Raw genomic sequence first — 72,089 nt, 5'->3', positions numbered from 1 at the left:
TGACCCCTGTGCTCTGGAGCACATCCAGGTCTTCAACGTTTTGCAAAAGGCCAGCAGAGTTGGGGCCAATCAAATCTTTATTCAGTCCCATAACTTGCTAAACTGGAAGCAATAGAAGAGCAGAAAAAGAGCAATTTTCCAGAAACTGCTAAAGTTTTAAAAAGGCTAAAACATAAAGATATGGTAGACGGTGGGAACATTCTTCTGAAGTTGTTAATTTTCAGGATGAGCATATATTTTTTCATTCCAAGGGGTGACCTTTTGATTTCTCTGAATGTTGGCACTATCCAGCAAAAAAAAAATCTGAAATAGTAGCTCTTTCATTGGAAGACCGTCATTGCCTAGTGGAAATCCAAGTAATCTGACTGTAACTCTGTGGCTCATAGGGCATGCCCATATAAACAGCTCCAGACCTCTGTGATCCAACAATGTTAGCTGTTTGAAAGATGAGCCATTTTATTGATGATTGCAATTTTTTGAAATCACTGTAAAGCTAAACTTTTTTTTTTAATGCTAAAGTTCTATGGAGTTCGGGGAGATCTGTTTCTCCATCTGCAAGATCTTCTACTTCATCTTGCCTCCTGCATCCTGTGCTTTGGATCTTCTTTCTTTTAATGCTGCCAAGAGAACTGCATGGGCAATGTCTACAAAGCCACCAGAAGTTGATTTTGGCTTAGAAGGGGGCTTCTGGGCATGCTTAATGCATGTTCAGAAGCCTCCTTTACAGTTATGATTAAAGCAGGGTGATCATTCTGAGATCTGGTGTTTCAAAAATGTACTTTGGTTGTCAAATTAAAGCACCCCTTTGAAGCACTGTGTTATCGTACAATAGTTCTGATCCTCTCTTGATAATTTGAACCCCTTTTTAAATGTTTCAATAACCAGAAAAGCCAAAAAGTCCTTCATGAGGTAGCTCATTTGATTTTTTTTCCCCTTATGGAAAGACTCACAGGAGATGCCAGATGCTTTAAGGATGTGGGATATGTGTAGGTGTGAGGCCTGGCAAGAGGATGTCTACTCGGATTTGTTTCCTGGAAACCTGAATTCCTTCCTGTAAATTTCATTGGCTCATATTTGCAAGATTGTACGGTCAAAGAAAATGGGGGTTATTTTTTCCTTACTTAAAACCATTTCCCAGGGTTTTAAAAATGTAATTCAAGTCCAAACATTACTTTACTGTGACATACTATTTCCTGTGTTCTTTAAAGCTCTGCTACTTTGTGGTGGGGGAAGGGTTGGGGGTAGAGGAGGAAAAAAGGGTTGAAAATCAGCAGAAGTCTATGTATTATTTGGGTCACTACATCTCAGAAACAAGGTGTGCAGGAGAAGGTGCAACCAGATTGCTCAGGAGTGAAACAACTCTTCTTTGAAATGAGGCATAACCTTGGGACCTTTTTAGGTAAGTGTTTATGGAGAAAGTATAAAATTATGTGTGTTTTGGAGAAAGTTGATAGTAATATTAGAACCTGGAGTCTTTTAAAGAATGATGAGAAATTTGGGAGTGACTTCCTCATGTCACATGTAAGTCCAGCTAGGTGGTGGTATAACCTTGATTTAGCTCGGAAAGATACAGTACACCCAGTTCCTACATGGGTGGGAGACCAAGTAGAAAATCCCAGGGCTGTCATCTTCTTTGGGAAGTCTAAAGAATATTTTTGTATTGTTACCAAGAAAAGTACACAAACATGCTGTTGAATGTATTTAGACATCAAGCTGGACTTGAAGAAGATCATATCTTGTCTCTATATTACCATGTACAGACAAAATTTGGGAGACTCATTATCACAGGTTACACAATGTCCACAAACTTAAATCATTTTGAAACAGGGCTAGATAACTTTGGAATGGGGATAAGATCATCAGTGGCTCCTAGTTGTGCTATCTACACATTACTTCCAGTACCAAAAGCAATGCATCTCTTGATGCAAGTTCTCCATTCAGCATAAAAATGACCTTGTGCATACAGTACAGTGTCAGTTTCAGCTGGCGCGGCATGGCTAGGAAACTTGCCCAGCTGCACTGAGTCAGTTCCACCCCCCGAGTGCGAGCAAAGGAAAAAGGGGAAGTGGAAAAACCGCGAGCTGATTAATGGGCCACCTGGGACCACTTAACTAAAACCGCAGAGGGGATATTTTGTATTGATGCCGATTAGCCTCGGGTGCCGTAGACAAAGGGTTGAGCAGCAGCTCGCAGCAAAGCGATCAGCACATGATTGGAAAACCCTGGCTTTGCGCACAACGGAACGAACCAAGAAAGACCACGACCACGCCAGCGGGGTAAAGCAATCAAGAGACAAAAGAACTGAACTGAATCTGCCATTTCGGCGAAGGGGGGAATTACTGCCAGGGATTTGTAACATAGCAACGGGGCAAAGCGCGGGAACGGGGGGACTATAAATTGTATTGCAAGATGTGCCAAGCCAGTCCTGGCTTTGTCTGTAATTATGTACGTTACGCTTGAGTAAACTTCTTTGTTCAACACACATGTCACGAGAGTTTCTCTAGATGAACGGGCTAAACCTTACATACAGTACATATGCATATAGATGCAAGCTGGTTCAAAGGATAACTCTGTGATAGAAGTACAGCAGACTTACAGTATATTCTCTTTGCTATTTGGGGTACAAAGTTATTAGCAAGATATAATGTTATTCATAAATAAAATTCAACTAAATCAATACATATTGAGAAAGTCTTATTTGACACAGACAAGCAAATGAAAGTTTGGGGTGGAGGGGGGGAGTTATTTGAATAGTTTACAACAGAAAAGAGGGACAAATAGCATTTACATAATATAGAATGAAAAATGTCCCTGGGGGTAATATTGGGCTGAATGGTTTAGTACCTGGTGAAAATGTAGACTACATGAGCTAAACTGGTAGATATAGAGAAGAAAAACTGAAGAAAAAGAGCAAAACTTGTTTATAATTATCTTTTCTATAGAAGGGGAAACAGAGATCTTCACTTCTAGGTTGCTAACAGTAAGAGAGACTTGGTGCATGCAGGCCACATTTTAAACTCTTAGTTTTATGGCCAGCATTTAAGTGAGGCCAAAAGCCTTCTACATAATTAGGCACAATAAGAAATAATCCAAGGAAAGACCAAAACATTAGTTTTGCAAGAAAATCAGTTCTGCAAGCAGATCCTAGCTCTCATGATCAGTGTGTGCTTTATCAGAGGATAAAGTATTTCTCAAGGCACTGAAGAAAAAAATTATGATTTTGGCCCTGGAAATTGGAGGCTAAGTGCCAGATTAGTGTTAATGCTATATAGGGCTACAAAGAATCAAGAAAAATTCTGGGTCATTCAGGAGCTAAATCAATGTATGAACAGCTTAAGAAAGGCACTGAATAGGCACTGAGGAACCAAGAATGGCTAAATAACCATTCTAGACTAGACTAAAGGGCATTTATTGGCTTTGAAATAAATAGTTCAAGGGATTTAATGATTGTGGCCTGAGTTTAGGATGGATCAGAACAAAATCAGTAGGTAGACAAAGAGCAGTGAAAAGGAACTTGAAGTAACTCCATTGCTCTACAGCGGCTAAACATGAAACACGATGCTCCAGAAACCCTCATTATTCTTACGCTGTTATAACATATTTGATTTGCTAAGGCTGTGGGGATTACTTAACAATTTGGTTATTTTTCTTCTCCAGGCTCTGAATTGGTCAGTTCAAGAAATGTGGCTCATAATTAGATCCTGGGCACTTCTATTTCACCACCATTTCTACTCCCCCTGTTGCTCAGTAGTAGTTTGAAGCCAACTGCGTGCATCTTTACTTCTTCAGACTTTGACATGCCAATGATATGCCACAAGCCAGTCAGTGTTCCTTCCAACTGGCTAACTGGAGAGTACCAAGAATCAGTGCCCGTTCTCTAGGTGCCAAGGTCCTGGAGCAACCATTATCTCCTCACTACCATTCCACATAGGGAAAATGAAAGGAATTATCATTGCCTCCCCATTTGCATTTCTACTACCTGTTGAGTGCATTTGTTTGACCATTTGCTCGGAAAAAAATAAATCTGAGCAGCTGCTGTGAGAGGAAGCTTCTCAGCTGCAATGTCACTGTTCTTCCACATTCAAACACCCATGGCAAGCTACAGCAGTGAAATGATAGCATGTCAGCAACTTTTCTTAATTGCTGGATCCAAGGTGTAATGAGCTGTGTGGGAGATACACTCTAAGAAAAAGCTCCAGGCAGGCATTAGGGACAGGATGTTGTCATTCCATGGACATGGGAGAAAAGAATAATGATTGCTTTGAGACCAAGGGCCAGGAAGTGGGGTGAAATTGGGGTTCCTGTCAATAGGAAAATGAACTACCACAAATGGGTTCAAAATGAATGAAAGGCTTTAATCCAGTTTCATGCTTCCATATTTCTGCACATTTCCAGAATTAGAGTGATAAACCAGCAGATCTTATGCAATGAGAAAGGCCTAAAGCTGATTGTGCACTGGTGCAAAATACGTTTTTTTAAAACAAAAACAAAAACTATCACTGTTGTATACAACTTTGAAACAGATGCATTATTTTCAAAGCATCATTTGATCCATCTCCCTCCCTATCTGTCTCTTTCTCTATCTCCATCCCCATCTATCTCCTTCTTCATCTACATCTGGATGTCTATCTGTATTTCACTGAGCCTCATTGTTCCATCAGCTATGCCAGGCATTCAAAGAGGCTATGCCATGCTTGTTGGTGTGGACAAAGTACTCCTCCTGGAAATACTGAGGCATAGCTGCTTGGAAGACTTTCCCAGGTCCCTCCCATTCATATGGGTGTCCCTGTGCAGCAGCTTCACTTTGCCCTCAATCCCAGTGGTTGCTCTTTCTGCCTGTACATGCAAACATCTTGGGAATGCCTTCAAAGTAGCCATACTGAGTCTTCCAGAAAATGTAACTCCCTCCACTCCTTAGGGAAGTGATTTTGTTTGCATCAACATGCTTTGCAGAAGCCTATTCTGAGCCCCATGTTGAAACTCAAACAAGGAATTATCTTTTTTCCCTGTTCGTGAAATTTAATACTTTTGACACCTGTCTAATAATGTCATGTACTGTACAAATGGTCAATTATATGAAAGAGATGAGAAATACTATCTGTGTGTGTGTGTGTGTGTGTGTGTGTGTGTGTGTGTAATGGAAATTGGTCAGAAGACATTTTGCAAAACCCTGCAAGACAAACTACAGAGAACCCCTGACAAACGTAGCTGAAGACTTCTCAAGCAGTAACTCATGGGAAGCAAAGAGAGACCTGAAAATTGTATCTAATACAACAACAGACCAAAAAAAAACAAAACCAAAAACCCATTATGCCTGTCTGGAACACAAAGTGTAATAAAATTGGGGAACTATGCAAACAACCTCAAACAAGAAAAAGCCCAAAATAATCCACCAGACTTATAACCACACTGGCTCCAGAATAAAGGATCAGGAAACAATGAGCCTCTTAATGTTTCCACAATTAATAGATCCACTTTAAAAACATAAATTCACGTAAAGCTGAAAGGTGTCAGGAAGAAACCATTATTCATGGCTAATTACGTTTTCGAAGATGACGGCAATGGTTAAGTTTTCTCTAGTATTGATGAAGAAAATCTCTTCAGGGAAATCACTTGCAAAGGTTACCAAGGATATGAATTAATATCTGGCATGTGTGAGGTACATGAACAAGATGGAATGAGTAAAGTAGTACTAGCACAGTGAAGGTCATCACGACAGCTGACTGAATAGCATAAATTACCATTTGTAGAAATTCAAACATGTCATTAATATGTCTGATGCTGAATTGCCATCAGGAAGAAATGATTTGATATCAACTGTTGAGATATATTCAAAGAATCAGTCATCGCAAAGTCCTGAGCATATTTACTTGTGACTTCCTACTGTGTTCACCAGGAGCAAGTACATGTATATTACTGAATATATTATTCATCCCTGAAAATGTAATAGTAAAATAGTAATGCTGGACATTTTCAACATTTTCTTGTCCTGTATTGAAGTAATGGATCTCCCTGAGACATCAGGCTAGTGTTTTGAATTTCACCAGAGTAATGACATTTGTGTTCCAATTTCTGAAAAACTTATATTTTCCTTTTTTTTTTTTTATAACTTTGGTTGTCAAAAATAAATATAACTATTGAAACCTTATCCATGTTACCCTTTTAAATAAGTGTCCAGACTTCTTCAGTGTTGATGGTATCTACTTGATGGCAAATGCTTCAAGTAATAGAAGTTCAATCTCTAAGAGAAGAAGCGCTGCAGAAAATCTGATTAGCTTCTGCATGGGACAGGAGTTATGGAAGAAAAATTCCTGGCTTACGGAGAAAGATTGATTTATCTATCCATCATAGACAAAGGTGTTCCATGGAATGGAATACAATATCATAACAATCCCACTCAAATATTATCTAAACTATTCACTCCAACAGTGTCGGAATACATGGGTTGAGTGGAAATGTATGCAAAAGGAAATCCTGCAGCACTTGGCTGATGTGTAAGCCTACACAACTTTTGTCCTACAGACATTTGTGTGAAAGTGTGAATGCCTACAGGGAAGTGATTAGAATTATTCTAGCAGAGAGGTACCTAAAGTCCTTATAATGGGCACTCTGGATTTATAGTGGCTGAACATGGCTACAGATTGATAGAATTCAAATACACTGAGAAATGCTTCGGGGAGGGGGGGTTCTCTTTTGTTTTTTTTTTAGATTGTCTATACCTATTCTCACTACACCAGCAGCCCTTTGTTCACTCTGGTTTTGCTTTGGAGGTACAGCCTAAAGTGTAACATGTGTAAGTAACTTCCCAGGCTTGTAATTCTTAAACAGGCTTTCCAAGTATGTTCGGCCCAGAATTTCCATCATCCCTAATAGTTGCCCATCCTAGCATGAGCTAATGGAAACCACAGTATCTGAAGAAATTCAAGTTGAACAAAGCTGCTTTTGATTATGATCTGTTTCTAGTGTCTCCAGACAGCTCTGAACTGGATGTGAACCATTTTATCCTTAATGTACAGTTTGACGTGCCTTGCAGTGAGCAGCTCTTTCACCTTGATAGATGAATCTCATTTTGAATTGCTGATAGTGAACTAAAAGATAATTCTGTTTTCCAGTTCCTGGTTTGTTGGTTTGTTTTTAAATGGCACTTGTTGATTTTTTCAAACAGATCTGTAGGCTATTTCAAAATAAATTCTGCAGAGTCTTCAGTTATGGATGGAATCAACCGTCTTAATATCTGTGGCTAAAATAGGTTTTATGGTGTATCCCCTAACTGGGGGATCTTTATTTCTCAAGTATTTTAATTTTTATTTTAAAAAATTAGAACAGAAGTACTGAATATTTAGATCCATAAATACAGCTCAGTCAAAACTGTATATTTATTTCTGGCTTGTAAAAGGGGTCACCATCAACACAAGCAAATCCCCTTACAGTGGGACAATTGAAACTTCAGGAGTTCTGAAAATTGCTTTTTCTACATTATCCATGACTCCCTGGATGGTTCTGCTACATGATGAAATCTGGCAACTTTGAGAGGTGTCTTGCTACCAGTTCATCTCAAGTTCTTTCCTCACTTCTACAAGGTAAGTGAACTTGGTCATTCACTCGTTCCATTGTGGAAAGTCCCCACAAGCAACTTAATTTTTCATGCCAAGATTCTGAAAGGAACTTCATCAAATCCCCATTTTAGTTTTGGTGGGAAAGTTAGTTTCAGTAGTCTATCTGGCATATGACCATAATAAAGATTTGACTTGATATTTAAGCTTCTGATCCATCTTCACTACCAGATGTCTGCAATGCGTGGATTTGTTACAGCAAACATAGTAGATTACTTGATCATCATGCAAGACATCTCTTGCCTTCCAGATGAAGGACTTACTTCTGAGACTCATCTAGCATCGCTCATGAAATGCATTATTATTTGACTTCATCAGTAAACACTGATCTCCAAAAACAGATTTGGAGATGGTGGGTTAAAATAATTTGATAAATTCTGGTGTGGAAGTGTAAAAGAAACGGAAGATGGTAACATATCTGCACCATCTCTTAATACAGTATCAAGAGTTATAAATTCCAAAGCATAATGTTTGACACGAAGCTGTCATGGAAGCAATAGATTCATTATAAAAATGCTAGAGGTGCATATATCCCATTGACTGTTTATCATTAACTGCATGGAGAGCTGATAGGAAATGTCTGACTATAATTTATATTTCTGATGACTCTCAAATCTATTACTCACTTTTCTCCAATTTTATAGCTGCTCTGGACAGAATAAAAATTGAACACTAAGCACAGATTTTAGACTTTTTTATTCTGTATTATCTGAAGGCTCCATATTGAGCGAGCCTTCACCTACAAACAGACCTTCGCTGACAGTCTGTTTCAAAAGTGAAGGGCATTTTAAAAAAAATAAAACATGATGAGGGCAGAGAATGGGAAACGAACCTCATTCTGTTAACTGAAGATTTGGTTTAAAAATTAATAAATAAAATGGAATACTAACAGTTAAATTTAAAGTAGAGTTTAAACACTGAAGTCATGACATAGGCCCTCATTACAAGTTCTGGAACATAATATAGTAGGATATCACCATACGCAAAGCTCCCCTTCTTGTGACCTGATTCTGAGATGCTGAAATGAAGCCAACTGTACTTCTATCCTGAACAAGTTGGCTTCAGGAAGAAGGAAGAAGGAGTTCCATTGACCAAGGGGATCCTTGAAGTTAAATTTAGAATGCAACAGCCCCCTTATATTACTTTGTGACTATTTTTTAAAGGGAAAGGAAATTAGGAGTAATATGTAGCATTGCAGTTCAGAATTAAGTACCTGTTTGGAGTTCAAGTCATTACTTGGTATTAAGACCCACTGGTTTCAGTGGGACAGGAATCCAGTTATGGTGCCCATGAGCAGAGTGTTAGAACTAAACTAAATCAATTAAATTAATTCTTCTAGCATAACATTTATAGTCTGCTCTCTTGGCACCATTTACGTATACTCAGATTTGCCTTACTTGTCCTTCAAAAATAGGGACAAAACCTTTGTGTTATGATCTTATGGCCCATGGAAGGAGTTCCTTCTGAGGACAAGGAAGAGAAGATCTTATTTTAGCTTTCTGATGAGAGCCAGTTTGGTATAGTGGTTAAAGCACCAGGCTAGAAATCAGGAGGCTTGGAGTTGTAGTCCCACCTTAGGTACAAAGCTAGCTGGATGTAATGGTGTGTGGGAAGGACCTTGGGAGATTGGGGCCAGAGACACTGCCTATGGAACAGTCAGACAAGAGACAGCATAGTCCATAGCTGGATAGTAGGCAGGGCAAGAGGCTCAGAAGAGACCCTAATTTCTCAGGGGTAAAGGAGACAGTGGGAGAATTGTACTTTCAGACTTGCAAGCTTATGTTAATGGAGCCTTTCAATAAAATAGAATTAGCTCATCTGGTTGTGTTTCCTGTCTGGTGTACCTGGTAAGGCTGACACTGGGTGACCTTGGGCCAGTCCCTCTCTCTCAGCCCTAGGAAGGAGGCAATGGCAAACTACTTCTGAAATCTTGCCAAGAAAACTGCAGGGACTAGTCCAGACAGTCACCAGAAGTCAACACTGACTTGAAGGTGCACACACACACACACACACACACACACACAAGGCTAGATACCTCCAACATTAGAAACCACAAAGACAGCAAAGAATCTGGCCAGTGAGGCAGAATAACATGGATCATTCCAAACAGAAGCTTTCTCAGCCCCTTGACTTTGCAGCCAAATCTTCAGCAGATCTACATAAGCTTTGGATCTGACTTAAGTGAATTCCCTCACTGAAACAATTGAAAGGAATTTGGAAGGGAGCAAGAGAAATAGTGCCAAAAATCTTCAGCTTTTTTCAGGTTTACATGAGTCTGATTCCAAATTTCCTGAATGCAACAGTTAGGACTACTCTGCCCCTTGCTATCTATTTGGAGGAAGGAGAATAAAAATGAACACAGTCCAGCCAAAATAAAGCCCTTTGTATCCAGCTAATTTAAACATGAATTCTGAATTAAACATAGTTCTCCAGTTATAATTCTTGAAATCAATGGAAGTCCCTTTTTTAAAAAAATCAAGCTAGCCTATGCCATCTCATATCAAAAGGAGATTAAAAAGAAGGCTCCTTTAAAGAAAATATATCCCAATCCAGCCATTCTGGAGAACCTATTCCTGCAAAAATACAACCATGTTCTCTCAGCTAGGGTTCCCAACCTAGGCAACCTCCAGAAATGTGGACTCCAACTTTCAGGGTTTCCCTGCCAGGCCATTTCTGAGATTTTTGACAGTGTTACATTGGCTGCCTTTTGCCCTCACAGACAAACAAATAAATGCACATTTCCAACATTGGGTGACATCCAAGAGGGGAAAAGATCATGGCAGGAGTATGATTTAATCAGAAGCCAGCAGAAGATCTAATATAGTTATAAACCTTTTCTATAGCAAGTGGGGGTCCCAGGGCTGTCTTTTCCTTTTGTGAGAATCTATCGCTCTCATAAAAATAGATTTTCCAGCAAGAGGAAGCCTATTAGTTGGATAATCATATATCTTTTGATAACAAAATCAGTGAAAGGGTCTTTGTTCTTGCAGCTGGTTTCACTGTGGCATGAGTGCAGGTAGGGACGTGGTTAAATTGGCAAAGCACATTAAACTGCTGAAAGCATCAGGAGAGAAGAGGGGAAGAGAAAATTGCAGCGGAGTTGTCCTACAGAAGTCCATTTTTCCTGCAACAATAGAAAAAGGTTTCAAAGAGTTTTAGCTCTGGTAATTGGAAGAAAAGACACATTATTGCTCCAATCTATATAATAGAATAAATGAATAAATATATGATGAAGATCTTAATGAAGGAATATACATAAATAAGTATTACAAATGTAATGTGGTTATTAATATAAATCTGTGGATATCTAAGATTTGGGATGTCGAGAATAGACCTGATCTAGTTACTAAGCCATGCTGATCCTGAAAGGGCCTTTGACACAGCTTTGAGAAAAGGGTCCATTTTATGCACCCCTCCTAAGTTTGCTGCACTCAGAAAACCTTGTTTCAACCTCACCATAAAGCTTTTCAAAAGTGAAGCGATCAGGAGTGTCCACACAGCATGATTACAAGAAGTCAAGTTGGCAGCCACAAAGGTGCAGTTGAAGCTCTGCCCGTGTTTTCTGTGCATTGCCATCCTGACCTTTCTTACCACACCTTCCACACACCCTTGGGAGCAATTCAACTTCACAAGGCATGGCACTTCACTGAGACAGAATATCTTCCTTCCAGGAGATGAAACCCCTCGACAAAGCAGATTGACCATCATCCACGCAAGCCTGATCGCTACCATTAAAAAGAAGAAATGCAATCCAAGCTTTTGAGGGAACTTTGTCTCTTGAGTTGAATTCTGCATGACTGGGAGTGTTATGTTATTGTCTCCATCTCAAGAAGAAGCCCTTCAGGACTGCTCTTGTTTTATACATCTTTTGATATTAGGACTGTGCATAAATCTGGATTCAGAGGGCAAAATGTATTGGGAGTAAGGATGGGCATGCACATAAGACCTGTGGAGTACACTTTAAATCAAATGCACTTTTCCCTCAAGATTCATGCAAACACAGGACAAAAGGTAGCTAATTTACAGCTTCCTGAAATGACCTATGTATGCTGCCCTATGCATATGCTGCAAATCACATTTTGAAGCATTTGACGCCCATGTGTGGGTGGTACCAATAGAAACGATTATGTGTAGCTCAGGGTTGAACTGTGGAGTCCTTGGGGTTCTCTGAGCTTGGCTCTTTTCTTGCAGATGTTTCATTACCCGGCTAGGTAACATCTTCAGCGCTAGAATAGAGTGGGATTTGCTCTCTGTTTGTATACAGTGGCTTGCCCTGCCAGTGTTGGTGGGGTGGGGGTTTTGTTTTGTTCTATTTTTTCCTCTGGTAGTTCCTTGATTAAGGTATAATCAAGGAACTACCAGACAAAAATTAAGATAAGCAGAGAATAACACCAAGATTATCACCAGACATACAATCAAGCAGTAAACAATACCCTAATCAAGGAACTACCAGAGGGGAAAAAAATAAAACAAAACAAAAAACCCCACCCCACCAACACTGGCAGGGCAAGCCACTATTTATAAACAAGAGCAAACCCCATTCCACTCTAGCACTGAAGATGTTACCTAGCCGGGTAATGAAACGTCTGCACGAAAATAACCAAGCTCAGGGAGCCCCAAGGACTCCACAATCACATTTCACCCACTGAATCCAGATTTCTGCATTGCCTTCTCGGCCCTGTCTCTGACCTCCTCCAGACAACTGGGAACTCTGTCCAAGAGCCTAACACTTCCACAAGATGATGGAGAGCCAAATAAGGATTGGGATAAAGTACCTTTTTTGCTTGTATTTAAGGGGCATGTTTTAAGACTGGCCGCAGTTATAATTTATATTAGCATTCTACTCCTGCAAACACAAACATACACGCCAATATAAATGAATCCAGGCCTGACTCCTGATTGTATGAGCTGATTTGAAACCAGATCTCCCATTATTATACTTTCAAATCAATAATTCAGTAGGATTTTTTAAAGGAAGGTTCCTATTGGTCCCTAGCAAAATGGCTTTAGACCTATCTCTCATGATTAACATCTTATACGATTTCCTTTTCTTTGGTCATCATACGTTTCTTCAAAAACAACCACGCAACTGCAAATCATTTTTGTTTTTTAAATCAGAACTTCCCAACCAGCATGGCTTAGCATTAGGGTTAGATCTTTAGAAATTCTGGGTAGTGCATCTGGTGGGATCCAGATTGAAGATGAGGTCTGTAAATGCTAGTGTTCACCGTTTCTATAATGGTCTGTGGGAATGACCTTGGGAGACAGCAGGAAGAGCCACAGACTAGACAACGGTCAGAGAAGAGACAGCTGAGCCCGCAGAAGGGAGCAGGAAAAGCATCTCAGAAGAGACCCTCCCTAGTTTCTTGGACTGTAAAGGTGAGGGAGGAGAGAGGTACTTTCAGACTTGCAAGATTCTATTAATGTAAACCTTACAATAAAGTTAGAGCCAGTACTTCTGGGTGTGCTTCTTGCCTGGATTACCTTGCAAGGCCAACAGATTCATATCACATGGAATTCCAGGTTCATACAACCTACATAACAGAGCGTCTGTGCAGTTCCATCTGATCCCCAACTTCAGCAAAAGCAAATATGTATGCATCAACTTGAAAGAGATGTGCTGACTGCATGAACTAACTTCCACTCCTGAAGCCTAAATAACTTTAGAACTTGTAATATCCATGTAAGGCCATGTATTTTTATTTTAAAAAATAAAAGCCCCTCTCCCATGTTTCAAAGGGGGAAATGCAAATGACCAAATTAATTAAAAGAAAGAGCAATAGTATAGGATGAATTCCCGCTCATGGCTGTATTGCTGCAGCTTTATGCAATGCCCGATGTATCCTTCTTGTTTGCCATCAATGCACCAGCTTGAGTTTGGGGAGGGACTTCTAATCTGAAAGTAAATAGCAGACTGGTCAGGAAATCAAAAGATAAATTTTTGAAAAGGTCACGCAATTCAGGCAAAGTGCTTGGTTTCATGCAGGGTATACAGCATTAAGAAAGGTTGATATTTTATTATTGGAAAAAGATTGTAACGGAAACAGAAGCTGACATAACTTTTCTTTCTTCTTGTGCCACTGATGATGTCAAAAATGAAAAGAGACAGTAGCATGCTATAGTCAGATTATTGTTTTCACTTTTAAAGCCCTTTGTCATCGTTTAGAAGGTTGCGGCTATCTTGGATTTTCAGTTTTCTGACCTATCGTGCCCATTCCAATATCACTTCTAATTCATGAGAATGTGAAAGGTGCAAATGCCATCTTTTCTCCTGGTTTACACATGTGTGGAATAAATGCATGGTTTGCTGGGCCCCATAAATCTTACAAACTATCAAAAAACTTCATCCCAACTGAACCAAAAGGTCATTTGAGCAAACCCTGCATGAAACACCAAGCTAGATGGCTAAAAGCCATTCCTAACTGGCAATTTCTTAATAGACTCTTTGGGGAGTGGGTGCCATAGTAGAAGATGGCGAAGTTGGCCTGTGACTTCAGAGACAAGTGAAAGATATTTTAGCCTCTGTTACTCCCTGGAGGATCAAGGTTTTAAGGAAGGGATCCTTCTTCTCAAAGAAGAACATCCAGAAGCAAGATCAGATTGTTCCCACCTAGATCTTAAAAGAAATGCATATATAAAGTAGATTTGCAATCACGTACATCTCTGGCTTTCTGATGCCATGATCTCATTCCAGTAAAAGAAGTTCTGAAGATAATGTGTGTCCCAGAATAGATCCCTGTAGATCCAAAGGCATGATTGCTCAATTTTTGGCCTACAGGTGAAAAGAGAGTTAATAGCAAAAAGTAATAGTCATAGCCATAGTAGCCATAATAATGCATGCAATCTCATATAAAGGTCTTGGGTAGCTGCAGATTGAAGAATGAGTGGAGTAAGTACTTTACTAGTATCAAAATCTCATTTAATTCTCATCATTTGGTTTGATGCTGTTGCTAGAGATTGATAATGTTCTAAGCATGTCTGCTTTTGAGATATATTCTTCTGCCAATATCATGACTTAGAAATGGAATGAATAAAAACAGTACTGTCTGTTTATCTCAGCTATTCATTAGGAGTAGCAACACCAAAGAAATTTGCAAGCAAAGGAAATTGAAGCCTACTAATACATTGCCAGTCTTAAATTACCATTATTCCACAGAGTCAGGCTGTGCAATGTTTCAATGTGATCACAAAGAAAGGCTTCAGAATGTGCAGGAATGCAAACACAGCTCCTGCCTGTGACTCATTAAAGCAGCCACATCTGCATCTAGGACTTCATGGTTCACTACAAAACCTCCCTGCATCTGGGACTTCATGGTGGCTACAGGGTGCAGATGTAGCGCTGATGGTTTTACTGGAAAATTGGCGAGGAGGAACTGGATGGCAGTGTGTACCTCTTTACCTTAGGTGCATAGTAAATAGAATGTTACATTCCTATGTAATGTTTGAGTATGCAGTACAGAATTAAACAAATATTTATTTCAGTCACTAAGGGGTATACTTGGGTATACTTTGTTTTGCTCTGTCCTTGGTGGGACACCTGTGTAGAGTAGAATGATCTTTATTATCACCAGTCAAAAACCTTGAGAAATAGATACCCCTTAACCTTGAGATGTTCTCATTACTACCTGTTATAAACAAATGCTCCTTAATCTTGATGGTCTTATTCTTGGCAGGACTCAGCAAAACACCCCAAGCACACAATAGTGCTGTTCTTGGTGAAGTCCATTGAGATGAAACCATCAAAAACAGATGTCAGTAATGGTGGTTCAGAGCCTATATAAGCTAGTCAGAAACCCTCATAAGGTGGAACTTCAGTGCCCCCCTAACTGGGAGGGGGTTGCATATCTGCTGGGTTTAAAGGGTATAATCTCTACCATAATTTCTTTGGGGTTCCTAACTGGCAGAAGGGGTGTAAGGTCTGTCTTTCTTTCTTTGTCTTATTGTCTTCTATTTTTAAATATGCTTTGATTGCTGTCTTATGTTGTTATATCCTTCTGTATTCCTGAATATTCTTTGATTGCCATCTCATGTTATTATGTCATTTTCTTATGCTGCCTTAGAATAAACCCTTAGTACTCATACTGGTGTGATTATTGCTTCCAAATCCAAAAGAATCAGTGATCCAAGACAGAGCAATACAGACTTCCTTGTAGTTGTGTCCTGGAAAGAGACACAGCTGATTTAATGAGTCACAACAGGACCTGTGTTCATGTTCCCATGCAGTCTGAAATGTCTATTTCCAACAGAATTTGAAGCCTTGTATACATTTCAACTGATCAAAAGAAAACGTTAATAAACAAATTAACACTTGCTGCTCAGAGATCCGCATGATCCTTCCTTCCTTCCTTCCTTCCTTCCTTCCTTCCATCTCTCCTTCTTTCCTTCCATTTCTAGATCTCCTTTCTATTTCTTCAACATTTCTTCAAAGTGACTTTCTGCAAAAAATATATGAATTTACTCTAATTAAAATTGGACTTAAACATTGGACTAAACTAACAATTAAAAACTAGGCAAAAGAGATGTGTATTTACCATCTTTCCAAATATTGAGAGAGTGTGAGTCCAAGTTGGTCTCCCTAAGGAGTGTGCCCCACAGTATGGGAATCATGCAGGAGAAGGCCATTTCCAGCATAACCAACACTTAAACTTCTGACACCAGGATGATCTTAAAAGGACACCCACTTTTGAATTAAGTAGCTGGGGAGGTTTATAATGGGAAAGGTAGTTCTGCTAAGGGCTTTAAAAATCACTGCAAATGTCTTGAATAATGCCTGGAAGGCAAATCATATTCAGTGCAGATCATATCTTGCCACAATCAGCAGCTGAGTTTTCTGAATACTGTATTTTTCAAGGGTAGCCCGTGTACAATGTAGTGCAATAGACTGAGTGGATTGTAACCAAGTTGTGGATAACTGTTGATAAGAACAGTCAGCTCAGGAAGGGGTGCAATTAGCACTCTAACTGTGACTGTACAAACACGGGTGTTCTTCACCACAGAGGCAGCTTGCAAATCCAATGACAGTTGGTGATCAAGGAACACTCTGATATCACCAATGTGCTCCTTCTGGGGTACGTTGTCCAGAGTAACCTAATCTCAATTCCAAAGTCTAGCTTTTTCCTTACCGACAGCACCTCCAACTTGTCTGGATTTAATTGTAGCTTGTTCTTCATTATCCAGCTTTTTAGTGAGGTTAAGCAGTGTTCAAGGTTACTGATTGCTTCTTTCACATTAAATGTAAATAGCAACAGAGCTCTGTGTCATCAGAATACTGATGCCCCTCCACTTCCAGTGGTGTCACATATATATTTATTGAATAGCATAGGGGACAAGATAGACTCCTGAGAGACACCAAAGGTCAAAGACTTTGATGACAAGCAGTGGTTCCTCAGTGCCACCATCTGCATGAATCCCTACGGGAAGAACTGGAAACATTCCAGAAACAGTGTCCCCAACCCCAGGGACACAGAAGGATTCCATGATGAATGGTATCAAAAACCTCTGCAGATGCAGAAGAACTTGCAGGTTGCAATAGCCTCTAGAAGATGTCACCTACCAAGGTGACCAAGAGAGTCTGAATACCATGTCCTGGATATACTCCTCTTTGAAATAGGTCTAAAATATCAGTTTCATCCAGACGCACCTCAAATTGTGGGGCCACCTCTTTCTCAATCACCTTACCCAGGAAGAGAATACTTGAGACTGCCCTAAATTAGAGAAATTTTCTGAGTTGAGGGAAAGCTTTTTAGGTCAAGGTTTTATAACAACCTCCTTTAGGCATGTAGGAACACATTCCACTCTTAAAACAGATAGTCCCTTTAACCATGAGACGAGGCCATCTTTATATTTTCTCCCAGGACTTCAACAATATCACTGCCAGACTAGGTGAAAAACTCTCCAAACATATTCAAAATACATCCTGATCCATCAGATGCCTTGAGTGAACCATTTTATTTGGACCTTATATCAGTGAAATTTAATTCATCCTACACATCTTATATTTAGCTCTTAATTTATCGAATTATGTTTTAAAAGATCATTTAGTCTGCTTATTTTTAATACCATGGTATTTGATCAGAAGAGTATCCCGATCAAAAGGAATGGCCTTTTCCTAAAACAAACACCATACTTTTCTTTAAAAAAACAAAAAAACAATCCTTTTGTATGAATTTGATATAGATATGTTATATAACATGTTCAAAACTGTGCAGAATCCTGAAGCCTGGCATTTGTGGTGTCAATTTCTGAATTTTATTTGCTCAAGTTATTAAACATTGCATTTATCTCCTCTCCAGTTTAAAGCAATCGTCTACTTTTTGGCTGTCCTCTCAGGAAGGAATATGAAGCTCAGATTGCAACTTCAGTGGATTTCTAAGGGATTTAGGAATGGACAAAAAAGCATTTATTCACTGTTTAATGAAAAAGGTGTTCAGTGCAAGGATAATACTTGAAGCCTGGAGGAATGTTAAAAAGATGGGAAGGGCCAAATGAAAGAGAAAACCAGCGTAATCCACACGAGAGAATTTTGCTCACATTAAAAGTGGGAGTTAATCTTCTCTATAGGATCCATTATGTGAAAATTCTGTTTACAACAGAATCTGGAGCACAATCCTGGAGTAGATTCAGGTTTAACCAGTAGGGGGTTGGAATTTCCCTTCAATGAAGTTCTCAGTGCATGTATTATTTTTAGTATTTAAGAGGAATTCAGTAATTAAGGAAATTCAAATGTGGAGAAGAGAATTATGGGTGAAAAGCAGGAGCCTCTGAAAAATCATGGGAGCACAGTGGGTGTGGCTGAGAGAAATATTCTCTTGGACATCACTGCATGGCAGAGTAGCACCATGTCTCCATCCTCTTCCATCATTGTTCTGCTCCCTTAGATACCTGAACTAATCTTCACCTCATTCTTTCTCCCTCCCAATTGTCCCGTCTCGTTTTTTCAGATTTCCCAATTTGTCTCTCAGTTCCTTCTCTTCTCCTTGATATCATTTCTCTTAGACACAAAAGTAGGATCCAGATGGCATATAGAAGTTTTCTCACTGTATTTTCTGTAGGGCAGCATGATCTCTTTCATGCTACTTCCTCCAACAAGGGGCAAGAATTGTCAGAAGCTTCCAGCAATCATTCATTTTGCAGAAATTGCTTTAGAGTAATATCATCTTGCAGACAGTCCCGTTCTGAAGCAGGGGAGGGAGGGAGGGAGGGAGGGAAGGTTGATCATAACCTTAAAGAATCAGAGGTGGAGGGAACAACTTAGACCACCAAGTCACACTGTGTTAGTGCAGGAATCCAAATTAAAGCATTGGACTCTGCTTAAACAAGTCCAATGAAGGGAGCCTACTCTTTCTTTGAACAATCAGTTCCACTGACAAGCCGCTCTTAAGTGTTAGGAAGCTTCCCTAACATTCAACCAGAATCTGCCTTCTTCTCGTTGTTCCATGTCATATACTCTGAGGAAAAAGAAAATAGGTCAAAATCTATGGTGACATCCCATCAGGTATTTGAAAAATGCTATCATATCTCCCATCCAGTTTTTCCCAATATACTACTCAATTTCTCTTGGTGGGTCTTCTATTCAGTATTTTTAAAATTCCTCTTGAAATGTGGTATCACAAGTTGGAAATAGTGATGAAGGAAGGCCCTAACTAACCCAAGAGAGAAGATTCTGAAACAATGGAACTCAGAAGGAGAAGGTGGTAGAAAATTGAGAGAACATAGACAACGTGAGAATGGCAATTGCCTAGCCCTAGCCTGGTTACTACTAAGTCCAATGCCACCTTCTCATTGACCTCTGTAATGACTCTACCCACATACTCAAAGGACTCCTGTTCCACGATCATTTCTATCTCCCACTCCCTCAAAAGCATTTTGTGGTCATATGCAATCCATCTTCCCATCTACTGACCCCACAATGTTGAGAACAAGGAGCAAAAATCACTGCTCTGCTCTGCTCTGTGCTGGCAGCAGTCCTACAAGCAACAAAAACCCACTGTTACACACACTGCTCCCAGGTTCGGCTTATGGTCACTCACTCACACACTCAGCCTGTTGAGGCACGCGGATCTTGTCAGCCCCCCTTGCTTTCTACCTGGGTTTTCCAGATAGATGTGGCTGGAGCAGACAGACACACAGCCCTGGTCAACAGCCGGGAAATAATTAGGGACACATGCAAATCACTTCCAACCGAACACTGAGGCACAAGAGGTTTTTTGTAATACACGGAGACCCAGTGAATTTAAAGTAACAGCAAAACTTTACTGGTTGCAAGGTACATCTGCTCTTTCTCATACACACACACGCACGCTCATCCACACTTACCCACATCCTTCCAACTAGGCTGCCAGGCACTAGCAAGAGGGATGGAAGCCGCCAAGTCTGGATCCAAAGGTGACTCAGACGACTCCGAGTGGGCGGGCTTTGGGACCCCTTTTATCCCCAAAAGTCCTTGCTGGGTTGATTTACAAGTTGATGGGATTGGGGCGAGGGTTTCCATGTGCTCAGGCCCAACTTCCTCTTTCTGGTTCAGGTCCTTTGTTTTTTCCTTAACGACTTGCTTCCTTCTTATCTACCTCCCTGAAGGGATCTCATAGATAAGATTCCTGGCTTTTGTCCTCTCTGCTTACATGCCTGCTTCATCTTTAGGTTATGGCAGCTTCAGCCTAGTCTCACACCACCCTGAAGGGAAATGAACTAACTTCTTCCTCCACCCCTCCATGTTTTTACTTCTTGTCATGAGCATTTGTCTGGGCCATTCCAATAAAGGGGAGCTTCAAAGGCACCAAGCTACCTTTCCCTTTGAAAGATCTACTAGGGTGGCCAAGGACCAAGAGCCAGAAGGAAGGGTAAAGCAAGAGTTCATGCAAATGGAGAACTGAACCGCCCGCAAGCTCCACAGAGCCTCAATATTTGAAAGAAAGCCTTAAGTTTACAGCCATTTCACATACACCATAGCTGAGCCAGAAAGAAATTAGCTCAGCTTTTGAATACAAGACAGAAGACAGCCAGCACTAAGTGACTGTGAAGGTACAGGCCTGCCTTCAAGCTGATGCAAATACCCCTTATTAATTTATTTGACAAACAGTGCTTTATTGCTGTTTGTCCCCCAACAGAGCCAAAGGACACCATAATTCACATCTTGATTACCAGACTACTCAGCTGTGAAAGTTCATGCTCCTCGCACCCAAAAAGAGACGTGCCTGAGTATTCATAAATACACAAAAGTAATCTTGTTAACACCAGGAAGGGTAATGGCTTTGTCATTATGAGCAGCTTGAAAATGCTTCTGATCCTTTCCCAGGAATGAGATTAGTCTAATTATACAACATTTGGGTCATACAGGTGCCACAAATGAAGGCAATAAAAACCCAACAAGGAAGGAGGCATGATGGGAGTTGTACCTCAGTGCCAAGATGCATGAAACTCAGCTGATGCACTCCAGACATTTGTGAGCAAAGGAGTTTAAATGTGGTTACTTGCAGTCTCTCCTGTTCTATTCAAAACAAAGCAATGGTAAGCTATGTCTTATTGCTGCCCCCAAAATCTCAGCTTCGTTACCCATCCCATCCCATTCCGTCCTGTCCTGTCCTTCCTTCCTATTTATCTCAGGCAACAGTAATTACCAAGCCTGTTAGCTTGTGCCCTATGGGCAAACCACCCCTGTGAGTAAAACTGCTTGTACCTCCCTGCTTTAATGGAAAAGCAAGAGGAATAGGTGCCAACTTCTGCAAGACACAGAAAACACAAACGTGTTAAGTGTGCAATACTATGCACAAGCATGCACACAAACATAATACTCCTTATGGGTATCAGCGTCTAAAATGGCCGATCACGCCAGTACTTTTAAGGAACTGAAGGAGTTAGGGAAGTTCATAAGGTTTCTGGAGAAGTCGTCCTTGGAACAGGCCCATTGCAGCGTTCAGTGAACATGTGCTCTTTGACATGTGGTGTTTGGGGACTTTATTTCAGAGAATCTTCTATATTTGTGATAAAACATGCCACGCTTTGGTGCATCCTCATTCTCCTGGAGCAGAACTCCCCAATTTCAGCACAGGCAAACCCTAATTACTGATGAAGTGGAATATTGACCTTTGAGAAATGTCAGTGTCATAGACTGGGAGAAAAGGAATTTATTATAATAGCATCTTATGGCACTATGCTTGCAGAATACAAAGTCATCAAATTAACCTCGCACTTACCCTGAATTTTATTTAAAGAAAAATGGGGTTTTATTGTTCCTGGAAAGTACGTAAGCTTAAAATTTGACAGCTCTCTCATAAAAAAGCCATGTTTTTAGTGTTTAGCCATGGCCAACTTTCAGCATTTATATATAAGAAATTATAATCTGAAGGGGGGGAAATGATCACATCCAATCCACAAAGTGGTGTGTGTGTGTGTGTGTGTCCAGACAGACATACACTGTATGTATGTATGTATGTGTGTGTGTGTGTGTGTGTGTGTATATATATATATATATATATATATATACATACATACATACATACATACATACATACACAAACACATAAAATAAACAAACTACTTAAGCAGCTGTTTTCACCTGGCTTAGGCATGATAAGTCCTTGGACGGGAAGCCATCAGAAAATTCCAGGACTGTAGGCTTGGTCAATGAAAATTCAACAAAATATCCCAAAAGAAAGCAATGGCAAACCATCTCCATAGTGTTGAAAAGAAAACTTCTCTGATGTGTCCATGAAGTCACCAGAAGTCACGCTGTCCTTGAAGATGAAACCTCAGTCTGCTTCATCTACCTAACCGACTAGTATAGACTGTTCTATGGGTACAACGGGTTGGAAATCTAGAGTTGTAGCTGCTGAAAATGCCAACATGATTTAGAATTAATCTGCCAGAAAAATAATGGCTGTGAAATGAATGGAGCATCAACAAAGAGCTATATCTAAAATCAAACAATAGTGTATTCTGTGTGCAATTACTGCTTCTTCCAAACCACTAGACACCAAAAACCATTGACTTCTGGCTTTTGCTTCTCTCAGAGATAATGCTGAAGGTTCTTTGCACAAATCAGCACGGGCTGAGAGAAAAATGCATTGAAATTCCACATGCATTACAAATTTCTTGCTCAGTAACAAGATAACATGCTATGTGCTGGCCATTCATATTTTATGCAGAAAATAATAAGATCCATATTTCTTCTACGCTCTTCTATTCCCCCACCCAAGATTTGGGCCAATTTGAGAAATACACTTTTTACGTGAAATGTTTCAGACAAGTACTGAGATGGTAGATTATATATACTTCTGAAATAACTGAAAGTTAGACCACTCTATTCAAAGTGAACATTAAACTCTGATTTTTAAATTGTCTTCTAGAGTTGCTTCAGCGATTAATAAATAAATACATTAATAATGCACAATTGATTACTATAATAAGTAAATAAAAATGCAGAAATGACTAACAAACACAGACGTAGGAAGAAGGAAGTTTTAAAATAAATTGTTTAAAATAAACAGTTTATGGATTTCACATTTTAGAATGACAAATTAACATCTAAATTCCGTACATCACATTTGCCTTTAAAGATATACTTGAGTCTTTACCCCATCATATTACCTATAGCAAGGAGACATTGGAACTCATTCCCTTCATCAACTGCAAAGAAAGAACCAATATCAGAAAAAGATATCCTTAAATTTCCTTGTAATAAAGAGAATAGGAACAATGGTTACTTATTACAACTATTTATCTAAGCTGTCCTTTCCTGGAAAAAAAGTTAACGTTCAAATTCTTTTAAAAAAATGAATTCTTTTAGTATTAATGTTCAAAAGCAACATGAACAAATACTAATCCAAGCAGTTGGAAAACATATCACAGAGCCTGGGGCGTATGAAAAGAATGAAAACCTGATCCCTATCTGAATCAGTAAATATATACCCATTCAGGTTCATGAACAGGCTATTGGGAGACACGATAGAAGTCATGGCTCACTGTCTGGAGCTGCCAGGTTTTGGATGGGGAAAAAAGGCTCAGATTCAGCCCATACAAGATGAAGTAGCTGTTCAGGGACTGACTGATTCTAGGGTTGCACCACCTTTCTCTCTTAATGGGGTTATGCTTTCTCAGAAAGATCAGGTTTGCAATCTGGGGATCCTCCTGGACTCATGGCTCCTGCTTGAAGAGCAGGTAGAGATCATGACCAGGAGGGTTTTTGCACAGCTTCATACTGTATGGTGTACCAGCTGAAGCCTTACATGGAACACAATGGACTGACGAGGGTCACTCATCCCCTTGTCATCTCTTGATTAGACTACTGTAATTCAGTCTACATGGAGCTTGAAGACCACCCAGAAACTTCAGCTAGCCCACAATGACTGCTCAGTGGTATGTCAAGATACTGCTACATTACACCTTTGCTGCACTGCTTAGCAGGAGGTTTCTGAGTGTAATTTTAGGTGCTGATTCTTACCCATAAAGTCTTCTATAGCTTGGAGCCTGGGTATCTGAGGGACCACCTTTCCCTAATAGTTTCTGCCTATCCTAAGACTGTTCTGTCTGGACAATTAGTGAGTACCTTCTCAAGGTCCCTACATACCAAAAGGTATAGTATGAGTATGGGCCTGATACTATCTGCTCATCCTCCCTGCAAATGCTCCAAGGCATTTGTGATTTGGGACTTGGAAAATGTTGAATGGCTTTGGGGAAAGATGGTGATAGCCTTTGCTTTTTTTTTTTTCCTCTTACATTGGATAGACAAAGTCCTTTATCTAAGAATAAAACTGTATCCACTGGCTGCAAATTATCCCCAATATGGTGGGAATCCAGAAAAGTTTAAAACAGAAAACATGAAGAATCATACTTTGTTATATTAAGATATTCACCACCTTGCTAGGAAAGGTAGGTAGCAAGAGGGGCCTGGTAGAACTCACCACCTGAAGGAAACTGTCGATATTTCTGGGCTAACACAATGGAAAGATATCAAACTGAACAAGCAGATGTCAAAACAGCATTCATTGGATGTGTACCAACCCAGGCAGGCAAAATATATGAACAAAGTGTCCTTGGAGAACATGATTCAACTTACTTCTCCTCCCACCTCTTCATTCTGAGATAAAGAGTCAGGCAAGCTGGATGTTAGTGAAAACTGAATATCATCTGAGGAACAAGAATTATGAACAGGAGAAGAAAAAGGGAAAGGGCTCGTTTTTTCCTCTGTGGTTTCCTTGGGAAGTATTTCAACTGCTTCCCTCCACTAATTTATTTGTAAAAAAAGTAAAGGTGTCCTTCAAGTAGATCCTGATGATCTCATGTCTGTGTCCAGGTAATATTCTTGGCAACTGTATGGAAGTGGTTTGTTATTGTCCCACTCCAGGATGTTTTGTTTACATCCCAGTGGATGCTACAGACCTGTATTTGGTGGTAGTCTCCCATCCAAGCACTAACTAGGTCCAATCCTGCTTAAATCATTAGATTTAATTAGATAACTGCTGCCACTAGCTGAGCATTTATTTCTAAATCAGATACTGCATGTCTTTCAAAAAGAAGTCCAACGTAGCAGCATTCAAACACAACTGTACTCTGCACCCCTGGGACTTCTCCATCATGAGGGTCATGGAGTCAACCTCACGCTGAGCAACCAGATTAACTTCAGCAACCATCTCTGGGCTGCAGAATTCCCACCCACCACAGGAGGGCGGCAAAGAAATAGAGAAAAATCTAAGCCTTTGCTGCCCTCTAGTGCTCATCTGGATTCTTTGCAGCCCAGATCTGGCAGCCCAACTCATACAGCATTTCAAACTTTCAAACCCCACCTGGATATTTATCACTCCAAGATTCCTTGTTTGTATTTTTAGACCCAGTTCTTGTTGACCTACTTGAAGGGCTAATTCAGGGAAGGTTTGAGTTATGCCTCTGAGTCCTCTGAGCACAAGCTGTAGATGCATCGCCCTTCCCAAGGGGCCCTCAACGTCATGCTGAATAGAGCAGTGCAGAATCACCTTCCTGTATGCAACCTCCTTTTCCAGCAGCTGGATATTATCTTGGGATTACCGTTCTTGGCGTGATGCATCTGCTGAGCTTGAAAAAAATGTACAGTGACTTTTGTCTCTTTCATTTTAAATCAAGTACCTTCCCTTTCGTGTTTCAGCAGAGATACATGTTAGATGTGATGAAGCCAGCAGGACATTCTTCTTGAGGAGCTTCTAGCTGAAGAAATTAAAGCAACTTTCCCCCTCCCAATTCCTATCCTCCAACCCCGAAATTCTATATTCCTCCTTCGCTGACCATTATGAGTTCCATTTTTCCCCAGTTTCCTAATCAATGCAGAACTTGGTGAATTGCAAATATGAAGAGGGAAAGCATTAAACGTAGAAAGGCCAGCTTGCTCATCTGTAATTTTTGTCAAAGTGACAGTTTGAAAATTAGAAAGATAAATACAGTGCTAAATAGGGTTGTAAAGGTGTGATTTATCTTTGCAGAACACTTTTATGCTTCTCAAACCACTCTTTTCTTTTAAAAGGTGAGAGCAGGATGGAATATCTGCATCTCTTCATCTCTCTGAGTGGTAGGAAGGAGAATATTAAAGCTGCAAATGGCCTCCCCTATTATTTTTGCAAGTCTCATCTGCCCTGGCAATTTTTTGTGGGTGAGCATAGAGCAATTCTCATGCACTGCATGCAAAGCTCTGCCATACCAAAAAAAAAAAAAAGGAGGGGAATTGCAATTAATATTTACAGTTATGTCCTGCATGGTGAAAAATCCCAGGGCAATGTTAGTGTTTCATTTCCTTTGGTTAAGAGAGCATTAAAGATCTATTATGCCTTTGCAGTATCTACATATGTACTTGTAGCTATGCTTCTGTTATTGCTGTTTGATTTCAGTAAGATTTCTGCAGCCCGGCTTAGGCTGAGGTTTTCCTTGCTCGTGTTGCTTTCTGCAAGCACAGAAACAATACCTAGGGCAACTGTCCAAAAATCCTTCTCCCAAGCTGAGTTTGCTTCTTGCTTTTTGGTTTGGTTTGGCTTTTTAAGATTTGTTGTGAGTTCTTGTCACTGTTTTTCTCTTGGAAAAGCAGCTTTAATCATTATAAATAAACAAACTCTGATAGCCAGCAGTACACATCCTAGTCTACTTTAAATCTTCAGATTGTCAATGCACCCTCAAGACGCTGAGATTAGACCCTTCATCAAAAGCCCCCCAGCATTCTGATGTCTAGTTTTCAAGGGTGGTTCCATTCTCTTTCTTCTTGATTTTATGGCCCTTTTCCTTCTTTTTCCCATCAGAGGGCTGCTAAGGAAGAGACAGAGCAATCTTGTCAACAGCCTGAATTGATTACTTGCATGGAGCTTCCGAAATTAGGCTGAAAGTGAGAGTGTAATATATCCACATAAACCCTACCGAGGGTGGCCTGGTGTGTCATCTGTGAGCTCTCTACTAAGGCCACTTTTATGTACTGGTTCACAACACAAACGCAACACCATATAAACAATCCATGGGTGATTTAATATTTGACAATAATATGGGACTGCTGTGCTATAGGATTGAGGAGAACTTGGGTTAGCTAACTAGCAGAATAATTTGCTGGCCTTATACTGCCCACAGTCCCTTTAAAAGTTTAATAACTTGGATTTTTAGATAAGAATAAGATTAAGAATAAGAATAAAATTGACGGGAGACCTCCAGAAAATCTCAGAGTTGTAGGACAAATGGTGTCAACCCAACAAGGTAGACCAGACTAAAAAAACAATGCCATGTAGGTCAGGACTACTTTTGTTGTAACAGCCCTAGTAACAGAATGTTGCAAATCTGAATGTGCTTTCCTCCTCCCTCCCTTTATCTTTGTATGAACTAGGGAGCATCAAGCCTGAGATGCTGGCTCAAGCCCCCCTTATCTTAGCAGTGGCTTCTCCTCCTGTCCTTCAAGGCCATTCCCTATGCCCTCTTCAGATGGGGAAGTAAAGAATACCAAAATAGAGTCACTGCCACATAAACCACTTTACATAAAAGAGACATTATTGTTGGCTGCACAGTCAGCCAGATGTTTAGACTGATTTGACATTGTATTCTACCTACTGAGTCCTTCCCAAGAACCTGGGATAGGCAGATGTTGTTGTTTGATGGAGTTAAAGGTATCATTGCAGGATGTCAGCTGTTCCAAGTAAAGCTGCCTTTTGCAATTGACTGACGGTGATTTTGTCAATGCCGATGGTCTTCAAGTGGTGCTCCAGATGTTTTGGGATTGCACCCAAGGCGCCTGTAACTATTGGTACTATCTTTGCTTTCTTTTGCTACAGTTGTTCTATTTCTATTTGCAGGTGATTTTATATTTTGTGATTTCCTCCAGTTCTTTCTCTTCTATTCTGCTGTCTCCAGGTATTGCAATGTCCACTATCCAGACTTTTTTATCTTTCTCATCAACAATTGTTAAGTCTGGGGTGTTGTGCGGCAGGGGGTTGTCTGTTTGAATTCTAATTCTAATTCTAATCCTAATCATCATCATCATCATCATCATCATCATCATCATTATTATTATTATTATTATTATTATTATTATTATTATTTTGCAGCTCAGATCCTATGTCTTTAACAAAAGGGTGATTCTTACAAAGTAAACAGATTTTCCTATAAAATGCATGCCAGGAAATGTTTCTAGAGCTCCCACATTGACCAATGGCATTCCTTATTTCCTAGACCCTTTTTTGACTTCAAGGAAGAGGGAAATGCTTCTTTTACATACGTACAGAAAGCTCCGCGTCCACAGAATTTGAACTTGAGAGTACAGGGATGCAAAAGGACAAGTTTAACATGCCCCATAATTAGGTATCCTTTCTGTTCCTCCCAGAACAGAAAGGATCGAATGAAATAGCCCCTTTTTTTCTCTCTCTTTGGTGAGTTTTTCAGAGGCAGAACAGCATCTGTAGCCTTAAGGCGCCCATTTCACTCCTTAAAGCCACCACCCCAAACAAGGCCCCGGCCTTGCCCATTTTTCAGTGCGACCCTCTGCATGCCACATCAAATCCTGGCATGCCCATTCAGGTGAATGGAGCTGTGCAACATCTTGCAAAATATGATCCTGGCAAGTGTGTGCCAGGATCATTTTGATTCTAGTGTATCACGTTAAAAGGGGGCAGGTCTCTGATCCCGGATTCCGAGCCGCCCTCTTGACTTTTTGATACACACACATGCACTCTGCAGATGTTCCTCAGCCACAACGGAACTGAAAGCAGGGAGAACCCTAACAAGAAACAGGGTTACTCTAAGGAACAGAAATGACAACTTTAGGCTAAATTGTGAAAACACAATATTGCAAGGAACGAGACTGAACTCATGTTCGCAAGTCAGCCTTGTACCCAATCTAAAGTATTCCAGAATCTCTTTCACAGAATTCCTAAGACGCTTTTTAGTTGCAGAGGAACTTACCATGTTCTCGTTGCGCTCTCTCTACATAATTCTTTTTCATTTTTTTTTTCCTTTTTGCAACTACAATTTTATATATGTATAAATCATCTAGAAGTAGGACAGAAAGTTCTAAATTAGACTCTAAGTTATGAAGAACAGCTGTCTGAAGCAGAAAATAATTGCCTAACACATTAATGGGGATATATGTCAGTTGCTGTTATTCTTTAAAAAAAAAGCAGCAATAAGTAAAAAAACAAAAAACAGAAATGCATGCTTTTTTAATCCTTTGTTTTAAGGATAAAATTGCTGACCCTATGTGGTTTCTCCTTACATATGAAATTACCATTGGTTGACTACAACAGCAATTCACCAAGATATTTAAGAATTATAGATAATATGTAGAGAATGAGAGAGAGAGAGAGAGAGAGAGAGAGAGAGAGAGAGAGAGAGAGAAAGCACACAAGCAAGTCATAGATTTTGTAATTAAAAAAAAACAAAATTCAATGAGACCACTTGGCCATAAATACAGTTCCCTCTAAATTTAATGGATCCACTGTACATTCAAATACATCTCAATCCAATTCTGACAGCGTGAATTAAACTGGCTCCTAGATATCCTTGAAACAAAACAACTTACAGTTTCAGTACAGATTTAATATTCTCCTGAAAAGGAATGATGTGCACTCTAGAATTCAGTTTAGAGAAGGAACCAAAAGTTTCTCCAGAAAGACAGTCTGCCTTGAAGATGTTTAATGAAAGGAGCGGCTTTCTGAAACTAGAGGACAGAGGAAATGAATATACGATTCGAAAAATAATCTTAACCCCTTTTTCTGAACCAAGACATGTGCCTGAATTGATTGCACCGTGGTAGCACTTAGTAATACAATTTTAAACTGTGATTAATGAATTTACCAGTCAAATCATTCAAGACGGAACATAATCTGAGTTTCTTATTGGGAAGATCTTTTAAAACACCTTTCTGTAGAAATCTCTCGAATGAGACTGAAGAAACAAGTTTCCAAAAACTGATCTGACTTTCCATTCTTAGAGCAATGGTGCCATCTGGTGGCACTTTGCTCAGATGCTCTCTGATTTCCTTCTCTAAAAGCACAAGATGTGGTCAAAGATGCAGGGCTACTGCCATCTAGTGGCCAATGCAACAACTTCCCGGCTTTCTTTCTGAAGGAGTTGAAAAGACCCACTTCAGATGGGATGTTTCATCTAGAGCAGGATGAAAATCAATCGAATTGGCATATTTAATTTTTCCAGGGGCTTCCTATGTGACAGCGGCAATCACTCAAAAACACTGTGTACCTCTCTTTCCTTCCAAAGAAGGACATTAGTCTTTTGCAGCAGAAACAAGGGTTAGGGTGCTTGTAGCACACTGATGGGTATGAAAACTTTTGTGGGTCACAGTTCACTTTATCAGAGCTACGGGATAGAATCAAAGGATATGTATACAGACACAGACACACAGACATGCAGAGTTGTTTTGGGAGGGAAAGGAATGAAACAGGGGTTGAAGAAAAGAGAAATAAGAAACAGAAGTCCTTGAGAAAGGAGTTGTAGTGACATTTTTGCATGGTTGAACTGCTTCAGATATGCAGTGTTGCAAAAACATTGTTTAACCCATGAGAAAATGGGCTCCCCTCTTCTAAAGGATTCTAGACCAGGTGGCTTTGGAATGAAATTGATCTTTGCTATTTCTTTTCTAAAGAATGTCCCAGTTTGAAATCAATGGTAGAAAGTCCTGGGAGCTGAAGTTTGGGCTATTATTTCTCTCCATTGATTCTTTTACACAGAACTTGTTGAATGAGAAATGGAGTAGTACTGATGACTCTACATTGGACGACGACCTATTGTCTGGTGATGGCTGTGGGTGATGGCGTGGGTAACGTGATAGAGTTCTGCAACAGTGTTCGATGCAGAAAAAGAGTTGGCAGCTGATCTTCCATAGAGTTATTTTCCCATCTTTGTGCTATTGTGGAAGTTGTCTACTGTAGAAGTTGGTTAGCTGCTATTCTAAATTGGGTGACTGTCTGTAAGCAAGAACAAGCGTACTACCCAAAGCATGTCAAACAGAAGTGTTGTCCAACAAGGCTGTAGATCATGGAAGATCAGTGGGACCGCCAACATACAAAGCCAACACAACTTGCTGATTCTAAAAGTTAACCAAGAAACACGCTGCTGGGTCAAAATAAAACTCTAACCAGCCTACCTTCCCGTGGCCAAGACGATTTCAGGAAATACACTAAATGGGATTGTCTCCTGTATGTCTCCACTAGCAGAAATTTTTTAGGAAATGTTATTTCTGAACACAGAGCTTCCAATACGGTAGGGTAAACTGAGAGGCCGAGAACAATATCCCAGAAGAAGGCAGTGGAAAAAAATAATATGGATGTACGTCCTTGAAGTCACCAGAAGTCAAAGTTGACTTGAAAGCCTTACTGTTACCTCAGGCCAGAGGATGCTTCTGCTTAGAACTGTAAAGGTCCATCTGAAAGTACTTCATGGACTTCTGCAATTCTTTCTAGAACTGGATGAATATCACTTTTCTAGGAGATCGGTCATTACCAACAAGGCCTCTGTTTTGTCTAGACTGAGCTGCAGTTTATTGGGTCTCATCCAGTCCCTTACTGCAATCACCTCCACTTCCACTATTTCACCTGGATTTGATGGAAAAGAAAAATAGAGTTGTGCCATCAGCATACCAATGGAATTGCCCTCTGGATTTCTAAAAGACCTCATTTCATGATTTCATAGAGAAAAATGCAATCAAGTAGAGAAAAATTCCCCCCTCGAGGCCTTCTTTAAGAAACCACAAAAATTATAATACACAAAAAGAAGAAAAAACATTAAAAGTGTTTTTAATTACTTTATTGAAATGTAAAAAAACTATTACCAAAAAGTGGCCAAAATACAACAAAAAATAAAAACTTAGTGTAGTATACTATTATAACAGCAAATAGTTACAAATATATATATATATTTGTTGTATTTTTTGTTGCATTTGAATAATATTTGAATAATGCAAATATTATTCAAATACATATATATTTCAATACATTTATATGATTATCTTTTTTTAACCTACAGTATTTTGTATATGTGAGTCCCATATTTCATTACACTTGTCCATACAAAGTCTACCTCTGTAGACAATCCGCTCATAAGTGGCAAATGCAATCAGGTCTTCAATCCATTGAATAAATGGGGCCATAGATTTATCTTTCCAATGCTGCAATATCAGTCTTTTGCCCACAGTAAGGGCATGGAGAATCCATTTATGTTGTCCGGTTGTCAAGTTCCATGTACTAGGTATATAATTCCAAAGAATATTATCCTCTGAAAATTTTAGCTTTTGTTGCACAATCATATTTATATAGTCCACTACTTTCTCCTAAAACTCGGTAAGTATAGGACATTGTAGAAACATATGCTTTAAAGAAGCATTGTCTTTATTACATCTCCAACAAAATGCTGCTTTTGACAACTTTTTTCTATACAAACGTAATGGAGTCCAGAAAATCCTAAATATTATTTTTTGTTGTATAAGTTGTAGTTTAAGGTCCATTGACACTCTTGCTATAGAAGTTAAGACACTCTCCCATTGTCTAGGCAATATAGAAATCTCTAATTCTTTATTCCACTCATCCCTTAACATCTGCATATCAAATTGATTTATTCATAACAAATATCGATAGTTCTAAAGGATTTAACAAGTTGTTCTAGTATCTCAGGTGTCTCAGAAGCTGAAAATGCTGCTGGTCCAATGAAGTTAACAAATGTTGTAGCTGTAAATATTGCCATGAGGATACATCTGATAGACGGTATTTATCTCTTAACACAGCATATGTTAAAAACTCATCTTCATCATCTATCAGTTGGTCCAAAGTAAATATCCACGCTTCCATCCAATTTTTCCATATCATCATATTTTCCACAATTTTTAAAGTTGGGTTTCCCCGTAAAGTCTATTTGGCATGGGAAAAAGGGTCAAATCTTTTCTTTTATTAGATATTACATTCCATAGCTTTCTAAGTGACAAAATTGTTTCCAGAGATATTAGAGTTCTGTTGTATTTAGATCTTAATACTGTTCATCCAACCAAAGATGCTACATATGTATGTTCCAATATTCCCCAAATCGAAAAATTAACATCAATTCTTGGCCTCCAGTATTCAATACACAATTCAATAAGTAAGCTTGATGATAGCTCCAGATTCAGAAAACTGGATCCTCCCTCATTAATTGGTAACTGCATTTTCTATAAAGATATTCCCAGAATCAAAGAACTCCACAGAAATTTTCTAAACAAGAATTTATTTCCTGAAAATATTTCCAGATATTTGAACAGGAATTCCTCTCAGAATATAAATTAATCTGAAATAATATTCATTTTGAGACCATTCACCTTTCCCCAAAGGGTGAGGTTTAATGACTCCCATCTATTCGTATCTAAAGAAACCTCTTTACATATTTTATTTATATTAGATGTTACTAGTTGAGTTATATCTTTTGGTATACACATACCTAAATATTTAACAAATTCGGTACAAATATGAAATTGGTATTTCTTAAATGGATGGGTAAATTTTCACCTACTAGCATCAGTTCCAATGGAGGTGATTTAAACCCTAGGCAACTACAGCGAAATGAATGAAATGAATTTTGAGCACATCAACTCAACAAGCAGTGACATTTCCTCCCCATCCTACAGCAATCAACCACCCCTTAATCAGAGCTATATCCTCATCAACCAGAGTTCAATAAATAGAGGGAAATGACAATCTCTTCCCAACCCAAGGAGCCTTCCCATCACAGAGCTATCAACGTCACTGGTCATGCAGCGAGCGACCAACCCACAGATACGGCGGAACCACCACCTTAACTGCCAAATACCAAAACGAGGCATTGGTCATTTGCAAAACAACAGCCACCCACAAAACCACCCCGTCCAAGTGTGCAAAGCCAGAAAGGCAGTATACTCCCAACCAATGAATAAGGATCACTTGTCCAACACTCCTGCACTTACGAAGTTGCCTGCCAAGTAATAAAAACGTGCAACCTGAAAACCAAGCTCAGAGAGCTCCAATGATGCAAATTCCTCAAACGAGGATCGATGCATCGCACTGTTGCTTAACCAGACTAGAGAATTAACATGTTTTCATAATGCGTCAAGCTATAAACTAACCAAATAGGCCCTCCCAATTCCTAACCAAACAAAAAACTGACCAAACTTACGATATTGTGTGAATGTGACCACTAGGTCAGGAACAGATCTAGTTAAAGCTCTTAAACCATGAGGTTTGTTACAATAACCTGTGTATAGATGCTTCTCTAATATCAAGACTGCTTCAATGAGGGTAAACCATGCATCTTCATAAAAGGCCGCTCTTCGGAATGACTTCCTATTTCAGTGTTTTTACATAGCAAAGTTGTACTGTATTCATTTTGCTAAATGTTAGCACCACAGAGACGAAACCCTGCCACCTGATCTCTACCTGAATCACAGCTCCAGTGATTTCTTTAATGAGGGGAAAATATATAGAATAGTTTGGGTTTTTCTTTTTTAAATCCAGGTTAATGCTGTCTTCAGCCTGCAATTATACAAATAATCTAGCAACTGTACAAAAGCAATTGTATGGTCTGGAGCTACTCATACGATCTGCCCAAGGCTGCCTTAAAAAGCAATACAAATACCAATACTGTAATTAGTTCTGGTTGAAAAGGAAAAGCACTGAACCAGTTATGAAAGGTAGGTTAAAAGGTGGTGTCATGTAATGATGGGGATCTAAAGCAGCAATTCCATTGCATAGTTCAAATCTAATCCCAGGTCAGTGATTTTTTAAGCATATTTTTAGTCTTTTGTTTGGGAAAGATTGAGAGAATACAACACATCAAAGATATTTTACATACAGTGTCATAATGGGCATTTGATTACTTATTAGCTTTTGAACTCTGTAAGGGGGGCAGGCCAATGGGCGTTTCAGTCTACCCTGAAGCAAATTGCTCCTTTTAATTTACTATATTTCTATTTCAGCCTTCCTCCAATCAACTAGGAAGGAGATGAATGGATTGCTCGGCCAGAACAATTAAATCTTTTTCTGATTTATGTGCATTTGAACCCAAGACTTTCTCATTTATGCCCAAACCTCTGTCTGGCAGACATCAACCTGCTCCAAAGGTAGACAATCTGAAGATCTCCAGATCTTGGTAGATACGAATTGACACCCAAAGATCTGGAGGATACAGATCTGCCATGGCAACAGATCAAATAGTAAAATCATGCGGGCTACACCAGTGAATCTCACTCAGCTACAAAACTTCATAACAGTGGGTCGATACTATTTTGCTGTTGATTTCCTTCTATGGAGCAGATATCCATTTTATAACACTGGTTTCAGCAAAGGTGATGCCGGTCAGAAAAAAGTTAAAATATAAGGCTAAATAAACGTGAGGCTAAATTGCAGGATTCTAGGCAAGTTGGACTTTCTGGCCTTCTGCATAAGATTATAGTTTAAGCCCTAAGTATGTCAGGTAGAACGGAAGGGAAAGAAACCAGGATTGTGAATAGGCAGAGAACTCAGAAGCATAAACAGTAAAAGCCCCAAGAACTTGCAAGGTAGAAAAGGGAGTCAGGGACAGAAGAAAGAACGGGCCTCTCAAGCCAGCAAAACAAAGGAGTTTCTCCATCTCCAGCAGAAGGCTACTCATGAGCAATAGGTAACAGCAGCAATGTCTCACACTGGGACCTCACTCCCTGCAGCTACAAGGGCAATGGGCATTTGGGGAGGTGGGATCAAGGGATTCCAACTGGTTAGCAACAGAAAGAGAGAGGCTGGAAGTTGCACTCATGAAGTGGTCGCCCAATGGATTGGACTGGGGGTGAAGCATGTTTTGGGGCACCTAAAGGAAGAAGAACTGAAAGAAGCTTTTGTTGGCCCAGAAGGAAGGAACCTGGAAAAGAGGGAGATTGTTGGAATAGATACTGTGCTTTGGGCATGCACTTTAGATTTAAGGAGTCTGCTCAGTCCGTGGGTGACAGAAGACCAGGAGATTTATCTCCATTGATATCAATGTCATTTCATGTAACCATTGCTATTGTCTCTTACGATATTAGCAAAAGCTGTCAAAAGTTCACAACGAGAGACATCTTCCTTCTTTTTTTGTTCATTAGACAGCCCAGGAAGGAAGGAAATTGCCCCTTAGAGCTCCTATTGTTGGAACATTTGGCAGCAGGCTTGATGAAAATAAATTCTGTAAGAACTGGAAGAGACCATGGTTGGGAGATTCTCAGGAGAAGATTCAGGACCAGCTTCTGTATTACACATATAAAATGGCATGATCCTGTTAAAACACATAAATCTTTTTTTTGTTTGTGTGTTTGTCTCCATTCAGCTAAATGCAGTCAAAGAGTTTAGCGTACCTTAATTAAAATTCATAAAACCACGTAGGGACTGTAGAATAATTCCCATTTGAGATTCAGTTTTCAGATTCAAAAGTAATGTGAAAAGGACCTTGAGGGCAGTAAAGTGGATGGCATATCTTCGAAGCAAAGCCCACTCCTCAAGTTTTTCAGTTCCTACTTCACAAAGATTACACTGGGCATATTTTGACTTTTTTTTAATTCTTCAAGTTATTCAAAATTGTATTAACTGTGAATTTTTCAAACACTGTGCATTTAATTACTGTTTGTTTTGAGGATCATTAAAATTTGCTCTCACTTGAGGCATCAGGAAGACACTGATCCACCTATTAATTGATAAAAACCCTGCAGGTTATAAAAGAAGGGCCTCTAACAGGGGTTCCTAAACTTTTGGTCATCACACCTCCCTTTAGTGTCATCTTAATGTACACACCTTTCTTAAAAATCCAAACACCACAATGAATGCAAATGAACAATGAAAACAATACAGTGAAACTTTGGGGAAGGCGGATTTGTTGTAAGGTTCTTCTTCAGAGTCCCCTGGACTCTGTCTGCAGCTCCCCCAGGAGAGGTACACCTCACAGTTTGGGAAACCCTGGTCTAGAGATTGACCATCTTGTCCTTTAAATCGTCACTGGTGGGAGGGGGAAATGCACACATTTTATTTATTTCTTCAGACTCTTTGGAGACCTATTAACTTACCATGCAATGTTATTAAAAACGCTATGCCATACTTAATGAGAGCCCTGCTGTGCATACTTAAAAGTGTACTCATTGTGATGAAGCAACAAACTTTTAGCAACAAAGCTACCAAGATTACCAGCTGGAGGCCACGCTACCCACACAAATGACAAATACTCCATGCCCTGCTTGAAGGAAATTAATGAGATGGGTGTAGGGGCAACAATTCCATCTTCTGTTCCCTCCTCAACCCTGGAGTAGCTCACAGTTGAGGACAAAATCAGTCTCTGGATTGTGAGAAAAGCCCCCACCAAAAACATCTGTTTATTTTATCCTTCCTTCCCCATTCCCCCCCCTTTTTTTTTCCACCGTACAATTGAAGACATCATTTTAAACTGTAGATTCAACCAAATGCTTAGCTGAAGGGACAGCCTATTAATATAATAAATGAAGAATTAAATGGGGCTATGCGTGGCAAGATGTTTAGAGAAAACATCTCAGGGAAGGATTCAAGGAATGAAGTATCATGATTTGTGGGCTTACATAGAAATACATTCTATGGTGTGTAATGGATCTCAGATACATGTGGGAGCAAAAATGCCAAAGTAATTTGTTCAGACTTGGATTCCATGACCTTGTTTGGAGAGATACCTCATAGGCTATGAAGGACACTTGTGTAGTCTTACTAAATGGGAACAATCAAACAATTTCCCTTTCAACTCTTAAATGTTTACCATCAGGCATGCTTTTTTCTCATATCCACCTTGCAGAACAGTGCTTCCCTTGAGAAGTCCATAATGCTGGGAAAGATGGAAGCAAACCAGAAGCAAGGTGGATGGACTGCATTATAATAGCTATAGGTGCACCACTGGGAGACCTGAAGAACCAGGTTGGGAACAGATCATCCTGGTGAAGATCTACCAAAATGTTTGCTAAGAGGTGGCACTGATTTGGGGGTACATAATCAGTCAACATGTTTGCATTACCTTGATCACAATGGGCTTGATTCTGTCTTCATCCTTCTTGGAGAAGACCCATTGAGAGAACAAAAATTAAAACAGCCTTATATGGATGTTAACTAACTCATATGGATTTCAGTGATGCATCTTAAACATGATTAAGTCTGGACCCAACCCAAAGCCTTTCAATGATTCGTGCCTTTCATTTCAGCTACTTGGGCCTAGTTTACATGTGAAGTCTTACACATTATTTATTGGCTATGAGCACAGAAGTTTGTAAGCTAGAGTTCTTCATGCAAGGCATTTTCCATGAAATGATGTTGCTGTTGTGTAGGGCAAGAACAGAGAACCTCTAGTCTGAAGGCTATTTGGACTAACAGAGCCTGAGGCCTACCCTATGCCCTTTTCCCCCCCACACACAAAAAAAAGCCAAGCAGCTCAGCAATGGCAGCTTCAGTCACATCATATCTTTCCTAAGAGGAAAAGATAAAGGGGAGTTGAAGGTGGACTCATAACACAATACTGCTTTGTTCACAAACACCAACATCTGGGGAAGGTTGACAGGTGTGGTGGTAAAAGGTACCCCCCATACCCATGTGAGCTGTATTCACAACCAAGCCTTTGAGATCCCCACCCACCCCACCCCACTCCACGTCCAGTATGCATGTGAACTGCTGGAAGTGCCCTGGTAAGAAAACCTTCACAGCAAGCGGAATTGACTCTGAGTGGCAACAGGGAGAAGACTCAGTCAGGAACCAGTGGCCCAGTAAACCAGGCTGCTTCTATTCAATGACCATATCTCAAAGAGAGTATGGCTAGCGTGCTGACCCTAGTAGGAAGGGAAAAATAATAATAAGGTCACCCGGGTGGGTTTATCAAAAACATTCCAATCTCATGCTGTAATTTCCACAGTGTCTGCCTCTTTCCTTGTCTTGCCTTTGCAACGTGGTGGGCCAAAGGTTTATGCGCCCTGGTTCTGCTTTTGCTCACGGCTGCTCAGCAAAATATCAAAGCTTTGCTGGGGGTCCAGTCTATGCTGTATTATTGCTTGCATGCATGCAAATAAAATTATGTCGTATCTTCAAAGTGCTTTGGTTGCTTTAGGCAAGCCAGGTTTTAGCCACCATAAGGATAAGCTGGTGAAAGCAGGCCAAACATGATTAAAGTTTCATTCCTCTTCTGGGAGTAATGCCCCATGTCTCTGCCTCTCTCTTTACTTTTATGTAAATGAGTGATTAAAAGATGTGAGTTATGTAAATGAGCGGTTAAAAGATGTGAGTTATATAAATGAGTGATTAAAAGATGTGAATTGAATGAAGCTGAAAGCAAGATTATCTCTTTCTTTTTTTAACCTAAAGCCCTTTTGTATAGTGACATCCAAATCTATGGTTAATGAGTCATTTATTTCCCAGTTTCTATTTAATTTCAGCTGCATACTCTAAATCAGGGTTTTTCAAACTGTTTTTCAATGCAGTTCTACCAGAAACGGAAGGGGAAAAAATCACTCGAATGGTGCCAGGGGCATCCATAGCAATTTTTCTAAGGTACAGCACAAAGGGAGGGGTGTGGAAAAAATGCCACCGACACCAGTTTATGGATCAGGAGTTCTGAGATTTTTTTAAAAAACAAACAAACAGCTTCCATGGCAAGAAAAAAATTGAAAAACTCTGCTTTAAATAATAGATATTTTCCTAAAAGTACAATTTCTTCTGTGCTGTCTTTAACATGAAGCTGACACTCCCCTCTAAAAAATTAAAAACATGCATTTATTCAATGAACTTAAGAGTCCTTGTTCCATCTGGGTCCTCTTCCCTAAACTGAGACCTCAGCAAGTGATATGTTTTCTCTTCCCCTTAACAGAGATTCGGGGAGGGGGGGGGTCTATTTTCTTAATGGGAACAAACTCTTAGAAAGGGTGGGGAACAATTATCTTTGGTGAATAAAGACAAACAGGAGAGCTGACTTTCAAAACATATGGTATCTTATTATCAGTGTTCTCACGGGCTTTGTGCTCTGCTAAGAAATGTATTTCTGGTTTACATTACTTCTACAAGCTGATAAAAATATATATATTTCTTTATCTTCCCCCATTTTTAAGAGCGGTAAGGTTTTCCAGGTACACATTCCGGAATCAGTTTCCTCCTAATGAGACGATTCTGGGGATTTATTATGTCTCTGGCAATAGTGTAGGCGTCGTTTTTTTAGCTAATATTCAGATATCTAGCAGTGGGGTGAGGGAAGGAAACAGGCAGTGCTTGTCTTAAGCCAGAAATCACATTAAGTATTTTGATTCATCTCTACTCCTCTTGATTTTTCTCCGTTACTGCATTATTCAGGAATAATTTTTGGAGTCCACGTTACTCCTTCTCCCTTGGCCTGAACTGGATAATTCCCAGTAAAATCAGGTCATTGGTTCATCTTAAGCAATTGGGCTGGCCGCAGCTCTCAAGAAGCCTTCTCCTCAAGTAGCACATCGTGCCCGTTGAGAGCCTTTGCATCAGAGACGTTGGACATACCATCCCCATCTACCAAATCAAGTCCCTTTCTGGTGCAGAACAGAGGATGGAACACCTGGTGTCCTACTTTTTATCTCTATTCTGTTGCTAATATAAAGAGATTCAAGCTGGAATAACCAAATGTCACCCCTTCAGGATCGTCCATGCTGATGATCCGCAATACTGTTTCCAGCACCTCTGGAAAGTTCTGTGCGATAGGTAGACCGACAGACAGTCAGACAGATACATATTGTTAATATCAAGCTCTAAGCTCTTTTTATCTCCTGCCTGTTTCTCTCTCCTTGCCTTTTGCCTGTCCCTTTCACAAGTTCTGGTTTGGATGCTTGCTGACTTTTAATGAAGAAAGGTCAAGCTACGCTATCTGAACCGAGAGGCAAGTGCGCTCACTCCGATCTGGGCATTGGGACCAGCTGGGAACGTGCTGGATGCAAACGGAACTGGAAATCACCCAAACGACTTTGCAGCAGAACAGGGGCCCTCTCTAAGGCCTCTCAAAAAGTCATCCTTTGCCCATTTGCAAACAAGGACTTACAAGCACCAGACTGCACTGCCAAGCAAGCGTTCAGCCTCTCAGTCCTTCCCTCCTAACCACTTCTTCCAATGGAGAAAAAGAAGGAAAAGAAAGGGAGGACCATCCTTCTCTTCCTTTAATTTCCTGGCCATCCAGGGAAAAAGTTGTTATAAAAGAACATTTTTTTTTATTATTTTGATTAAGGCCCAGAGATTGCATAGGATATTGGAATAGTATGAATATAGCAACTTACATACAAAATGTACTTTTCTACATCAGCATATAGAACATGTACAGGTCTGTTTGAAACCCGAGTAACTGCCGGAGCAATGTTCAACTCTACAGTCAGATGCCACGCACAGCACCACTTCACCCCTGAACAGGTTTCAGAGACACCCTGTTCTGATAATCCAAAACAGCCACCTTAATCCAGCTGCTGAATTTTAGATAAACTCAAATATCCTGGTTAAGACAATCCAAGATGGCTGCGTGTTCCAGCCTGCAGAACATACTAACCTTGAAATCACAGTGGAAAAAGCAGATGTGCCAAGGGGGAAATAATGCTGTGCTCACCTGGTGAGGTGTCAGTGCAAACAGAGTCAGAGTATTGGTCTATGGATGAAAAACAACCATTTGTTTTCCAAGCAGAAAAAGCAAAGTCAAAATGTAGCCAGAGAGCTATCCAAAATATCTGTAAAGAACAGACCGCTGGACGAATGCTTGTATTAGTGCTATTAAGAGTGCTTTGGGTCTGAAAGCAGAAAGGTCCTCTGCAACACACAGGGCACAGTGTGACAGCTCTCTGCAACTCCTTAACCAAACACGTCTTGTGGAGGGCAACCAGGCCATCCTGGGAAAAGGCATGGTTTCTTTAAGGAGGAACAGTTGGATGACCTTCAAATTCACAGTTCTTCACAGCCCTCATTCATACATCTACCTTACCCTGGCAAGCTAGTCTCTTTCCTGATTTGCAGAGGAACAGATCTCAGGAGGAATCTCTGGACCTCGACAAAAGAGAATTAGCTCTCTGATACCAGGAGGGGGATAAAAGACAACAAGCGGGAAAAACTAGATTCCCCCCAAAGGACAACTTCCTGGCCACGCCCACATTCTATCCCGCCCACTTTGCATCCACACCCAACCCCCTGCAGCATTCACTTCCTCCCCCTCCCTCCAAAATTGACGTGCGTCTGTGGTGGTCTTCCTTTTCATCAATGGGCTGATGAATTAATTAACGTAGCAGATGGAATCTACGCACTTGCTTTCTTAAGTGTGTTCTTAAAATTGTAATAAGGGAACATTAAAGCTTTCGTATGTTTGGCTGCCACCCTCCTGTGGACACTAGACGGCAGCAAAGATGATGTTTGGCATCATCTAGTGGCTGTCTAGATTTTTCAGCCTAGGCATGTTAGGCTTAGTAGGTCTGTGACCACCAGCAGGTGTGAGGTTGCTAAATTATGAGCTCTTGACACTGAATTCCATGTTAATCTCTCCAAGCCGAAAGCGGATCCCAGAGAAAAACCAAGAGATTCAACTCTACTCTACCGAAGCCTCTTGTCCTTTCTCCCTACATCCCATAATTGTTTTGGTAATGGCCACAGTGTCAGGATTCTTCGCTAAATTTACGTTTTCAGCCACAAAGATGGTTTCGTTATTTTAACAAAGAAAGAAAGAGATTTAAAACCCTTAAGAAAACAGACCAGACACCTGAGGTACGTGTCATTTTTTTTTTTTAAATATGTTGATGCGTACCCTTCTTTATCCACTATCCTTAAAAATAATAATGTGATCACATACCATGGTTGATACACACACACACATACATACATTTGATTGTGTGCCATCAACTCCTAGCAACCTCGTAGACAGATTTTCTCCATGATGATCTGTTGCAAGCCTGCTCTTTCAAGTCTTCCAATGGTGCACCATCACCAGCATAATGAGCCCATCTACTTGGCTGATAGTTGCCTTTTTCTTTTCTTTCCTTCCACCTTTCCCAGCATCAGAGCCTTCTCCAGGGGGTTAGGTCTTCTCCTAATGTGTCTGAACTCGAATAATCTGAGCCTGGCCATTTGTGCCTCAAGTGAGAACTCTGGTTTGACTTGTTCAATGACCCACTGGTTTGTTTTCTTGGCTGTCCTTGGAAGTTTTCTCCAATACCAGATTTCAAAGGCGTCAATATTCTTTCTATCCTGATTCTTCAAAGTCCACCTTTTGCTTCCATAAAGTGCCACAGAGAAAACCATAGCTTGCACTACTCTGATCTTGTATCATGGCACCTGAACATCTTTTCTTATATACATACATGCATATATACATCTGTGATACAGTGTATATAATCTGTGATAAAACAAAGACATGTTAAAAAATACTGGTGCAGATTTCCATAGTTTAACAACATATTTACATTTTCGTCATAACTGTAAGGCACAATCCGGCCAATATGAAACATGCTTAATTCCCAATTATTTTAGCAGTTACATAATTCTCCCTCTGAATCCACATGCCTGAAACACAGTTATGTTTAACATCAGCTGGATTCTCTTCACCAGCGTTTGGGTTACAGAAAGGAAGTTTTATCAAAAACTGCCTAGGATGGCTGTAAACTTTCATCTTGCTCTGTCAAAATGACGTTGCTATCTCAGAGGTGTTCTGTGGAGAACTGCTTAATTCCTGGCACTCTCCAGAAGAAATGGTCATGGTTGCCCCTTTGTTATGTACTTGTTCACAGACCTGGTGTAGTCTTTCATTCTGAACTGGAAGACAGTCTTTGCTTTGTGTGAAAAATTCAGGGTGACAATGAGTATTCCGCAGCTGAGTAAGAGGCCTATTAACCAGGGCTGTGGAATATGAGAGAAGACCTGCATGTTCGTTGTAAAATGGAAGATGTTTCCTTCCCAAAGGCAGGTGGGCATGCAGACCATTGTAGTTGCTTGAATCTTTGCAAGATGTTCTCTCAGCAGAAGTGGTGGCCCCTAATAAGAAGTAGCGTACTAACGTTACCTAGTTAGTCAGTTGGGGAAATACCATATTTTGTTGCAGATTTCGTAGCAAAGAATTGGACATAGCATTTCATGCATGTTTGCCTAACCAAGTCTCAAGGTTTATTTACTGAAAAGCAGATCCACAGCAGGAAAGGGAGTGTTGGGAAGGAGAGGGAGGAATAGAGGACTGACAGTGAGCAAGGAAGCCGAAGGAAGGAAGCAGCTGGAGATGTGAAAAGGTAAAGTCGTCTGTGCAACAGGGTTCACCTCAGCTTCTCTTCCCGTTCTCATTTTCACCAGGGGATATACGGTACAGCGATCGTGTCCAGTTCTTTTGACAGTCAACCCCAGGGGCTGTTTCTGCTCTTAAGCAAAACCAGACCCATTGTAACCTGGAGAAAGGACTTTAAAATGTGGGATATGGTAGAGTTTTGGATCCCCGTGTCTTGGTAAGGAACACAGTCCCAACAACTTCACACCAAGAAATAACTGCTGAGTAGCTGCAACTTACCAAACTGCAAGTGGCCAAGCTGAAGATGTACCTCTGACAACCTCTGACATAAAGTATTAAATAACTGAGCCAATACAAGTTCACTCCAGTTATAAAGCTATTCCCATCCCCTCTTATCCCTTCCCTTTCTCTGTCTCCTCTGGGGAAGCTGGAATATTAGAAGCATCCATTTCTTTCCCAAAGTAATGGTCTGATGTTTTAGTTAGTCTGAATGTCATCCTGGATTTTATTCTAACAAGCCAGGAACACAAACCATGATCTGAAGTTGCTCAACTTACCATTCTGTTTCCCAGTTTTTTCTGTGGAGGTCTCTTTCGCTCCCTCCCTGCTAGTACTGAAGTCACTGTCATTGCATTCACTGTCTCCTTTCCCACTATCTTGCACGCTTACTTGGTCCAGACCTGAATAGCTACAGCGCAGGGGAGAGAGAGGGAAAGGTTAGCATCTTTTCTGCAAGGTACCTAATATGACCTGACTAAATTTCAGAGATCAAAAGTCTAAACCAGAGGTAAGTAACCTGGATGCCTTCCACGTGTTTTAGATTGCCAGCCTAATGAGTGGTCATGGGGATAGAGGCTGGAATCCAGATCATTTGGAAAGTACAAGCATCTGAAGAAGCTGGCAATTTCATCAAAATGATGAAATGAATGTCTCGACACATGGCACGTGTACAAAACAGGGAGATGTCATGATATCACAACACTTGTTTCACTTTGCTTACCCCCATGGATACCATGACGGAAAACATCAGATTCCCTGTTCCTGATGTAAACTGTTCCAAATCCCAGGAACAGAAGATGTTAGTAGAACTTGTTCACTGGAGATGAAACACTAAACCCCCTTCTTCTGCAGAGGTTTTCTCCTGAACTGTATCACCCAATCACGTGGAGGAGTTCCATGGAGCCATCAAAAGAAAGTACATACATCAATCCAGTAATTGCTTTAAACTGAACACTGGCTTTTCCCTTGGCCAATAGGGTTTAATAAACCTTGATTTTCTTCATGACTTTCTGAAACAAGACGCTTTGTTCAACTATGTTGAATTTGCAATTGTTATGGATGGGTATGTTGTAACACTCGTACACACAGACAGGTATATGGTTATTTCAGTTCGTTTGTGTGTGCTTCTGAGTCAGTTTCTGACTCCTGGCAACCACTCAGACAAGTCCCTGCAGTTTTTTGTCAAGGTTTTTTGGAAGTGGTTTGCCATTGCCTGCTTCCTAGGGCTGAGATAGAATGACCGGCCCAAGGTCCCCCATCTGGCTTTGTGCCTAAGGCAGGACCAGAACCCGCAGTCTCCCGGTTTCTAGCCTGGTGCCTTAACCACCCCACCAAACTGGATCTCCAGTGTTATGTAAATAAATAAATCTGACACATTTCTGATTTATCTTTACAAAAATCACTAGGAAAAATCCTGCCTGGGTAGAAGGGAGAACTCACCTATTTCCAACTGATGGGAATACTTATATCTGCAAATAGGTTACGGTGATACATTTTCTAAAAAGTTCAGTTTAGTAGCTGGAAGCGTATACTGTTCTTCTTCAGCTGTGTTCATATAACACCCAGAGGTAACAAGTACTACCACTGAGTCAGCTAGTTCTTGGTAGAAATCCAAGAGAAGGCCCAATTTCTACCCAACTCTTGGTAGAAATCCTGAAGATGGCCCAACTCTGGAACTGCTTACTAGACAAATTCTATCCATGGTGTATTTAATTAACACTGTTTAGCTCCTTTGCCTCACTAAGCCCGCTGGACCTTGGCCACTCCTGATTTAAAATTATTAATTAATAATTAATTCAATTAATAAAACTATTTTCCTCCTGGAATTTCAAAACATACTTTGAACTTTGCAAGGAAAGAGGTATTAGTGAGCAAGTAAGAATGAGGTGAAGAATTAAGCCTCCCTTGTTGTTTCTCTGTACTACAGTATATCCTTCTCCCAGGCTATCTCAGTTTACAAGAAGCAAATACATCGTGCAACCATTAGCATAAAATATGGATGTGACATTTTACCAACACAGGAGAAAAAATGCAAAGCAGGGAGAAATCAAAAGAATTGGACTGGCATCAAATGTTGAGGTTACCTAAAGTTTGAAGCTGATTGTCTTGCCTCCCATCCAGAAGTGGGCTCAACAGAAACAAGAATCTGAACCTATCAAAGAGAAACAAACAAACAAAAAAAAGTAGAGTTTCTTTTTTTAAACAATAAAGAAAATGACACACAATAACATGTTATGATAAGACCATGGTGGTGGACTTGAAAGTTTCCATTTATTTCTGCCTTTTTGAAAGAGCTGTAGGTATCAGCTTGAGGACTCTGCTAAATCTACATTTTTAAAATTAAATATGCTGCTTCTAGCCCTCCCACAAAGATAGTCCATACTGTCAGTGATTAGTGTCTTATAAAATCAGCAAATGTTCAAGGACACTTTCCAGAGCTCCAAATAATGGACTCGAGCAGAGAGTCTCTTTGTCTCTTTCTCCACTTCTTTCTACAACAGTTAGTTACTTAATTGGTTTATACCTTCCTTCCTCTTGCCATAGATCTGAGTGTTCTTATAACAGAATGTGCATTCTGGGAGGGAGTTCCAACTGACTCAGTAGACTTACTCCATAGCAAAAATGCTTCTGTACAGGCTTAATTTGTAGGGGGTCAGCGGTCAGGTGAACACGTGTTTCAGTTATGGATAGGGAGAAGGTTAGTCTCCTAACAGCTAAAGTCATCAAGCAAAGGCTACTAATTGCAGAGTTAAAATGGCTGAGGAATGTTTAAATTTCTAAAGTGAATGAGCCCCAGCTTGTAAAACATCTAAGATAATGGCAGAAGTCAAGGAGAAGGGACTTAGTCCTTGTCATTATCCCTGATGTTATAGCAACAATCTGTTTAGGCACTTGATCTCACAATTATGGAAGGAAATTGCTTTTCCTCACTGTCGAAATCTGGAAAATACAATAGGCATCCTGTTGGTGACAACATCATCAACATTGGTTCTGCTTTAAACAGGGGAATGTGGCTACTTCGAATTGCTGATTGGGGGTATAAATGTATCCCTATGCAAATGCATTTCCAGGCTGGAGGCTTCAATTATAAGCACAGTTCCATCAAATGGCAGAATTCAGGTACTCTTTTTTAAACAGATGCAAAAGAAAAAAGGAAAAAAGTCTTTCGCTTGGGTGTATAACTTTCCCCAGCCTGCTTCTGAATGCAGCTTTCCCTGATATGTACATTTTACAGTCATCTTTCCCCCAATATACGCATTTTTGCCATTCCTGAAGGTTTTTTATTGTAGATTCCACAGCCTCCCAAAGGGCACCAGTTAATAATTCAGGTCAAACTAACTGTTCCAATATCCCCAATTCTGGGTATCATGAGTGGGCCACAAACTGCTAGTCGCAGGGTTTGCCAAGATAGGACTGCCGATAGAATTTCCCACGGCCCTGCTGCCAAAAGAGCTTGACCAAATCTTGACTTGGAGATGGGAAAATGCTATTTAATGTTCTGATGCAGACTGCAGTGAGTTTGGCCCTTCTGGCTTTTTTGCAACTTATCCAATAAATGCAGTTAATGAACAACTAAGAGGTCTAGAAAAAACATAAATTAAGACTGATAACTTTTGGTTTGGCAGAAGATATCATGGAAAAGAGGGGTTGTAAAGTGGCCACTTGGAAGCTAGTGACTTGTAGGGTGTCATCATGCCATGAATGTGTTGTTACATAAGTTGGTGGTGTATCATCCCAAAATGATGGGATGACGCTATAAATCACTCGTGTAGAAATCGCCTTACAAACATAGACAGATTTGGCGGGGGGGGGGGTTGTTTTGCAGAAAGGTGTTGCAAAAAAATTCATTCCAAGGATGAAAAGAAGCATCATTTCTAAGGGAAGAGACTAAATCACACATTTGCACCCAGTTAGATCTGTTCATAGAAGAGGTGGGCCTTTGCGGCCAAACAGTGTCAAGATTGATCCACAGTCGAGAAGATACCTGGGAATCAGAGCAGGGCGTTTCTGTCTCAGTCGCACCCAAGGAGTCACTGCTCCCTTCTTCGGCCCCAGGGAGGGCGCCTTTCCAAGCAGAATCTTTGCTGATCGTGTTCCCCCATCGGGGGACAGGAATGCTTCTCCCTCCCTTGCGTCCCACCGGCTTACGGCGCTCCCCAGCTCGGGACCTCTTTCTGCCCACGCAGATAGAGGCTCCCACGAGGAGAATGGCTACAAGCAGAACCCCACAGCCGCCTCCCAGGACGGCGATCAACAGCAAGGACGCGTCCCACGGCTCTTCCCCGGCAACGCCGAGCTGCAGCGCCACGAGCGGTACGCTAGAGGGCAGCGTCTCCGTGCAGATCAGCCGCAGCGTCGCCGAACAACTCAGAGAAGGCCGGCCGCCGTCCTCGACGGTAACGACCAAGCGGAAAGCGGAGTCCGGCGCGGCCTCCCGCGGAAGCCTCTCCCGCAGAAAGAGCTCTCCGGTCAGCGGGTGGACCGCGAAGAGCCTGGGCTTCCCCTCCAGGAGGGAGAACGCCAGTTCGGCGTTGGGGCCGTCGTCGGCGTCCCGGGCTGCCAGCCGAGCAATCAGGAAGCCGGGCGGGGCGCCGAGGGGCAGCGGGAGATCCGCCGAGCCGTTCACCAGGGGCGGGGAGACCATTTCGGGCGGGTTGTCGTTCTGATCTTCCACCGCGAGAACGACCAAGGTGCGCTCGCAGAGCGGCGGGCTGCCGCCATCGCAGGCTTCCACCGCCACTTCGGCCCGCGGCGTCTCCCGCTCGTAGTCCAGGGAGCGCTGAGCTCGCACGACGCCGAGGCTGGGATCCACCGCGAACAGGCTGGACGCTCCCAGCAGGCGGTAGGTGACCTTGCCGTTGGGGCCCAGGTCGGGGTCAGAAGCCAGCACGGTGGTCAGGTAGGCCCCCGGGGGGTTGTTCTCCAGCAGGGCCACCTCGTAGCGCGCCTTGGCAAACCGCGGGGCATTGTCATTCTCGTCGGCCACGCGCACCGTGAGCGAGCGCACGGTCTTGGCCGGGGGAGAGCCCAGGTCCTCGGCCACCAGCGTGAGGTTGTACTCGGCCACGCGCTCCCGGTCCAGCGCGCCGGTGGTGAGGACCAGGTAGCTGGCGGCGTCGTAGGCGCGCTGCAGGGCGAAGGGCTGGTGGGGCGCGGCCAGGAGGGCGCAGCGCACCTGGCCGTTGGCGCCCGAGTCGCTGTCCGAGGTGCTGACCAGCGCCACCAGGCTCTGGGCCGGCGCCGCCTCGCTCACGTGGGCCACCGGCGAGGCCTCCTCGTCGTCGGGGCCCGCGCCGCCGCGAGCGTCCGCGCCCCCGGCGCTGAGGGCGCTGATGGCCACGGAGGGCGCGTTGTCGTTGACGTCCAGCAGGCGCACCACCACCTTGCAGCTGGCCGCCAGCGGGCTGGCGCCTCGGTCGCTGACCTGCACGTCCAGCTCGTAGGTGCGCTGGAGCTCGTAGTCGACGGCGGCGCGCAGGCCGAGGCGGCCCGAGAGCGGGTCGAGGCTGAAGAGCTGGCGCGCCTCGGGGGGCACCTGGCTGCCCCAGGCGTACAGCAGCTGCCCGTTGGCGCCCTCGTCCGGGTCGGAGGCGTCCAGGTCGAGCAGCAGCGCGCCCGGCGGCGCGTCCTCGGGCAGCTCGAGGGTCAGGAGCGCGCCGCGGGGGAAGGCGGGCGCGTTGTCGTTGGCGTCCAGCACGCGCACGCTGAGCGTGGCCGTGCCCGAGCGCGCCGGGCTGCCGCCGTCCTTGGCCACCAGCTCGAGGCGGTAGGCGGCCTGCGCCTCGCGGTCCAGCGGGCGGAGCAGCACCAGCTCGGCGCACTTGAGCCCGTCGGCGCGGCTCTGCGCCTCCAGGCCGAAGGGGCTGCCTGGCGAGAGGGCGAAGCTCTGCAGGCCGTTGGAGCCCACGTCCGGGTCGTGCGCCAGGGCCAGCGGCAGGCGGGTGCCGGGCGCCGCGCTCTCCGACACCTCCAGCGCCAGGAGGGGCTGCGGGAAGCGCGGCGCGTGGTCGTTGATGTCCCGCACCTCCAGCTCCACGTGGACCAGGCGGAAGGGCGGCGAGGACGGGCCGCCCAGGCTGAGCACGTCGAAGGCCAGCAGGCAGGGCGCCTCCGCCTGGCCGCACAGCTGCTCGCGGTCCAGCCGCTCGGCGCCCAGGCTCAGCTGCCCGTCCCGCTCGCGCACTCGCACCAGCGAGCCGTTGCCCGGCGCCTTCACCAGCCGGAAGGTGCCGGGAGCGGCCTCGACGGCAGGAGCAGGCCCTTGCAGTTCCTGGGCCAAGACGCCGAGGACCGTGCCCGGAGGCGCCTCCTCGTCCACGCTGAATCGAACGCTCTGGCTCTGCGCCCCGGGGAGAAAGAAAGGCTGGAGCAAGGCGATGGGCAGGACGAGGAGGGCGGCCATGGTTCCTTTCAAGAAGTTGGCTGAGTCCTCACCCGGAGTCTGCTCGCCCGCTTCTTCTCCACCAGCGCTGAATAGCTCTACTTGGTGTCTGCAGCTGAGCCTCTCTAGCGAGACCTTCCCCTCTGCCTTGGGATCATATGGTCCCCGGTATGCAAATGAGCCTCTGGTCCTTCATATGCAAATAAGCCCAGCCACCATCGCAGGCAGGGTTTCTTCCTCCCCTCATAATCTCTGATGATGCTTGTTCTTCCAGGCAACCTTCAGAGGAGCAGAACAGAAGGGCTGGCATAAAATGGACTTTGATGGTTTGCACGAGGCCCTCATGTTAGGATTGGGCCCAGCGTGCTCGGTAAATCATGTTATTAGCCTGATTTAGCATATTGTCGGAGTTTATTCCTCTGAGATGATTTTGCCCAGTTCAGGACTTTGGAAAGAGCCAATTGGAGGAAAAATAAGGGGTAGAAGTGTATACCTCAAAGATCTGTACAATAGCTAGGTAGATCAATAGGTCTATTAAAAGTTTGTTCCATTCCAATTTTTCATGTTCTTGATAGTAGAACTATTCCCCATTCCTGCCCTGAATAAGGAATTAGACTAGTTGACCTCTAAAGTGCCTTCCAGATCATGCATATTGCATTCCTGCAGAATAGAGCATTGTCCACTCAAAGAACCACTGATAGGAGGCTCTGTGCCAAGAGCTTCTGGGGTGGACTAGGCAGACAGCAAAGGGCCAGCCCAAGATTATTGCACAGGCTCTCCAACATGGCAATGATCGGAGTTCCAATGTATCTAGTCTGTCCTTTCCATCATAGTAATAATCTCATCCGGAGTGTAAGTAAACTGATTCAGTTTGGAATAGCGAGTCCCCATAAAGATGGTACACTGAATCTGGACTGCAGTCACCTAGGGAGCCACTAGATGTCAGTGAAGACTTTGAGTTCTCTGTATCTCTTAGCTGCCTCTAGTGGTCATCGTAGGCTCCGATAATAGAAGCTTCAATATAGCATAACAATGAATGACAGTACAGTACGTACATCCATACTAGTACTATTCCTTTTCAGGGTAAATGTCATTATGAAAACCACAGGAAACAAGTAAGAAATAGAAAAGAAATTAAGGCAGGAGATGATAAGGGGAAGAAAAGAGAAATATGGTTTACAGCAACAATGACACGGTGCCCACTGACACTCAGGGTGTTCATTCTAGATGTCTAGATCCCGCCCTGCGTGTTGGTAAATTTATACATCTCTGCAAATCTCAGCTTGCTTAACCATTCTGTAGGTGTGCTACTGCAGATTTTCAGTCATGAGCTAAGATTGATTGGTTTACAATTCAGAATCATGTCACTTCTGTTTGAAGTCACTGTGACTTGTTGATTTGTCAAGCCAATGTGTTGTGCTTAATCTGAGCGGAACCCCTGGTGGGAGTTCAGATATGATGATAAATGGTGGTTAATAAAGAAACCAAAGATGGTTTCAGCAAAACTGCAAAGCTCTCTAGGTTTATCATCATGGCCAAGCGCAGCTATAGCCTTAACAAACTTAAAAAGATTTTGTATGAATATTAACTGATCATCAATGCTACAGCTTTAGAAATAACAGCTACCTACTTGAAACGTTTTGAAAATTATTAGGTAATATGCTTGTGAAATATGTCATTGAAGGAAGGGACAGAGCAGTTGAAACAGCCTATTTAAAACTATGATATCAGTAACACAACCTCAGTTCAGCCCAAGTGGCATGTAAGGCGAGAGTCGGTTGAAGATGTCTCTTAAGCCATTTGATCCCAGGTGTTACTCTGCAGGGTGAGCCCCAGACGTTAAAACTGACACATCTCAGCAATGCTCCCAAATGGTGTTAAGCAAATGAGCAGAATAACCCCTGTTTATTTCAAGCAAAAGGTGTGAAAGAGGCCAGGCACCAATAAACAAATGCAAGGAACGTGCCTGTCGATCAATTTGTTCTTATTTATTTGGAGACTCCAGGTATTGGTAAAAGGGAAGGAATTGAAAGTTATTGGAAGTCAGATTCAACCAAACTAAACAATGTAATCAATGTATCATCTGATTCAGAAACAAATGAAATGTATTACATTTCCAGGTCTATTATTCACAATTTTTAAAAAATTTATATTCTCAATTACACGGTGGTGTAATTTTTCATCAATAGATATGTTCTTAAAAAAAAAAAACCCACAAAGTTACTGTATTTATTATTGAACCAAGTCACTAATCTTACTTACACCTTTTTTCCTTCAAGAAATTATCACTACAATTAAAACTATGAAAGTGGGGGGAATTCCTGGCCCTGATGGTTTTCCACTGTTTTGGTGTAGCTATACAAAATCTCCAATTTTATTGAAGGTATATGGTTAACATTGGGGTTTTTCCCCCCTCCAGATAAATCCCTTTATTTTCATTTTAATGAGACAAATATTGCTGTTATTTCTAAATCAGGCAAGAATCTCACTGTGCGTTCTAATTGTAGCCCTAATTCCTTAATAAATGAGGATGTTAAGATTTTATAGCTATCTTGGCCACAGAATACAGCTTGTTTTTCCAACTGTCACTCACTCAACCTCAAGCTGGATTTATACAGGGAGAGCTACTGACAATATCATATTTTTAAATCATTCCTCTTGCTCTGATTGAAAGTAGACAGGATCCTAGGTTATTTGGGGCCTCCCTGAGATTCTGAACCTCCCTCCCCCCAAAAATAATCACAACCTACCCAATGGATTGATATGATTTGCCATCTACTTCACTACATTTATATCAAGATATTTGTCAAAGAAGTCTGCTTTTTCCCTTTCTTTTTAATTTCATTTTAGAACTCTTTGCTGGTGTAATTAGAAATTCTGGAAGCATTAAAGGAATTCTAGTGGGAAACAGAGCTCAAGATTTTCCTGTATACAGATAAAATTTTATTCTGTGGGTAGACCAAAATTTCTCTATCTAATCTCATTTCTTTAATACACAAGTTTAGTATCCAATCTGATTACTGTATAAATTGGATATAAACAGTCTTCATGTCACTGGATGTAGCAAACATTGTGACAAATATAAGGACTGGGTTTTTAGCCTGTGTTCGTTCTTCCTGGTACAAGAATTTCCAGGAAGTGTTTTCAAGTGACAAATTTGATCTTATACCCTATTGTGATGCAAATGAAAAAAAGATGTAGAGAGACAGTGTGGAATTCCTTTGAGTATTTGGGGCAAAATAAATGTGATTAAGATAACTTTAACTCCAAGGCTGATTTACATTTTGAGAAGCCTTCCAACATTTATTCCCTCACATTATTTTAAACAAATTTACACAGTATGGAAGAAATATCTCTGGCAAGGGTATCTTGTGAGATATTTACTGAACAAATTACTATTGCCCACTGGGAAAGATAGATTTAACTTTTCACGTTTTCAGACTGAGCAGTGGGCATTTATTCTACTTTCGGTCGCTGGCTGGAATAAGGATCTTTGTAATTCAATATTGAGCTCCATTTGAGAGTTATTAGTAGACCCATTGATCTCACCTGGGCATATGGACCCCTGCTTTGCAAGAAATAATATGTCTGCTGAATGTCTTAAAAGGTAGATGGAAAATATTGGATCATGGATATAATTTTGGCCCATTTCCCCATGTTAAAAAAAAAGTGCCAGTTTTACTCGTAACTGGTATTCTCTTAATATTATTACTTAGGATCAACTCAGTCCTTGGGAATTTTAAAAAGGTGATTTATTTATTTCCTGGCAGTTTATTCAACTCAGCCATTTGTTGTTTGGTGTATTCGGCCCAAATGCTGTGGTTGCTTTTCAAGTTCCATCATGGTTGGAAACTACTTACTTACTTACTTACTTAACAAGATTTATTAACAGTGATCAAACTTACAAGATTTAGAAGCCACCTGACTCCAGAATGACTTTGGATAACTTACTCTAAAAACTAGAAAACAGTAAAAAGAGAGTCCAATATGTCCAGATTAACACAAACCCTGTAACAGAAAACACCACAAACAGTTTCTCCACAAGAACCCTATCCCAAGGCCTGGGATTTTAAATTCAATGTTATTTATTTATTCATTTATTATTTTATCTCAAAAACTTACACGGGAGCCTAGGTTATACATGTTAATTCTAGGTTGCTCACAGAAACATTCCATAAAAGCAAAAACTATATATATATAGACCCATAAAACCCCACAAAAAACATCATACTTCTCACCAAAGTGCCACAACTTCCTGCCAATGCTACATTTGCTGCACTCACTTCCATCCTAGCGAAATGTTTGGGTGAAGAATCAGGTCTTCATGGCCATCTGGAAGGCTGAGAGGGTGGGGGCCTCCAAGTCTATAGGGGAGGGCTGTTCTAAAGGGCCAGGCAGCCACAGAGAAGTCACATTTCCAAGGTCCTGCCAGACCTGGAGAGCGCCCACCCTATCTGGCCTGGTGGGACAGGCAGATACCTCAAGGAAAGGCAGTCCTATAAATAACCTGGGCCCATGCCACATAGGGCTTTAAAGGTAATAATCATAATCTTGAATTGCACCTGGAAAAGAATCAGAAGCCAATGCAGTTCACTCCATAGCAGATTAATATGGGCAAAGAGCGAAGCACCCAGAACTGTGCACCACTGCATTCTGAATCAGTAATATCTCCCAGTTGGTCTTCAAGGGCAGCCCCATGTAGAGCACACTGCAGTAATCCAACTGAGAGGTGACTAAGTGATGGTGAGCAAGACCTCCTGGTCCAGAAAAGGGTGCAACTGATGCACAAAACAAACTTGTGCAAATTGGACTTAAACAGCCTTCATGTCCCTGGGACATAGCAAACATTATTCCAAGTATAAGGTTGGGCTTTTAACTTGTGTTCTTATGCCTTACTCCAGGTATAAGAATTTCCAGGATGTTTTTTCAAGTGGTAAATTTGATCTTCCATGCTCCGTGGTGCAAATGAAAAAAAGATCTAGAGAGGTGCTCCAGAAGTCCTTTGACTATTTAGGGCAAAATAAATGTGATTAACCCCAAGATTGGCCCTTGCCTGATCAGTGAATTACAGTGTCATCCACCTATCATTGTGGCAGGGAAGTCAAGATTCAATTGCCATGTTGGCTACAAGATGCTGGAAGACACAATAAAATACTTGTGAGGAAATGTCCATTATGCTAAACCCATCTTATAGCTTACATTCCAATCTTTGCATATTGACTTCGACAAAATAATGAGAAACCAAAACATTTCAGAAAATAGGGTAAGAAAATATTCTGGGTTTCAAAACGGATCACAGAAGGATCAGGGGTTTAAAAGAAATCAGGGATTTAAAAGAATATTGGGGAAAACCACAGAGAAGTTTGCTACAACTGGGTTTGCATTTGTCATAATTGATTGTGTGGCTGTCATTCTCCCTTTTGTCCTTCCAACAACACTGTGAGAAAGATTTGATTGAGGAGACCATCTAGATCAAGGTGAGCTAGCAAGTTACATGACTGAGAACATCAGACACCTTTTGTAACCATCTTAGAGATAAACAGACAAAGCCAGTTTTGTAAACACAATTTATAAAACACCAAGCACATATGCTGCAAATTAATAGCTGAAGGAGACTTTGCTAACACAGCTTTGTTATTAACAAGGATACAGTACTAAGAGTGGACAGAAGGTTGGTATTTGATTTGTAGAAGATCAGGCAGGGGGATGGGGAAAGAGAGAGAGAGAGATGCACCAATTATTTAAAAACAGCAAAAGCAGACTGATTTTTTTCCGAATTAGGCTTCTGAAATACCAAGACCTTACAGCAACCAGGAATTTACTTTTATATAAAATGATGACTAACTGTGAACTGGTAAGAAATTCCAAGCATTTTGATTCAGAAACATGACCAGAGACACCATCTCCTTTAAGGCTAAATGGATGTCTTTTGTATCCAGCTCAGCTTGGTGAAAGCAGTGAAAAACAAATTAGAGTTGACAAACCTCAAATCTGTCCAGTGCATGTATTTGTATGCCAGATTTTAACTAAGCTATCATTGAATAAATAGTATTTATTTATATATTTATAAATATATAAATAAGTGCTATTTTTTTTCAGAACTTGCTAATAACAGCTACCATATCACTGAACATTTTCTCTTCATTTTCCCTTTTTACAAGCTTCAAACAAGCCAACTACATAATTTCAAGATCTGCAAGAAGAAGCAATTCCTAACATCACATTCAACAAGGGCGATTCAGCAGAATTTTTCTGTTTCTGAAGGGCATATAGAGTTTAAAAAGAAGGCAACTAGAGGCCAATGAACACTAATGTACAAGCAGAATAACACAAAAACAATGTGACATATTCCTTTGGGCATCTTGGATGGGGTGTTGTAAGTCTTGGCCTTACGCTTCCATAAATTCCCATCTGCTAAGCTCATGTAACAAGATTTTTCAGTGTACTATCAGGAAGGGGAGGGGAGGGTGGGTGGGTTAGCTGGTTTTGCAAAAACTTTAAGTTGACACAACTTACTGTCAAAAGCACCAGGTTAAAGTCCAGAAGGAGTTGGTCAGCCACAGCCTTAATGATTGTTGCTGGAGTGCGTGTGTCAGTACTGGCCAAATGTCAAAATATTTTCCATGAGGGCAAATTACGGGGCCAAAGGGAAAGCGGATTTATTCCTTGTGTCTACAAATGAACTCCAAACTCTTTTGCCTTCCCAGAATGCCATTTGTGTTTTTGTTCTTCTTTTGGAGCCCAAATTCACCAAATGGTCTTTATTTGCCAATTGTCCAGGCCAACCAAGCCTAGTCAAAATGCAAAACTGGTCAAGGGCCCATAGATGACAGGGGACAAGGCAATTTTGTACCATCTCCTGCACAATCCTAATGGTCTTCAAAAATTGGTGGTTTGAATCTTCTCTAACCTGTTTTTGAATCTGGAAGCAGTCTTAGTTGCCCATGGGAGAATGTTTTGGGGTGGGGGGAGCAAATATCTCCTAGACTCCCAGAAAGATAGTTGCAAATATTTAAACAAATTGATTGATTGATTGATTGATTGATTGATTATGTGCCATCAAATTGTTGTTAACTCTTAGCGACCACATAGATAGATTTTCTCCATGTTGATCTGTCCCTAACCTGGTCTTTCAGGTCTTCCAATGGTTCACTCATTGCCACTGCAACTGAGTCCATCCACTTTGCTGCTGGTCTCCTCCTGCTCCTCCTCCTCCTGCTCCTGCTCCTGCTCCTCCTCCTGCTCCTCCTCCTCCTCCTCCTCCTCCTCCTCCTCCTCCTCCTCCTCCTCCTCCTCCTCCTCCTCCTTCCCGCCTTTCCCAGCATCAGAGCCTTCTCCAGAGAGCTGCGGCTTTGCATAATGTGTCCAAAGTAGGATAATTTGAGCCTGGTCATTTGTGCCTCAAGTGAGAACTCTGAGTTGATTTGTGCAATGATTCTTTGGATTGTCTTCTTGGCTGTCCATGTTATTCTCAGGAGTCTTCTCCAACACCAAAATTCAAAAGCGTCAATATCCTTCTTATCCTACTTCTTCAAATTCCAACTTTCACTTGCATAGAGCATCACAGGAAATCTGCAGTGTATTTCTTGACTGCTTGTCCCTTTACTCTTGATGACTGATTGTAAAAGGCAGAAGCTATCCACCACTTTGATACATTCATTGTCAATTTTGAGGTTGGTTGTTCTACCTATTGTCATTAGTTTGGTCTCCTATATATTTAATATATAGAATATATATTAGTTTGGTCTTCTATATATTTAATTTTAGTCCCATTTTTTTCACTGTGCTCATCATCAGTAGTTTCATCAGCATAGTGCTGATTATTGATGTTTCTTCCTCCAGTTTTAAAACCACACTCATCTTCTTCCAATCCAGCTTCCCTTACTATATATTCAGCATATAGATTGAATAAATAAAGGGAGAGTATATAGCCTTTCACACTCCTTTGCCAACCTGGAGCCAGTCTGTTTTGCCATGTCCTGTCTGTATTGTGGCTTCCTGACCTGTATATAAGTTTCTCATGAAAACAATGAGATGTGCTGGGATTCCCATTTTTCTGAGCACTTTCCACAGCTTGATGTGATCAAAAAATTGAAGGCCTTTCTATAATCATCAAAGCATATGGTGACTTCTTTTTGGTATTCTTTGACTTTCTCAATGATCCAGTATGCATCAGCAATAATGTCTCATCTTCCTCCATCTTTTCTAAAGCCAACTTGAACATCTGGCATCTCTTTCTCCAGTGATCATCTGCCTCCAGCACCTTCCTATATCACAGATGCTCAATAAAGGTGCCTGCTTGCTTTAGCTGGTCAGCCAGGATGACCTTCATACCTTGGGTGAGCCTCCTGGGAATATATACTCTTGGCATACACTCCTGACATTCTTTGCTCATATCTCCCAGGAACACAAACGCACCACCGCCATGATGAGGCAGCACAGAAGGACTTGAGGGAGAAAGAAACAAGTTATTGTTGTGCAAAAGCCTCATCTTTGCATACTTGAAGATGCGTTGGATCTAACTTGCTTCCTATTTGCTTGGAATGGTCATATTACCAATTCAAAATATTGATCATTGGAGGGGGACATTATTGCCTTAGGATAATGGGAAATGAATATAACTCCACAAATGAGAGAGAGAAACAGAGAAAGGCTGAAATGGCCAGAGAGTTAAAGACTTTGATACTGACAATGTTTTTTCCATTTTTTCTTTAAAAAAGAGAATGTCACTGAATTGGAAACCACTAAGCCTATTATGAGATTCCAATTAATTAGAACTGGATGGAGAGAAAGATCACTGGAAATTCCGCATTGGTTTAATGGCAAGTAGATGTTAGATATTTTGTTCAAACTTATGGAGAAAAATCAATGAGCTTGGAACCAACCACCCTTCATGATCAGTCCCACATTTTATTTGTTTGTTTTAACTGTTGTGTCTGGGGAGCAGTTTGTTTTTATTGTTGTGTTTTATGCTTTTAGTCAATTTGTTTTTATTTTTATTGTAGACACCTTGAGTGCCGAGCATTGATGGGAAGGTGATATATAAATCTAATAAGGTTCAGCCTAATTCTAGCCATCAAGCATGTGTCTGTTTTGCCTGAAAGCTGCTAGCAAAAACAGTTTCTTAATTACCAATGTATGGTTATTTTAAAACAATATTTTATCTATGTCCACTCTATTGAAAAGATTTAAATGGACTTTTTAGATTCACACATCTAATTCATCTTTTATGAAGACTTAGATTTGAATTTCTACCCTGGGAGAACATCCAGTTTGCTGAAGTCCCGTCATTAGTTTTGTTTCCACAAAAATTGAAGCAGACACACCATTGTCATTACTCTGACAAATGCCATATAATTCTTAGTTATACCTTGTGGGAAGAAGGAAATATATTACATTGCCATGAACATTAAACAAAGCAGTGCAGGAAGCCTGAAGGTGAGATCCTCCTACTACCGAAGGTGTTATAAAGTTAAATACCACAAAGCAACACGCTAATGTGCATATATAATAATGTGTTTGTAGAAGTGTAATTCAAGAACTCCTGCTGAATTAGATGTGCTCTTCAACTATAGATTAATTATTGATGATTTCTCTAAAATCTTTACCTTACGATGTTTAGAAGAGTTTTTCCATAGTTACCGGCTCCCAACTTCTGCAGTGCGTTACATGTAATACTTAATGTCTCATAATGGGCATGAGTGTCCAGCTATCCATAAAACTAAATCTAGTCACTTCGGTGAGAGCAGGGATGAGAAACCACTGCATACAGAATGCGGACGTATGAAATCTCCCAGCATCTGATCCGAATTCATGATTCAGAGGTGGCAAGACTGTATTCAAAGCTGCAATTCAGCATTTGAAGGCAACAACATTTGATCCAAACCAGTTCAAGGTTCAGTTTGTTCAGTGAATGGGAAGAATTCCCATCTCAAGAGGTTCAGAGATGAAAGAGTCAATCAACCAGATACAAACCTGTAAAACTCGACAACGGGCAGAGACCATCAAAGCCCAGGTATATCAAACTCAGAAGAACCAATCAGAAGCAGGAAAATCCCCTTTCAGGGAAAATTCTATTTTGCCTTTAATGCTTTGTCTCCTGTCTGACTTCTACCAAGTAGAAAAGAAGGCAGAGACCCAGAAGAAAACAGCCGTCTAAGGAAATGGGAAGTTAGATGCAGATAAGGATCCTTATCTTCGATTTACTTTATTGATAATCTGTGCTGTTTCTTTAAATCCATAGCCTTGTTTCATTCCACCTCTACATACCTGGTTGTGCACTGCGGCCTAGAAGATTAGCTGCTGAGTTAAAGCCCGCAAGAGTCAAGACAATTTATTTTTCACTTTCCCCATTGTTTCCTGTTCTCAATTAGCTCCTTAACCTTAATATATATAATAAAAGTTCAACTTCCTTTATCGAATCAGCCCACTCATTCTGAGAAGCCTTTCACTTTAGATCACTAAAACTAGCACAGAAAGGCCCTTCCTTTGGAACAGAACAGATGGTCACAGCATACTGAACAGGCTTTCCCCAAGGGTGTGGAGGGTGCAGATACTGTGGACGGTGAGTGGGTGATAGAAGGACCTTCTTGTGAAAGTCAGGTCCCCATTCCACCACATCTCCAGGCATGTGTGTGCTAGCAAGCAGACCACGCCATTACAGTTTGATGAAGAATTTAATCATAGCCTATAATGAATGAACATCTGCAGCTGCTTCATTTAAAAGCAGAATTGGATGAAAACAGCAGGGATGATATACCCTTTAAAGAGCATTGACCCTGAAAATTTTTTAGCTGGAGAGCGTCAAGGTTTCACCATGGTACATTCTGAAATATTCCCCCATGGCTCTTTTAATGCAGCAATAATAAGGATGAGGACTGAATAACTGCCTCCAAGGAACCTAATGGGAAGTTTGGCTGAACTGATTCAGAAAGTGTTCTACCCCAATTTAAAAATATACATTTTAAAAGAAACGATTTAAAAAGAGAGGTCAGTACATTCTGATCACTTGGTTTTCCGGGCTGGCAAACTTGTTGGCAGAGCTCAGCAGCACAGCCTGGAAATGGCACATTATGTGCTGTTTGTGCAACATTTAAAAAAATGTCTGGAAAATATGTATTATTACTACTGCAAATAATCCACTATAATATGCAAAAATAGGCCACGGCCATATGCAATAGTTTACCAGCAAACTGTTGCGAATCTAGTACCTTGGTGAGCCAGCAGGATTCAGATGTCCCCAATAAAGATTCTCTTACAGAGCCTCAAAATCCACATTTCCACAAGAAGTCAGGGCTTTTTTTCACATAAACAATCTCTCACCCCACCTTCTATTCTGGAGATTGGACATTTGAGGCCTTTTGAAACCAAGGGTTGACTGAGGCTGAGAAAAAAGGGGATTAAACATAACTCCCCAGGGTCTCAGTTTAAAGGTTGGGATTGCCAGGAAAAAAAAAAGGATAGTCCAGAGGAAGAGAAACAGGGAATCTTTGCTTTGAGAAAAATGGCTATTTCTTTAAAAAGACATAAATACATTCCAATGACATCAGATTGTGTTGATTTTTTGTTTGTTTGTTTCTCTGTCCTGCCTATCCTCATTGTCTTATTTATTTCTCTACGCAAACTCAGTACAGGCAGTCCTCATTTAGCAACCATTCGCAGTTACGACAGGGATGAAAAAGTAACTTTACGACCAATCCCCATATTTACAACCTTTGCAGGTCTGTAAAACAAAGGAGAGCTGAAGTCAGATCATCAGCACACTTGTGGTTTCACTTAGAAACTGCTTCACTTAACGACTGAGTTGCCAGTCCCAATTGTGATCACTAAGCAAGGACTACCTGTAAATAGATATCTCAGTCTGTGCATCAGGAAATAATTTCTCTTTAGAGCCTCTTGTAGTTTGGAATAATATGTAGAAATTCTGCTCAAATCTCTCTACAGCAAGTTACTTTTTTTATATTTCTCATAGACCAACACCATCTTGTGGTGTTCTTTTGTAAAATTTTGTTTTAAAGCTGCTGTTTTTATTGGAATAGCTTTGTGTTTACCTCTTTCAGTGGGGAATGTTGGCATTTTTATATCTAAAGTTAAAAAGAGTTGTTACAGTTTTATCTCTTTTTTAAAAAATAAAGTTTGGTTTTGTTTATATCCCTTGTGAGATTCTCTGTTCCCCCAAGGACATGCTGAAACCTTTCATCACATGCCTTTGTACAGTATGATGAGGAGGTAACACTATAGAAATTAAATCATCATCATCATCATCATCTTTTAATTACCAGAAAAGTCAGCACAAGTTGAGAGAGCCCTATTTCTCTCACACACATTGGTTAATGGAAGGAGGCCAGATGAGATACAGCCTAGATTAAAATGTGGTGGCAATGAAAATTATCAAGCTATCACCCCAAAACAGGAAGCAAGCCAAGGTGTGGAAACTCAAAATGATTCTGGGAAAAGAGTTTTGAGACCTCCAGCCTTCTACTCTACAGGCTCAGCCAGATTGCACTATAGATGAAATGAATATATTTCTCTTTCTTCTCTTTCTAGAATTGCCTAACAAGTTCTAGCAGAAGAGTGAGAGTTCCAAATAACAAAACAGTCTTCTCACAAACTGTAGGGAGTCATGGAGATGACCTCGGAGAAGGCATCCAGAAGCCATTAGGACAACTGGTGTGAAGAAGTATATGTTAAGCCCAAGGGGGTGGGTGTAGAAGGTATAGGAAATGGCCTTGAAGGACAGGAGGAAGAGCTGCTACCAAGGTAACAGTCAGATAAGAGGGGCTTGAGCCTAGGCCAAGAAGATAATATAAGAAAATATCTCAGACAGGCCCCTCCCTGAAAATAAAGTGCCCTTTCCCATTCTGTCCATCTATAGAAAGAAAATTGCAAGAATGGTTGCAAAGGCAGAAAGGACCAGAAAATCCATCTATTCTCCAAAACATCTCCAAATGTCTTTGTAATTATTCTAAGGAATTTGATTTGATACCATTAATTGATCTAAAGATTACAACTGAAAATTAAAATTAAATTCAACAGGGTGATAGGTTAATATTTTCTCCAAATCAAATTGTCCCTTCAAAGTGGGACCCAATCCTTAACAGATCAGAACGATAAGGCATCTTGCAAACCCTTTTTGGTAAGCAACCGACATCTATTCTATGAAAGCCCTGACTGTAACTCCAGGATACATCACCCACTTCTCATGCCAAAAGTCCTAGTTTCAATCCTTGGTATTTCCAGTTAAAGGGATTGGACAAAAAGATAAAGAAAGAATTTGATGCTGCAGCCTGAGGGACCCACCATTGGAGTATAATATAAATTCACCTGTTGATTTGGAAGGCTATTAGCATAGAACCGTTTGCCCCAACCATTGCCAGCAGACTGTAGATTTTTAAACCTTAGTACCTTTTCAGGCCCAACTCAGTACTAACCTAGAGGACTCTTCATAGTTTGGAACCATAGTAATTTCTCATATATTCCAGTACATTTGTCCCATATTGTTAGCCCTGCAGGGTAATCCAGACAAGAAGCACAACTAGGAGTACTAGCTCTAGATTTATTGTAAGGTTACATTAACAGAATCTTGCAAGACTGAAAGTATTTCTCCCTTCCTCTCCTTTTACTCTCTGGAAAACTGGGGAAGGTCCCTTCTGAAACGTTTTCCACTCCAGCCCTCCTCCTGTGGGCTGAGACATCTTTTACACACTGGTTGTCCAGTCTCTCCCTCCTGTCTCCCAGGGTCATTCCCACAGACCATTACACATATATTCCTGGCTGAACTATGACTCATCATTGGATTGGAAGCCATTCTCCAGGTGCTGAAACATGGTAGGTAACCTCTTGGCAAGCATTCCCAGTTGGATACACTATCCCACCCAAAGAAGCCTTCCTGACATTCATCTCAGGACCACATTTTTCCCACTTAGCATCCACGTCACATTTTCAGTAGGTTTATCTTGCCATTTTACAGTACTCTCTTCTGCAACCAATCTCTGTGTTGATGAAGCATTTTGTTTTGTCTTGTTTTTTATTCTATGTCACCCTACACTTATGGTACTTGACATTTACTGCGGTTTTGAAGCAAGCAACAGAGAAAGAAAGAACAGGAAAGAAAAGAAAATGGAAAAGGGGGTTGGAGGGAGCCAGGAAGGTATACTTTGGAACTTCTCAGATCTGCTAAATCAACAACTGGGTGTGTTTTCACACAGTTGTATGAGAAAAAGTGGTGAGACAGGTAAGTTTGTGGTTCAACATGAACCACATGGATTCTTCAATACCTCCAGGACTTCTGATGAAGTCAGCATGGGAAACTTCTACAAGCCAAACTGATGTCTAGGGATATCCATCCTGATCCTGTAGAAGACATGGTCACAAGGTTACAGTAGCCTTGGGATCATGCCACAGGGGTGGTATTCTAGCTATCTCAATCCTCTCTGAGCCCCACAAATCAGAATAGGTGAATCAAAACAACCAACCCAAACCCATCTCATATGTCCCTCAAATCTGAATGACAAGTTGGAGAAATTGCTACCTATCCTAAAAGTAGGTGGGTTCCTATGCCCAACTCGAATATCAATGTCAATATTGTCAACCTATATGTCAATATTCAAAGAATTAACCTGCACTGAACAAAGGAAAAGAATGGATGGAGAGGAAATGGGGGGGGGGGGAATGGGAAATAGGGCAGGTTGTTCTTTGCCAGGAGAAATATGACAACGATTTGGGGGAATAGCTCAATTTAGCTGTCCAAGAAAAATAGCTGACAACAAGAAAAGCTTTCAAAATATACAAGAGTCAATAAGGTTTGGCAGTCTTTTTTTAAAAAAATGTACAGAATAGCCATTTAAGTCATTTGTTCAGAATTTTCTTTCTCTTTTTTTTTTAATTTAACTCCCAGATAAACCACAGAATAGTACAAATGCTGTTATCTTCTTTGCACTGCAATGTTCACGGAGTCTTATATATATTAAAGAGCTATATACTTTATAGTGGAATAAGATTGGGAAGCATTTGCAAAAAAGGAGGTTAATGGAATCAGAATGACTGCAGATGTGATAAAGTTGCCCAAGTACTTCTCTTGTTAGAGAAATTACAGATGATGTGTTTCCATGGGAACTAAGTGTTCTACCTTCTTCAAGTCTTCTGAAGGGGGCAAATTCAGATTTTTTTTCCCCACCCCCACCCAGCTATGAATAAAACTACGTTAGTCTCTCTCTTGGTAAAAATAATGAGAGACTTCAGTTTTTCTGATAGAACTAAGACTAACTAAAGTCAGGAGAGAGGGAGAAATGAGTTCATATGCTCTTGGAGGTCAACAATCTCTGCCTAAAACCTTGCTGTGGGGCCAAGGATGAAGATATCATTGGAAGATTTCAGCTGTGACTATGCTTCCAACTCTGCTCAAATGCACTCAGATATTACAGAATGGCTTGGGTTTAAGAAAAAAAAAACAAGTAAACCAAAAACACTTTTATTTAAAGGACTTGGCAATCTTGTACAGCCTATCTCTGAGCAGTATACTTCAAGCTGGAAGTATAGATTCTCTCAAGTTTTCAGTGCCCACAACAGAGCAAGAAGAGGACATATAGTAGAAATACAGTAGTACATCCTTTTCTCATTTGTATCTTGACTGATCTGATCGCTCCATAGCAATTTGTGCTGTTTTATCTTCATACAAGTCAGGGCTTTAAGACTCTGTGAATCTTCCTCTCAGTTCCCCACATGTCTTTCACAAATTATTTTACCCCTTCCTATTGAAATCTGTCTGTTCCTGGGTCATTGCCTTGTAGGGGGAAAGAGGAGTCTTGCATCTTCCACTGTGCACCTTTCCCAGGAGGGTCCCTTACAGTAGGGAGGTCATAGAAGACCAGCTAAATATGATCTCCCAAACGGGATGGCAACCTATTCCAGTTTTTGCCAAGAAAACCCCAAAAAGATATTAACAATGTCTACATGATACTGGAAGCCCCTCAAGTCCAAATGTATCCAGTGAACTACTAGAGAAAAGCGGAGGGTAGGTATGAATAATACTTGTGTTTATAATGTGCTTAGATTAAGGTTGAAATGACATCCAGCTGTGATGTGCCCAGAAGCAAAAGAAAAAATTGGGGATGATATGTAGAGAAGAAAAGGAACATGGTAGAAATAGCCTAGTTTTACCCCAGGCTGATCTAGGTTGCAATCGTGAGAGTGAGACCTTTACCAGCAAACATTTCCTTCTTCTAGTCTCATAACTCTGAAGAGAGAATTATAAAGACAACTGACTGTTCTGTCGTCTTCACACACTTTGATGAGGAGACATGCCAGCCAATCAAAGGCTAATTCAGACATGAGTTTGGGTCCTTCCTCCCCTCTGCAGCAGGGCCCTGCCTGTAATCAATGGGAATGAGAATCTTCTCACCAGACCTGAAAGTATCCTTGATGTTCCTGAATCACATTATTAAACAGTGATTGTCTTCCAGTAATTGTTTCAGTGTCCTTTTAGCGGCAGCAGATTATACATTATAAATCAAACAAACATGCTTTGGCAAAGGATATTTCGGCCATCCTTCTTCTCATCTGAATCAGCCTTATCTTCATCCACCTTGTCCAAAGGTAGACAAACTCTGAGATAAAGAGTGGGGGGAGTATTTGTTTGTGTTGCTAAGAGCATTTATGGCTAAATGGGTCTTTAAGTATTTAATAGGACTCTGTAAGAGAGCCTTGCTTCTCCTCATCCTGCCCCACCAGTATGAAATTATTACTGTAGCCTGATTTTTCTCACTCAGCTCTGTTCTTGGAGCAGTATTTGTCGCAATAGTGACACATCAGTTAGCCCATAGATTGTGGGCAAAGCACAACAACAAGACAAAGCTTTTCTGATATTGCCTCTTTTAGGGGGCCATGGGTCATTTGATTTATATTGGGGTACTACTTCTATTTAAGGTACCCAATGCTTTAGGCATCCATTTCATCTTTAACCCACCCATAACTCCCAAACTAACCCCACAAAGTGTCATTCGCTTGATTGAGTCAGATAACACTATTCCTTTAAATGCATAAGCCCTTAAATTGCCTACTGACATTAGGAGGAGTTTAACTTTCATTCCCAAATTCTAAAACCAAATCTGGGTTCCAAAGATCCATAGAAATTCTAGATGGCAGCAGAGATGGTAGCCCTGTTATACATGCCTTTAAAATGTTCTTTTAATGCACACTGATATCCATCCCTTCAGTCTCAACCACATCATAATAAAATAAAATATTAGATGAACAGTTGAAAATAAATATTAGATGAACGGTTATGACTTCTTTTTCAGAAGAGAGAACGGGTTTGATAGATTTGTGTTTCCTGTTCAGGATGCATCTGGCTGGCTTTGTGGGTTTCGAAAGCTAAGCTGGACCAGTCCTAGTTTGTTCTTGGATGGGAAACCACCAGAAATCCCAGCACTCTAGACTGGGGAGAAAAAAGAAGAAGAAGAAGAATTAGCAATAGCAGACCACTTCCAAACTTTTATGCCTTTGAATCCCATATCAAAACTTGTCCTCTGTTAGGAATTATTGCCCAATCAAAGTCCTATGAGCAATGATGACTGAGTAGAGCTTCACATTCAAATTTGTAGATCCTAAATAGAATATTAAGAGAATTTTAAGAGAACCTGCCCTGGGAAATAAAACAAGCCTCTTAAATCATTGGGGCTTTACTCCAATGCTCTGAGTTATTTGATAGCGTGGCTTATCTGGCCAAATGCCTCTAAGGAAGGTGGGTATTTTTCAGAAATGGAATATGATCCTTGGCTCTGAGTCCTGTTTGCTCAATCCTGTGTGTAGCATAGATTGGTTTGCTCTACTTCTTGGTTTACTCCACTTCTCCTCCATGTGACCAAATTCATTATTTATCAACATTGTCATTATTTCTCCTGAGGCCTACTGCTTGAATTCCAGTCTCAAAAAGTGAACAAAACAACCCAGTGCCTACTCTCAGTTATAAAATCCTGCTGGTGCTCAGCTAAAATATAAATTCACTGAGTTGGGAGAACAGGGCATCAATCAAAACCAAATTGCTTTGGGAGACTGAATGACTTGGAGAATTAGGAATGTGATAGATATTCTTTCGCCATTGCCTTAGGTCATTAATTGGAATCCATCTCAGATTAGTAAAAGTGACCTGAATGTAGGATCAGAAGTCAGTGAAAGATAAGTTGTGATCTTTAAGGAATGAGGAGATGGGGCTACCTAAAGAGCCTTGCAGCCAAAATGTTAGTTTGGAGTTGGTCAAAGCTTCATGGGTGCAGCATTTGCCCTCATCCCATCTAAATATATTTCTCAAATCAGGTTTGCTTACTTCTGCTGCCCTCCTGCCTGATTTGAGGCTGGCTCTTTCCTAAGTTATGAAATATTGACCTTGGAAAGCCATAACAAGTTAGCAGTATAGGAAGTAGGCTGGGTAAGGTGGAGAATTTCCTTCGTTATCCATCTTGGCCCCAAACACTGAGTCAATTTGGACCGAGAACACGTTTCAGTGTATTTGCTCACAAACACAAACACTGACAAATGCATAAGCAGGGAGAAACCCCCCCCCCAAAAAAAATCTGCTAATACTTGTATCTGCACTTACCAGTTTTCTACTGGTATATCGATATGTTGGATTGCACTGAAGTCAGCAAAGACAGACCAATCAAAAGAGTTGCTCTGAGAGTCACCGAATGACTTTAATTTGACTCCTCATTTGCAAGAATTATAAACCTGTGATCTCCATTTAAATCCATGATTTATGTACTTACACCACCACACTCCTGAAGGACTCACAGTGGTTCACATTTATATTAAAATCAACTCACCACAATGTAAATAAAATCAATAAATCATTCATGATAAGCATACAATTACAAAGTTATTAACATTTCAAAATTACCTGGTGTTCTTCTCTGACAATAATTTTAACCCTCAAAAGCTCTAGGGAAGACTTCAATTTTCCCTGCCTGGAGGAAAGCAGTCCCAGAGGGCTGGATCCATAACTAAGAAGTATTGTATTCTGTCCCCACCCTCCAAATTTCATGAGAATCCTGCCCGCACCCTCAGCATTCCTTCATGGGATGCAAACTAGGTAGGTAGGATCTGACTGAACCAGTTGGTCCTGAACCAGTTGGTATCTGGCATCAAGCTATGTAGGTTTTGTAAGTCAAAATGAGAACTTTGAAATATACCCAAATCCTACTGATAGCCAATGTAGCATCCACAATACCATTGTTATGTGTGAACTGTGGCTCTCACTCACTGAAAGGTACTGCTGCATTTTGTACCAGCTGCAACTTCTGAATAATCTTCAGAGGCAGCCCCATGTAGAACACATTGCAATAATCTATGCAGGGGTGTCAAAGTAGTAAGCTCCTATCAGGAAGAAAAAGTGGGGAATTTGATTGTTACAATCCTGGCACTCACATGTTCCTCTACAGACAAGAAAGGGTTACCCCTTTGATTTTACAAGCACTGGCAGGATTCAGGGCAATTCATTTGGGTGGAAAAGTGGAAAGAACTGGAGGGGAGTTTTCTGGTAGGGAGAACAAGAGTGTTAAAAGAGAGAGATAAAAGTTTCCTGCCATAGGACCGTGGAAATCTTCTCTTTAAAGAAATTAAAAGAGTTTGATACTTCTTAGCAAAGATGAAGTTCATCCCCCTGAAGCTATAAGAAGATTGATCTAATTTTGGAAGGAAAATATTGGAGTGAAAGCTTGAATAACCAGGAGTAAGGAAGGTTAATTATGCAATATTGCAAAGAAACCACATAATGGTGAAACCATACCCTAAGGAACCCAGAGTTCTGATTCATGACAAAAGCCAAAACAGCCTTTGTAACCATACACTTAAATGTGAGATCCTTTTAAAACTGGGAAGCTATTCTATTAGTTGCCTTGGCCTCTATTATGGTGGATAACATCTGCTTGTTTTAGAAATCAGTGATGGGATTATGATTACATGAGCATAGCAGTAGCTGTGCTGGAGCCCAGCGCCCTTTTTATTCCAGTATTTTGGTTCTTATAGTGGCTAACAAAGTGAGTCCCAGTGTTTACAAGCAAGAATTGGAAATACAGTATCTCTCTCAGCACAAATGTCCTGCAATTGATGTTTGGAGGTAAATTCCCTCCAGCCCAGAGATAACTTTGAGTCTTCAAAACCCATAGTCTTGATAAATATGTCCTCCAGTCCCTCTCTCATACTATCCAAGTTAGTGGCCATCATCATGTTGTGTAATGATAAATTCCTCATGTTAATTACAGTAGACACTGTGTGAAGAACAGCTTTCTTCGGTCGGTTTGAAACCTCCTTCCAGCTTCAAGTTCAGATGACTTCAGAAGTGAGGGGGGAAAAAGTCTTTCCCTGCCTACTTTCTCCATGTCATGCATGATTTTATCCAATTTAGACTCCCCTCAGCCATCTTTTCCCCAAGCTGAAGAGTTTCAAACACTCTAGCCTTTTGTTTTAAGACAGGTATCTCTTGATTGTTTCAATGGCTGTCATCTGCCCTTTTTCTAGATGTACCATACCTTTTTCCAAATGTGGCAAGCAAAACAATATACACCATATTACAGATGCAGACATCCCGTAGATTTGTATAAGGGTATTACAACCTTGGCCACATTATTTTCAACCTCTCTCCTAAGAGTTAATAAACTCCTACCTATTTCCTTGCTGTCACAGAAAGTTAAGGAAACTACTTGGTGGGCAAAGTTGTTAGCAGTCAGAGATGGGGCTCAGCAGTGGTAGTAAATGTGGGAACAAGGAGGGAAGAGTTCAGATGGAAAACCCATCTATATCTCTAAATCTGATTAAATCCAAATGCCTGGAATTTGAAAATGGTTGAATTTGTCCATCATTATGCTGAAAGTGAACATTGCATGGATGGTCATAAGAATGAAAACCTTATTAACTACATTTGCTCAGGCAGTGATAGAAGGGAGGGAGGGAGGAAATATACTTTGTAAAATATATCTATCCATATAATGCAAATACACTGTGAGGTAGTTTTCTGAATGGGCTTCTGATGTGGTGATAGGAAAATGGAAAACAGTTAATAAATTGAGTTGAAAGCTACAGGTCAATTACTCACAGCTACCCCATGATTTTTGCTGCTGACCCTTTCCTTCTTTCCAAATCATTTG

At 41.0% G+C, this 72,089-nt stretch overlaps 1 protein-coding gene across 1 annotated transcript; it reads right to left on the bottom strand.

Annotated features, from left to right (window-relative positions):
* Window positions 1-31,526: 31,526 nt before the first annotated feature.
* On the bottom strand, window positions 31,527-50,973 carry LOC148216166 (protocadherin-8-like). The gene is made up of 5 exons (XM_088139515.1): window positions 49,882-50,973; window positions 48,556-49,845; window positions 46,655-46,722; window positions 44,849-44,979; window positions 31,527-31,645 (listed from the first exon to the last, which is right to left on the bottom strand). The coding sequence occupies exons 1-5, from the start codon at window positions 50,971-50,973 to the stop codon at window positions 31,527-31,529; spliced, it is 2,700 nt and encodes an 899-aa protein (XP_087995641.1).
* Between the last annotated feature and the right edge of the window lie 21,116 nt (window positions 50,974-72,089).

The sequence above is a fragment of the Python bivittatus genome, unplaced genomic scaffold, assembly GCF_059951505.1.
Source record: "Python bivittatus isolate LINGU-HERP-01145 unplaced genomic scaffold, Pbiv_v1 ctg000210_np1212, whole genome shotgun sequence".
Classification (NCBI taxonomy): Eukaryota; Metazoa; Chordata; class Lepidosauria; order Squamata; family Pythonidae; genus Python; species Python bivittatus.
Note: the sequence above shows the minus strand (reverse complement) of the source record. Positions and strands in the feature narration are given on the sequence as shown.

Coding starts and splice junctions, on each gene's coding strand:
- LOC148216166 (XM_088139515.1), bottom strand. CDS start 50,973: ATGGCCGCCCTCCTCGTCCTGCCCATCGCCTTGCTCCAGCCTTTCTTT. Junction 49,846..49,881: donor GCGCCCTCAGCGCCGGGGGC/GCGGACGCTCGC, acceptor CCCGACGACGAG/GAGGCCTCGCCGGTGGCCCA. Junction 44,980..46,654: donor CAATCAGCTTCAAACTTTAG/GTAACCTCAACA, acceptor CCTGCGCTGTAG/CTATTCAGGTCTGGACCAAG.